At 37.5% G+C, this 71,071-nt stretch overlaps 6 protein-coding genes across 10 annotated transcripts; 3 read left to right on the top strand and 3 right to left on the bottom strand.

The window, feature by feature from the left end:
• Positions 1–5,746: 5,746 nt before the first annotated feature.
• On the bottom strand, positions 5,747–7,549 carry LOC131331607 (arogenate dehydratase 3-like). The gene has a single exon (XM_058365629.1). It carries the CDS (start codon positions 7,323–7,325, stop codon positions 6,045–6,047), a length of 1,281 nt encoding a protein of 426 aa, XP_058221612.1. The 5' UTR covers positions 7,326–7,549; the 3' UTR covers positions 5,747–6,044.
• Positions 7,550–20,300: 12,751 nt separating this feature from the next.
• LOC131331432 (probable ribosome biogenesis protein RLP24) lies at positions 20,301–23,530 on the top strand. Of its 3 annotated transcripts, XM_058365563.1 has the most exons (6): positions 20,301–20,447; positions 20,718–20,859; positions 21,997–22,108; positions 22,687–22,800; positions 22,912–23,048; positions 23,164–23,530. In XM_058365563.1, the coding sequence occupies exons 3-6, from the start codon at positions 22,028–22,030 to the stop codon at positions 23,333–23,335; spliced, it is 504 nt and encodes a 167-aa protein (XP_058221546.1). In that variant the 5' UTR covers positions 20,301–20,447; positions 20,718–20,859; positions 21,997–22,027; the 3' UTR covers positions 23,336–23,530. The 3 variants fall into 3 exon arrangements, with proteins under 3 accessions (XP_058221546.1, XP_058221386.1, XP_058221469.1); XM_058365403.1 differs by lacking the exon at positions 20,718–20,859 and having other exon boundaries at positions 20,320–20,447; XM_058365486.1 differs by lacking the exons at positions 20,301–20,447; positions 20,718–20,859 and adding an exon at positions 20,533–20,644.
• Positions 23,531–25,779: 2,249 nt separating this feature from the next.
• Positions 25,780–32,543, top strand: LOC131331360 (probable 2-carboxy-D-arabinitol-1-phosphatase). The gene is made up of 9 exons (XM_058365296.1): positions 25,780–26,288; positions 27,800–27,905; positions 28,031–28,247; positions 28,351–28,469; positions 29,984–30,079; positions 30,319–30,372; positions 30,608–30,706; positions 30,809–30,916; positions 31,949–32,543. The coding sequence occupies exons 1-9, from the start codon at positions 25,894–25,896 to the stop codon at positions 32,321–32,323; spliced, it is 1,569 nt and encodes a 522-aa protein (XP_058221279.1). The 5' UTR covers positions 25,780–25,893; the 3' UTR covers positions 32,324–32,543.
• Positions 32,544–45,777: 13,234 nt separating this feature from the next.
• LOC131331280 (uncharacterized) lies at positions 45,778–47,130 on the top strand. Its single transcript, XM_058365191.1, has one exon. It carries the CDS (start codon positions 46,029–46,031, stop codon positions 46,944–46,946), a length of 918 nt encoding a protein of 305 aa, XP_058221174.1. The 5' UTR covers positions 45,778–46,028; the 3' UTR covers positions 46,947–47,130.
• Positions 47,131–53,785: 6,655 nt separating this feature from the next.
• LOC131331085 (uncharacterized) lies at positions 53,786–58,100 on the bottom strand. Of its 3 annotated transcripts, none has more exons than XM_058365099.1 (3): positions 57,379–58,099; positions 57,238–57,279; positions 53,786–55,995 (listed from the first exon to the last, which is right to left on the bottom strand). In XM_058365099.1, exons 1-3 carry the CDS (start codon positions 57,659–57,661, stop codon positions 55,982–55,984), a joined length of 339 nt encoding a protein of 112 aa, XP_058221082.1. In that variant the 5' UTR covers positions 57,662–58,099; the 3' UTR covers positions 53,786–55,981. The 3 variants fall into 3 exon arrangements, with proteins under 3 accessions (XP_058221082.1, XP_058221008.1, XP_058220930.1); XM_058365025.1 differs by lacking the exon at positions 53,786–55,995 and adding an exon at positions 56,737–57,148 and having other exon boundaries at positions 57,379–58,100; XM_058364947.1 differs by lacking the exon at positions 53,786–55,995 and having other exon boundaries at positions 56,737–57,279; positions 57,379–58,094.
• A 1,420-nt stretch (positions 58,101–59,520) lies between these two features.
• LOC131331008 (stress-response A/B barrel domain-containing protein At5g22580) lies at positions 59,521–60,618 on the bottom strand. The gene is made up of 2 exons (XM_058364839.1): positions 60,297–60,618; positions 59,521–59,981 (listed from the first exon to the last, which is right to left on the bottom strand). The coding sequence occupies exons 1-2, from the start codon at positions 60,413–60,415 to the stop codon at positions 59,762–59,764; spliced, it is 339 nt and encodes a 112-aa protein (XP_058220822.1). The 5' UTR covers positions 60,416–60,618; the 3' UTR covers positions 59,521–59,761.
• Between the last annotated feature and the right edge of the window lie 10,453 nt (positions 60,619–71,071).

Genomic DNA, 71,071 nt, shown 5'->3' with positions numbered 1-71,071 from the left:
TGAATTCGAATTGGAATCCAGTATGATTATACATTCTTAATATCTCTAATGTTATATCTGAATGTAACTAACGGAATTAAATAGATTTGGTAACATTTGTTGTGTTAGACTATTTTATGAACTTGGTTATATGAATCATGTTTGAAGCTTATTCTTAAAATGAAAATTTCTGAGAAATAGATTTTGTTGGGAGAATAAAATTTTTTTAATTCACGGTTATTTGTACTGCTCCTCTTGCTGCATATCTGGGACTCATCTCATGCGAAATGGCATTAAAAAGAACCGTTGTATTCACAAAAAAACTTTTGAAAAAGTGTGGTTTGATATTTCATTTAGACTGTGTATTTAGAAACTATTGAGTAGTCGTGCCTTTAAGCACGGACAATTACAAGTAAATACATATACAGAACAGGTAATGATTTTTACATTCTCCTTTTATCCACTTGCATTTTGTCTTATTCATGCAGGTAAATTACAAGTTCGTCCTTCACGCGTGGAAAAGTACTTTACTCATGAATTTTTACCTTTTAACTTATTTTGGTCCACATGAATGACTAATTTAAAAAATTTGATGCGAATCTACGAACTTTAAAAAAGAAAAAAAAAATTGCCCTAAGGCAAACTTATGACCCTTGATAGACACTGGAGTAATACGGTGGAAGTATATCCTTCAAGGTTTCGATCAATGATTCAATAAATAAACAAGATAGCGGAATAGAAGTAACAGGTTTCCAAGATCACATGCAACCAAGGAAAACATGTTGAAACTTCATTAATTAAACTCTTGAGAATGAAACTTGATGGCATACTTCCTTTGCTTTCTCCCTTTGTTTCCAAGACTTGGCTACCCCATTTTCTCATTCATTCTTGACTCTTGAGGTCGAAAAAGAAACTTCGCGAGATATTTCCTTTCCATTCTCCTTTTCTTTAAAAAAATTATGTCATATATAACTAGGTGTCCGGACCAGCTGAAGCACACCTTGACTAATCTTAAGGGACTATGCATAAACCCACCATTCATTAACGGGGTCCTCTTGAAGCAGCTAGAGCAAGCGCCCTGTATGGACCGGCCCCAAAGGCGTTGATAGCAGGTTTCGAATCTAAGACCATATAAGAGAGCAAATCCCTAATCATTAGGCCAACCCTTGGGATTTCCTTTTTTCCCCTTTGTTTCCAAGTCTTTTTTTTGTACCCGGAAGAAGACCCTTTGATTCCAAGACTTGACAGTCATTACTACCCATTTTCCCATTAATTCTTGAGAAAGAAACTTATTAGATAAGATAAGAGATACTTACTATTTCTTTTCCTTTCTCCCTTTGTTTGATCATGAAATGTTTCCTGTACTTGACGACACCATTTTGTCGAAGTGAAACCCTTCCATAAGGTGAATGCTTTTTGCTTAATTCTTTTCCAATTAACGCTTGACAATATTTCCTATGAGTGTACGTATTCTTTTGACGTGAGCCTTGAGGGTGCATGAAAGTAATGCCGGACATTGATCGATTGTTGTTTTACTCCAAAATAATGTTTGGTTTAAATAACAAGGAATTTTTTTCCGACAGCTAGCCAGAATATTTTCGTAATAGAAAGTAAGATTTTCTTGAAAGTTTAATTCGTCTGATTGAGAAAATTTGTAATTTGGCTTTCAGACAAGAAATAAATCCTTAATTAAGTTGTCTGATTTCCAAAAATGCATAATAAAGGCAAATTAAATGTTCTGAGATCCATTTTTCTAAAAAATTAGAGGAGGTGGTTTTGGCTTTGTGTTCAAGGGGTCGATTGCCAATTCCGGCCCCTTCAAAGGCCACTAAAAAGTTGCTTGGTCAATAACGTTATGATCGTCCAAATTATTCTTTCTCGGACCCAATTAGAGCGGACAAAAATAATAATAATCCATCAAAAAAACAAGAGACCCATTTTCTAACACTCATAAAATTTTAATTTTAATTTTTTGACAAATAATATCATAACATTAATAATCTATATTTAAGTTTTCATCGAAATTGGTCCAAGAGATGACCAAAATGAATGACATGAATGATGTAATATTCGTACATTAAATGAGTAAGGTGTAACCACTTTTTAGGCCTTAATTAATCTAATTATGGACTGGGGATCAATACTCTTGATAACATAAACAAGGTTCTGGAATTAAAGGAAAAGGGTCTCTGCTACTGTATTTCTCAACGCCCCAAGGCTAATTAAAAAGAAATTAGAAACAGCTCAAAAGTTGGTGAGAGAGACCTACTACCAATGGCACCCAAAAAAACAAAGAGAGACTCTTTTAAAGACTAGAGGCTTCTCTCCCCGGAATTTGGATTGTTCTTTGCACACCTTCTTCTTATATATTGGTAAATTATTTCGTTCGTCGTCCTGCTCCGCTCAGGAAATCAGTAATCATGAAAAGTTGTGTAATTTTGAAGATTAAACAATAAAATATTTTCTTACATTTTTTTTAAAAATCTCGGCAGTAATTTAAAGATACTAATTATTACTATAGTTTTATAAATAAGTGTAAAAATCATATACGAAAGGGTTATAGTTTTTAATTCTAATGACGTAGTTACCTTTTCGCAATGGAGGATAGGTGCTGTAAATAGATACACATTTGGAGCATATTTTAATTATCTTATGAATGTTTGGTCGAGAATATGCAATGCTCCCACAGACAGATTTTCGCACACAAATCATGCACAGATAATGGTGTGGGGCCCAATAGGGGTCCCACACAAATAATCTGAGCCATTCATTAAATGTAAAACTTTTTTTCAAGGGTCCTCGCAAAAAAAGTCAAATCAATTCGATACCTATAGATGCTTGATCCAATCATTTAACTTTTCGTTAAGATTTCCAAATAATGAAAAGTTAGATAACTGGATCAAACACTTATAGGTATTAGATTAAGCTGATTTTTCTCGGGGGCTTTTGAAAAATTGTTTTGCAATTAATGAACGACTCGCATCGTCTTTGCAGGCCCCACACCATGATCTGTGTTCAATTTATGCGCAAAAAATCAGTGTGTAGACTTACTGGAGAATCTGCGTGCCTCAACATAAGGTGATTAGTACGTCATTATTAGGACAAATATGTCTTCTTCATACATTTGTGCGCATCTAGAGAGAGAGGGCCAGTGGGGGAGGGTATATCCCACGTGATGTCCGTACGGCATATTTGTACGGCCCAAATCGAAACTCTCTCTCTCCTCACCCCACCACTCTCTCTCTCTCTCTCTCTAAATTTGATCCATCCAAAACCGCAATGGACAGTCCGAATGTGCCGAGCAGACAGCACGTGATAGTCACCCGACACTTGGGAAATTCTTCGAGGGAGAGAGAGAGAGGAGTAGCTTTCAAAGCACAAACAAAGCACATCCCCACCTACCACAACAACAACAAGAAGAAAAAAGAAAAAAGAAGGTAAGTTGTTGCCATTGGATCATGCCCTTGCTCACCAAACCCCCCACTTGTTCCCTTAATCTATTGAATCACATCATCACTCCTAATTAAATCGTTTTCAATTCTATTAACAAGATCTCCTAAATCGTGTTAATGCATTTTATTAATTTGCTACACTTTTTTAGTACTGTTTTTAACCCCTTAAATTATCTTATGTGTACTTACATCGTTTTAAATTAACCCCTTTTAGTATTAGTAGTATCTCTTACTTTTTCTGATGTAATCTTCCTTCATTAATTAATTTCGTTTTCAGCTGTCACACGAGATTATTCTATATTGCTCAACCCTTCCACGATAGCGTGGTCTACACCAAGCGGTGAAACACACAAGGGTCGTTTGGTAAAGGTTTTGAATGAGGTTTTTAGGAGAAGTTTTAGGGTGCTGAGTGGGTAGCATGTGACAGTATCCGTTGGTAATCTGGACCGTCCAAGCAGTAATCCAACGGCCCAAATTTATTCCCTTTCTCTTCCCTCACTCCACCACTCTCTCTCTCTCGTCTCTTTTTTTCTTTCTAAAATTGGGACCGTCCAAAACACGTTTAGATGGTTTGGATTGCCGACAGGGCACCGCATGTGTGGTACCCTATCGGCACCCAAAAATTTCTCGATTTTTAGGGTAATAAGTTGGTAGCGATTAGAAACCGTGCTTAGGGTAATAAATTATCTATGTAACGGTAGTGATTTTTACACTAATTTTGCACATTCTTTTTGTTTTTATTAATGTGAATTTATAAAATTAAAATTTTAGCGGTTAAAATTTTCGATATCAAAGGATAATGTAGGCGTAGGTAAGAAAAAAAAAAGCACGAATAACAAAATGGAGAGTGCAAAAATTAATACGTACAATAGTAATTCAGTCAAATGCTGAAAAATTAACAGCTTTTAGAGTATTGCGACGTGATACTTCAAATAGCACGATACATTTTTTTGCTTGGCGAAAGTCAATATTTCTTTTGTAATTAAACTAAAATACCTTATAAGAGGAATTGGATTTTGTTGACTTTCTTTCCCACAACACCTATAAGTGTTTGCTGCTCAACAAAATTTACACGTACTTACTCGCATTTGTGGCGAGTCTATTGCGAGTACTCGTGTAAGTGTTTGCGTGAAGTGGTAATATTGTTGGTGGAGCAGTGAATAATCTCCTCCTCATTATCCGCATGGAGGCTACTAGGCAACCTATCCAATGACAGAAGAGAACGGCTCCCCATTGGATAACGAAAATTCTAGGACCACATTCAAGTGCACTTAGGTGTGGAGGTAGCACAACTCATTGGATAAACACACCGCAGGGAATACAAAACTGAAATCAAGAAAGATTCTGGGGGGCCTTGGGAGTTGGGGCTTTATTTTTGGCTCCTTTTTTTATTTACAGTGTTTATTTATTTTTCTCTCTTAAAAAATAGAGAAGGGTTTTCAGCCCGTCTTCCAAAAAGAAAGAAAAAAAGAAGAAAGGTGCGTAAAAGATTGCTTTGCCACCATTTCCGAGGGCATAAATGACCAATTCATAAAGCCAGATAAATTTCAGATTTGGAAAACATTTATAGCTTACAAAAAGAGAATTGATAAAAGCCCTTTTTGTTTCTGTTAAAACCTTTTTTGTTTTGCCAAAACTCATTCATTGCATGACTTAATTGCCCTCCACTATATTACTTACTTTACGAAAATACCCTTTAAAATCCCATAAGTGCTATGCGTTTTCCAGTTCCATGTTTCAAGCAAAAATGCAAGGATTCATGAGCAAATTCTGAGCTAATTTTACAGAGAAGCAAATAAAAATTAAACATCAAGCAAAAATACAATTCACGAGCAAAACAAGAGGTAATTTGAAAAGAGACATAAACAAAAATAATCTTCTGGATTTGAAGGGACATTTTCGTAAAATAAGTGATATAATGAAGGGCAATTAAATCATGCAATGAATGATTTTTGGAAGAAACAAAAAGAATTTTATAATAGGAACAAAATTGATTTTGGCATTATTAACTCCCTACAAAAAAATGTTTTGTAATCAGGCCAAAAAAAAGAGAACAATAAAACACCAAACAAAAAGGGAAAGTTAAAAATAATTTCTCTAGCGTTCAGATGAATTACAAAAAAAGAAGATGAGACAATTACACAATTATTTTCGTCAGCTACAAGGCTGTTGTTGATAAACAAGATAGATCAAGCAAAATTTTTGAAAATAGAGATATGAGAGAGCACTGAATGAATAGATATAGATAAAGAAACGAAAGTAACAATTGGAGAAAAAACTTATAAGGCGCTGATGCACCAATGCAAAAGTACAAATATCAAAATAGGCGGAGTAATTTATTTCTCCTTCCTTTCTTCATTGTCTGTAATAAACATGAAGAATCACAAAGACTTGAGAGGTAAATTATTCACAATCTTACACCTAACCATAAAATGCCATAGTCCATAGACATCCACTCCATATTTACCCTCTAACCCGTAAATAGTTTTTTTGCCCCAATTCTTCCTCGTCTCCTGATTCGTCGATGAATAAAAAATACAACAACGAAAAATCCAAAAAAAAAAATGAAAAGAAAACATTAAAATAAAAAATAAAATAAAAAAAGGGATTTTGCTAATCGTCCTGGGAGGGGCACCAAGGCGTCATGTCCATGGGATAACTCCCCAACACCCTCAAGAACGACGTGAACTCCTGGACCTCCGCCAGCGCGTTCTGCGCACGCGCCTCCGCCATCGAGGCCTCGAAGTCCACGTAGAACATGTACTCGAAGTGCTTCGCCGTCCCCACGTTCGCGTCGTCAACGAGCCGGATTGGCCTGTTCCGGTGCGGCCGGCTCTCGATCTTCGTCAAGCTGATGTTCCGGAACGCGAACGCCGACAGCACCTTGAATAGTACCGACGTCCCCTTGTCGTGCGCGAAAACAATGCTCGTCTTGAACGGCCGATCGGTGCGCGGTATGATCGGCTCACGCGCCAGCATCACGAACCTCGTGACATTGCTCGAGTCGTCCTGGATCCCGTCCGCCAGGATCTGTAATCCGTACAAATCGGCGGCGCGTGCGGATGCGATCGCTGCCGTGTCGCGGAGGTTGTTCGCCGCCACGAACTCCGCCGCGCCGGCGGTATCGTCGACCGCCTCGCGAGCGACGTTGAGACCTAATTTGGTCAAAGTGAGTTCGCACTGGGATAAGGCTTGGGGGTGGCTGATGACGCGAGTGAGGTACTCCTTGCGGACGCCGGGGAGGGCGAGGAGGCAGTGGTGGACGGCGAGCTGGACCTCGCCGACGATGTGGAGGCGGTGGCGCAGGAGGAGGTCGTAGTTACGGTGAATGCTTCCGCCAAGTGAGTTTTCCACCGGTAAAACGGCTCGATCGGCTATCCAGAGCTCGACGGCTTGGAACGCAACTTCGAACTGGTCGCAGGGGATGGCTTCGCAGCTCGGGTAGGCCTTGCCGGCGGCGGCCTCGCTGTATGCGCCGGGGACGCCCTGGTAGGCGACGCGGAGCTTGGCGCCGTGCATCGGGGCCGGGGAGAGGTCGGTGATGGTCAGGGCCTTGGGGAGGTTGCAGTTGGTGTCGACTGGGACGAGATCCAGGGTTTTGTGGCCGTTCACGGCGGCGACGTTGCCGGAGTCTTTCTTGGTGTCTTGCTGTTGGGAGACGACCTTGCTGGCGAGGATGGCGCACGTGCTCTGCCAATCGGCGCGGGTGGAGCCGATGCCGCCGCAGAAGTTGAAGCAGGCGCTGGTGGGGGCGGCGGGGTTGGTCGCGTTTGCCGAGTCGAAGCGGTAGGCGCATTGGATGACTAGTCGACTCGGGGAGACGCGGTAGGTGGGAATCGGAGTCATCGCTCTGACGGGGAACTGTAGGCTCGGAGAGGGTCTGAGGTAATGCATTTTTATTTGTCGATTTTTAAGGTAATTAAACTGGAATTTTAAGCCAATTTAGTTACGGACTATTTACGTAAATGGAAGGGGGAATTGAATTGGAGTCTTTGTTCAGCTTGTTGTTCTCTGTGAAGGGAACGGCCAAGCTGAGAGAAAAGAAAGGTGGGAGGTTGGTATTTATACTGGGGATAGTTAGGTGGTGATGATGAGAGAGAGAGAGGAAAAGGAAAAGAGAAGTAGGGGAGACTTGAGAGGTGCTGCTATGTGTGCGATGGTGGTTCGGTCAATCTCTTACCTACCCCCTCCTCTCTCGCTTTCTCTCTTCGTAGTCTTTCGATGCACAGTCGTTGGTGCGGAGCTCCGAGTTATTCCGACACCCACACGTTTATTTGGTGGGGTTCACGCACTTAGGCGTTGTTCCGGAATGTAAAATAAATTTTTATTTTTTAAAAATGTAATTTCAAGTTTAAAAATAATGAGGTTATTGAAATTTAAAATGTGTAATATGAATTTTGTTTGAAAGATCTCAACGGTGCAAAAAAATTAAAAAAATATTTTTTATTTATACTATTTTTTAATTTAAAAATATAAAATAAGTACTTATTTTTTAAAAAGATATTCTAGAACGGAACCTTATTTGGTGACCTCACCATAATTTGTGATGATGGAGTCTCAATAACTAATGATAAATCATTTGTGACACCTAACCACACTCCTCACACATACATACGTGTGGGTTCCATTAGCATTTGCATTCTTTTTATATTAGATGAGTTGATAAAATGAAAGGCGAATTTAAGTGGAGCTGTGTTGTGTTTTTTTCTTATAAAATAAGTTGTTTGCTTTGGAAGGTGTGTTATAGACTATAGTATTTAATTGAGGGCCCTTTAAATGACAGCTATATACAACCTCAAGTCACTGACAAGGAAAAACCCAGGGAAAAATTAAAAAACTACTTGTTGACTAGAGAATCAGATTTGGTTTACCGAAACGATTATGTTTATTGGCTAATTTTGGAAGTGTGTTTATATATATATGCATATCCTTTCACGACGTATCAAATGTGTTTTGGCTAGTTAATTAAATTAGTGTAGGAGTCTTAGAGAATTTAATTTGAGCACCAATGCGCATAGAAATTGCTAGTACTCCCTCCATTTCAAATTGGATGTCAATTTTTTATGTCTGTGTCAATTTCAATTTCTTATATCTTTCAATACGAATCTAAAAAAATAGACAATATAAATTTTGTTTGATAATTATAGATTAGATCTATCATACAATGGATCTTCTTTGATAGTTCTTGATTAATTTTATCATACAAAGTTTTCAAACTCATGAAAACCATTATAGATTGGAAGATATAAACGATGAAAAATAACAAGAGTTTCAAAAATTGTCGTTCTTTTTCGGACGGAGGGAGTATATTTTTTTGTAAAAAGATCAGTCCAGAAATTGCTAGTATATTTCTTTGTGAAAAGATTATATGGTTCCGGGCTCTTCATTAGTCCATTTAAGAAATGCGGGTGCAGCCAAAACGATATTAGGTCGGGATTACCAACTTATTAGTTTTTGTGATATCCTTCGATCTGGGGGAGGGGGGGGTGGGCGTAGAAAAAGGGATTACTACATTACATGTGATGTAAAGAAGCTTTTAACTGATTTTAAATTGGTTCGAAGCTGAAGGGGTTGCTGGTATGTGATGTGATGATTCCACCAAATGCATGAATGATTTGAAGATACGTCACGTGGGCGGATTTGGAGCTCATGCAGGGCCCCTTCCCCAAACTCCCAAAGGCGCGTTTCCTAGGTTTGTGTTTCCTTTTTTTTTTTTTCCTACTCTCCCCGTATCTCTTTTCTTCAGACTTCGGATCGGTGCTATGTAGTAAGGTGTATAATACTGTACTGCGTATTTTCAAGCCGTCGGATCGTGTAATCGATGACTCGGATCTCATCTCGGCAATTAACGATTGAGAGCCGTTCATTGCCGAGATAAGATCCGAACTGTTGAATGCACTATCCGACAGCTCCAAAATGCGCAACATAGTGTTGCTCACACCGTTGTACAACACCATCCCAGTTCCCGATCCTCATAGCACCTTCATCAAATACACCTCAAATTTCTCAACACTAAAGCACATTTTTTAACTATACAACAATTCAAAAGCAAAGAACACCTTTTGGGTTAAAAATGGTAGGAACAAGGCTCCGTTCAGTTGCCAGGAAAGGATGGGAAAATCAACTTTCTCATGATTTTTGTAGTGTTCAGTTGGCAGGAAAGTAATGGGAAACATGTTTTTAAGTTTTCTTGCAGGAATTACTTTCCTGCAAAAGTGATCCTGCAAAAAACACAGGATTTTGCGTCGCGGGAAAAGGAAAATGAGTGAACACTCACAAAATTTTTCCGAAAGTTTCTTTTTCCTGACAAATGAACAACTAAACCTTAATTATTCTTGCAAAATTCTTTTGTCAAATGAACACTCACAGGAAAATAATTTTCTTTTTCCTTTACTTCACTTTACTTGACTTTTCCTGAGAATAACTTTCCCGTACAATATTCCTGGCAACTGAACGGAGCCTAACATTTGGCACGACCACATTTTTTCCCCTTCTCGCTACCTTTCACGCGCTTTGAAGGTGTTGTCAAGTTTAGCACCGGTCAAATTTGACACCAAAAATGGTATTATAAAAATTTGGAATTTTTTTCTTTTTTATTCCCTAAACTATGCATACTTTTTCTACTACATCCCTAAATTATTAATTTGGCGATTTCATCCTCTCAACTTCCACTCCGTTACCTATATGGTCCAATACATAACAGAACTCATCATTTGGACGGAAAAAAACCTCACGTGCTTATCACTTGAGATCCCAACCCATAAGACGGGCAAAATAGACATTCTGATGTGGGAAAAAAATGAAAAGTTTTGTATTTTATTTTTATTGTTTTAAAATAAGATTTTGATTAGGAATATTTTCGTTTAGATTAGAATTATTAACTTTTCGTATTCAGTTTGCTTTTGATTTCTACCTTTATTAGGATTATTGGTCTACAAGTATTAAAATTTTATTTTAATTAATTAGAAAATATATTTTCTTTAATGCCATTTGTTTTGGCATGATTTAAGATTTCTTTTACGATAGGATTTCTAGGGTTAGGATTTTATAAAAATGGTTGTAACCTATTCAATTATTCAACTTTTAAAGCTTTTATCAATAATATTGCAGAGATTCTCTCTTTCTTTCTTGTGCGCAAAATTTGCTCGTTGCGACGATTTATTTATCTCGTTTGGACTAGTACGCTAATTAGTCTCTTTTGAATTCTGCTGCATCACATTCCAGGCAGACCGACATATTACCCCATGCAACTGCTGGCTGCTACGTCATTTTTTTCACCTCTCTCTCTCTCTCTCTCTCTCTCTCTACGCTACTTCTCAGTTCTCCCCCTCTCTCTTATGGTGTGGTTCGATCATGAGTGAAGGTTTGATTTGGAGCAAAAATCAAAGGGAAGGCAAGGGTTTTGGCGCAAAATCCTCAGTTGATTCACTAGCTAGCTAGGAAGGCAAGCATAGGAGTGCATTAGTTTGATCGGGATGGATGAGTTGAAGCAAGAGGAAGAACAAGTTTTTTTTTTTTTTCGATCGTGCGCAGCAGTGTGGGGGTTTAAGTTTGCCTGTAACTAATGATTTTCCCACTCCAATACTCATCTTCCCATGATGCAAAGATGCACTTTGGTTGCAATTTGTTTTCTGCAATCTGAAAAGGATGAGATTTCTTGGACTGCTATGATTCAAGGGCTTGCAGGAAAAATGGATTTGCTCAGGAATCTCTGATTTAGTTTGACGAAATGGAGAAAACCAATTCATCTCTTGCACCAAATGAGCTAATTTTTTCAGTTCTATTTGCATGTTCCCATTGTGGGTTGTCAAATGGGTTGATGTTTTGAATAGTAGAAATTTGATGAAAGAGAAGGGATCCAGATCCTCTCCCCATGTCTCTCTCCAATGATCTTCTGGAGGTTTTAACAAGGAAGCGACAACACATTAATAAAAGCATCTAACGGCTGAGACATGGGGAAGGAAACCCACTTCTCACCAAGATACAACGAACATTCAGTCTGGATTTTTGGATAATCCTCATTCTTCGATGATTAATTTGTTCCTCTCCTCTCCCCCCGCTCTTTCTATCTGCACTGCTCCATTTCTCTTTACCTCAATCTCCATTGAACGTAGGTTTTAGTTTTATTTTCAATTGCTATGAACACTAGGCCCTCCGGATTTTCCGGATTAAAAAACCCATTTCAATATACTAATGAATCATCATACCTTGATCATCCATCACTGATCAATTAACCACGTAGAGTTCAGAATCCTTCATGAACACAAAATTATCAATGCATCTATAAGTTGGATGGAAAAACTACATTCAATCACAATAGCTATCACTTCCTGAGAAAATTCAAATTTTTTTTTTAAAACTTCTTGAGAAAATGTATATGTTTTGCACTGCAATGGAGAGAGAGAGAGAGTTTTTTTAAAACTTCTTGAGAAAATGTACCAGATTGATGTTTTGCACTGCAATGGGGGGGGGGGGGGGGGGGGGGGGGGGAAGCATTGAGAACCAGAAACGGAAAAACCAGATCCAGTTAGGTTGCAGTTTGGACCATGTGGAAGAAACGGCGTCATGTTGTTCCAGGTTTGGGCACAAAATTTGCTAGCTCTCTCTCAGCCGTTGGATGCATTCATTAATGTGTTGTCGCTTCTTGATTAAAACCTCCGGAAGATCGTTGGAGAGAGACATGGGGAGAGGATCTAGATCCGAAAGGAGAAGGGATTGAATTCCGAAGAAAAGCAGTGGCTGTAGTTGGGTCGAGATGTGAATTTTCTATTTTGCCCCTATCTTATGGGTTGGGATCCTATGTGATAAGCACGTGAGGTTCTTTTCCGTCCAAATGCTAAGTTAAGTTATGTATTGGATCACATAGGTAATAGAGTAAAAGTTGAGGGATTGAAATTGTCAAATTGATAGTTTATGAACGAAGTAGATAAAATATGCATAGTTAAAGGGATAAAAAGGAAAAAAAAAATCGAAAAATTTGATACTCCATTGAATTTGGGACATGAGTGGATAGGATTTTAACCATTCTTGATGTCAAGTTTTGACTTCAATTAACATGGAATTTGGCATAATGGTGAGTTTGCTCTAACAGAGGAATTTTTTTATTTTTTTTGGTCAAACGGAAATATAACAAAGGAATTTTTTTGTTGCAGTCTAATAAATCCTCCGATAACCTATTTCCTGAATGAAATATATATGATACTCGTAGAAAAAGAGAAAAAGTTAAAAGTACAAAAAGAAAAGATACATAAAAGATAAAGTAATAAAGTAAAATTAGTTTGACATTTGAAGGGTACAAAATAAAATTGTTAAGGTGTGATGTGTTTGAGGTGTTTACTGAAGTACGTAAAAATCACCAAAACCTTTTTTCGTTATTTGATGTTCGAGGGATCAAGAGATGCTCTTTTGTGGCCAAGAGGCAATGTCCTCTGATCCATCGGCACCCCCTCTATATATTCTCGCAAGTAGAAGATTAAGAGTTCAACTCTCGTCATGAGTGTTGTGCCCGCCCCACCAATTAACGCCGCCTATTTTCCGTTACTGAGGAGTAGGCCATACATCCATATCCATCGATTGAAGGAAAAAAAGAGTCATGTCCGTGTAGTCATATACATATAGTCATGTTATATAATGATTAAAAAATTGTTATACCAAGGGCCACTCCTAATAATTGACTTTTTGGGAGTATTTAAATAAGCAATTAATGTCTGCTTAGATCCCCTAAAATAAATTGAATTGATTATTCTGGATCTCAATATTTGCGTGCACTCGGTTCATTCCGGGTCCTGAAGTTAACGATCGGACAAACCTTCTACTGGCTCCAAGGTTTGAAATATTGGCCTCCGTAGGATTCGAAAATACAATTTTGGTGAAGGACAATGATGGTCTATTAATTTTTTCACACCCACTCGACCAAACCTTTGTGTCTTGTTATTAGTGCCCATGGTTTTACCCTGCCACATTTTTGTATACTCTCGATCTCGTTTAGCAACAAAAGGAAAACAAACACAATGCTTAAGAAATTTAACTCTCGGGTCCCTTTGTTACTATCTTGTACTTATCTTTAGAAGTCATGAAACGAAAGAATTATTTGTTCACACATTTTGGATCAATGCTTAAGAGATTATCTTTCTTTCCATCAAATTTTTGCCGTACTAGCTGCAAAACAATGAAAATAGCTTTTATTTTTCAATCTTATCTTTCATTTTCCTTTTTGTTGCTCCTTTGCAAATTTATGATCAAAACACAGTATAAAAGCTTGTCCAAATAACTAAGTTTTGCAAGGATTAACTACGAAAACAAATTCAGAGTAGATAACGGTCCTTCGATTGTTAGTTCCAACTCAAAACAGTTTGAGCTAGAATAGTAATTATCCCGTGAGGGATTATAGGGGAAGGATAAGGAGTGAGACGATTGTATTGAACAAAACATTCATTAAGATGGTGAGCTTTGTGAAAGTAGTATTCTGTTTAATTAAGTAGCAAGAAATGAATAATATAATCCCTTACACTGGACGAAATATAAATTGTGTACATTGTCTTTTGATGAGATTTACATTTTAATCCACTATTAGTAGCCTGCTATGTTATTTATGTGTAAATTGTCTCAATAGAAGCATGGATTAATTGTGGGATTCTTTGTGAAATACTAGTAAGTCTTCAACACTTCCTCTTGCATGTGGGCCTCATTTGCATGCGGAGGTGTTGGAAATAAACAAATATATGGGACAGAAACTTGACCTGCGAGACCAGTCAAAATGAATCTTATTATACAATATAAAAGCATCCCTCTTGACTCTCAATTCATTTTTTAATAACACGGATTTTCGGGTCAGCTTCTTCCATCGGAGTTGATAGCACATTTCGAATCTAAGACTTTAAGAGAGAGCAAACTCTTAAATTTTGACCAATAGGGCAACACATTGGGGTTATAATAATGCATAAATAAGCACATAAGTTAATTGTTAGGAAAATGTTATGGTACACGAATCATGTCCATGAAAAGCAAGTGGACGGTCTAGATTCACATCTGAGGTGGCTATGTGGTCTTGGCCTGAGATTTAGAGGTTTGCTTCATTCTAAGATACTCCCTACCAGTTTCACATATCAGATTCAATTCGATCCCTCTTGCCAATAACTCTTGGGTGCCACCTCACTCTCACGCGTAAGCATGTGAAACGGCTGAGGACCGTAGGAATTAGTCCAAATTGCGGGCAAGCTAGTTTGGAACACTCTGCGTTACCAAAAAAATATATTTCAATATATGTTACTCTTAATACTCACGAATCACAACTATTGGATAAGTCAAGAATTGTAGCTGGGAGTTTAATTACCTGACAGTTTATAATCCGAGATTGAACAAATAAATCGGGACGGAGGGAATATAGAATTAAGCATTTTAAAACTAAACTAAATTACTAGAAGTTTCTCTGAAACCTATGATCTATTGCAAGACCAAAATGGAAGTAGGTGAGGGAAATAGGAAAGGGCTTTTCTGCCGCCCCCAACTACCACTCCTTGATCTTTTCCTTTCTATCACCCACTTCTTAATTCCTTTGCCTTCTGGACATGTATATCGCCCTGTTTCTGCGAAATTACAAGTTGTAAAATATTGTTATTTTTTTGTTTGTATTAAAAAAAATCATTTTTTTTAATTTTGAGTCAAATTTTTATATATTATTAGCTCGTTTCGACGAAAGAAATCGAAAAAGTAAAGATTAGACTTTTACACAAAATTTTTTGAAGATATTCAAGAAAATCTTTAAAAAACTGACTTTGAGCTGACTTTTTTTATTCTCGATGTAGACCTGGAAAATCCCCCAAATGAACCAAACCGAACTCTCTTGTCCCTACATGAGAAACAAACAAAAAAGAAGAAAAGTAGGAGTACACAAAACCACGACACCACGTTTTGCATTATTACCGCGTGAATTGGAAGACCGGGTATTGTTCAAGGAGAAGTTTTTAGGTGACGGGCGGGTAGTACTACACATGTGCATGTCTTGAACCGTCCAAAACATGCACGTGTGGAAGGTTGGGATCGCCGACGGGTACCATCACGTGGTGACTGCTCAGCAACTAAAAATTTCTCGCTAAAGCGACACTGTTGTCTCGTGTTCCACGATATTTTATGATTTATTACACTTTTTGGTTGTTGCCCACAACGAAAAGCGATAGCTCAATTACGAACAAATTAACTTACTCATACATGTTTTTTTTCCATAAATTAAGGTGGTTTGAATATGTCAATTATACATCGGTTGATGTGGTATAAAATCAAACTTTTTTAAATATCACGAAACAAGATGTCCTCAACAAAATGCAATGAAGAAATTAATTTCATTGTAGTCCGCTCCAATTGATCAGGAATTGGCTTAGTACTTTAATTATATCTAGCCACACCCAACACCTGCTTTAGAGAATGTACATCAGACTAGAAAAAGGACATTTATAGCTATTTTACCTATTGAACACACCAAAAACAGTTTGCACCAGCCTAGCAAAACACTTCTCTGTTTTTCCTTTCTGAGAAAACTTGGGCATTAAGAGCAAGTACATCAGTTATTTGCTAAAAAAACTTGCAGTGTACATTTTTCATTTTACATACTCACATATCTTTTAATACTACATCAACGCTATCTATTTAACCTATTTTTTATTAAAATATTATTACTTTTAATTTTTTTTTTCCACTAAAGGCATGGGGGGAGAGAGAGAGGAGAGAGAAAATAATTGTTTAATGGAAAGATGATGAACAGGGCGTCGTTATTTCTACCGAGCCGTTTCAACAAATCTATTTTCCCTTTCCTTTTACCTCATCTGCTGCACCTTGTTTTTTTTGTTGTTTTTGTCAGTAAAATAGCTACAAGAGGGGTTTAGCTCACCCAGTAAACTTGCTCTAATACCGAACATAACAAAGTGGGACGGAGGGAGTAGTAAACATGCATTAGCTATCCCTTTTTTGGTTCAACATAATCTTTTGGATCTCACAAAATATGTGGACTAGATCAGCAATCATATATAGCCAGCACACATGCATCTCTCTCTCTCTCTCTCTCTCACAGACCGAGATCCCCTGTCCGACCTCAATTCGGACAGGGGTCTGTCCCACTCGTTTCGGCCGTTGATCTCGCAAATCAACAGCTGAGATGCACCGAGCACTTTTGCTTCAAAACGACGTCATTTTTGCTCGGCACATCTCAATCATTGATTTGTGAAATCAATTTACCGAGACGAGTGGAACAGGTCCCTGTCCGGATTGGGGTTGGACCGGGGTTCCGGGTCCCTCTCTCACACACGCGATCATGTTTGATAGGTAAGTGAAACAGAAAATGCATGAATCACATGTTTGCTGGTTAGTTGGGAAACCTCAAAACATTTTGAACTTTTTTAGCTTGCTATTAATGTACCTAATATAGTTCATGACACGAAACCATACGGTAGTCATTTGCTTATGTCGAAAAAAACATAATAATACTGAAAATAGTGATAATGCAGTCAGCGTTGCTAAGCAATTCGGCCCACATGCAGAAAGGTGAAATTATACAACACTTCAGGAGTACCGCCACGTGGTACTCTCTAATACTTTACAACTACACATTTCTGTGGGGTCTACCACTAAATATATGGACTCCACAGGAATGTGTGGTTGTAAAGTGGTCCGAAATACGTACCACGTGGTGCTACTGCCAGACTACTGAATAATTACTCGAAACAAAGTTATTGTGCCTTAACTTTATTGCATAAAGGCTTGTCCTTACACTTATAGAATTTAACTGAAAATAGCAGGGCTTTTTTTTTTTTAATTGCCAAGTGACCCTAAAAATTACAAAAATTCTAATAGCAGGGACAATTTGCAGAGAACTCCGCAGAGACAAACACGTTTGACCTTATTTCGGGTCTCGAAATTTTTTTGAAAAATATCCATAAATATTTGAATATTATTTTATGGGGCCCTGTAAAAAATCAGCTCTAGCGGATATCGGTAAGTATTACTTTTAGATTCATAGGGGCGAACTTGGATATTTTTCAAAAAAAATCCGGGACCCGAAATGGGGCCAAACGCATTTGTCTCTGCGGAGTTCCCTGCAAATTGTCCCTGCTCATAGCAGAGCTCTAAAAATTATGTCTTCATCATAGTACTTCTGTATATTTTTCACATCTTTTAATCCATACTTTATACCTTAACTATATATAGTGCACAATGACTGGTTATTATCATTTTCTAACTCTTTATATTAAAAAAGTGTAATCTTAATTAGCTCGAACATAGGTGAATAAGTAATGACACTACTATAATCCGTCTTAATCAAAACCCATAACCCAAATCAAAAAAGGTAAGTAAGTAATGATACTATAATCCCTCTCAATCAAAACCCATCACCCAAATAAAACAAGGTAAGTAAGTAAGTAGGAGTAATAGCAAAGACTGGCTAATTAAGTTTGCAGCAAATTACCTCTAAGGATAGAAATAGTGCACTTAATTTCATTAAGGATGAACACAGTTTTTAATTACTTCTAAGTACAACCTCATGATAAAATTACCCTTTTACCTTTCGAATACAATTAAAACCTTAAATCCTACCATACTCTAGGATATCCTATCTTAGGGTTTAGGCAATTTCATAAGATTTTAGGGTGTACTTTTCTATTACAGAGTTTTATGCCTTGTTCGGTTTAGTTTTTGGAAAAAAAAATTGAACTCAAAAAATACTCATTACTCCTACTTTCAATCATTACTCTCTATTTATTACCCCTATCTCCAATCATTGTTCTCATTCTCTCCATATCTCTCTTCACTCATTACCCCTACTTCCAATCATTACTCTATTTCTCTCTTTACTCATAACCCCAAAAAATTTCTCAATTTTTTTTTTCCAAAAACTCATCTAAACACAACATTAGTGGTTTAGACACTTTTATAGGGTTCAGGGTTTTAGGCACTTTTATAGGGTACTCTAGGGTATAGGTTTAAACACTTTCATATGGAGAGACCGTGAGGGTGTGCTAATCTGTTTGAATAATATCAAAATACCTATTCGAATAATTCACTTAGGGGGTGTTTCCATTAACAAAAATCACAAAAAACTTAACACAATTTACCATCTCGTTTTCACTAACAAAAAAATTTAGCATTTTACCATCTCGTTTCCACTAACCAAAAAGTTGTCAACAAAAATATTTTGTGCTACAGTAACTCTACTCACAAATCTATTAACAACTTATTCACTACTGAAAATAACTTGACATTTCTCAACAACTTATTCATTACTGGAAACACCTAACAACTTTTAACCACAAAAAAAAATTTATAAAATTTTCACTACCGAAAACACCCCCTTAATCCACTTTTTTACTTAGGCGTGCAAAATAGAAGGGAAAATGACGGCCATGACGTATTTTGATAATCAATATCCGTCAAGGACATGCTGTGAACATTTGTTAATGCTGAAAATGTCCTTAGAGAGTATTAATTATCAAAACACGTCATTGGCCGTCGTTTTCCCTTCGAAAGAGAAAATGATAATTAATACTCGCTAAAGACATGCTGAGAGTAGAGCCCGCAAGAATTGGGTTCTTGAAATTGGAGCGGCCCGTAAATTCCCCTTAAGTTTGTTCAAGACATTCGGTTTTGAAAAGGCTGATCCAGTCTGTGGGATATTGGGCCGAGACCCATCTGGACCTCTAATTCCGTAGACACTGATATTTACGTTTGGGCCGTCTTGAATGGTTGCTTTGGACCCCATAGTATATTTGAGATCCTAGGATACCATTCTAAAAAATATCTAGGGCACTTATTTCTAAAAAAATGGAAATTTAGAAATCTTCTTATTGTTTTAATAGTACCAGTAGACCGATTCACGTTTCTGCGAGATAATTGGAAATATTCCACCAACTCATTGGGCTTGTTTGATTGCCGGATTTGAGCTTGGGATAGGATTGTGAGTCCTATGGGGGTTTTTAAATTTTTGTTCGGTGTTGCCAAAAACCTCAGGATTGGTAATACCAGGGGATTACGAATCTCACAAATCCACATGATTACCCATCCCATGGGGGTGGTATTAACAATCCTATCCCATGGGATTAAGGTTGAAAAGAGAATTTTGTTTACAATCCTATTCAAAACAAACATGTTATTCACAATCTTACAATTTAATTCTGTCTAAAATAAACATGAATAATAGATTCATCTCCTCATTAATAATCCCACCTCATCACCGATCACAATCTTAATCCCACCAAAACGAAATCAGTTACCAAACACGCCCATAAACTCTCTACGCACTTGTACTTAAGTTCTTTTGCATTTCGAATCTGCACGCTTTCGTCACATGTTTAGGCCTTCTCCAATTAAGTTTTCAGTGTCATCCAAGCTACCGATTTAGTATGACATATTTTATTGGAATTTCAATAGCAATCCTCCTATTATTTTCCTTTTCAAACATAAGATGGAGTAGTATTTTATACAAGACAGTAAAAACAAAGTAGTTTTATTGGGATTTTGTTTTGTGGTTTGTCTTAGGCTATATTGAAGCTATAAAAAAGAATTTAATTGAGTTAATTCAATGACCAAAATTAGCCACGTTTTCTGTAAAATAAATTGACTTCTATGTAGTCTCTTCCCTTAGGTTGGACCCATTTTCTTGCCCTTCCCGTGCGTATGAGATGATTAAAATCGTTCACTTTTTAGATGTTGTAAAGAACATTAGTCATATTTAAAATTATATTGATTGGACATCAATAGATAAAATTTAGGAATTCATTTATCTTGTGACAAATGGGATAAATGGGTTCGGATTTGCTTTGTCAAAGTGATTTTTTTCCAAGATAAAGGGTGACATTGTTGTGAAATTAGAAGTCAGTGTTTGGAACTGGAAAAAGTACAATTAAGGGGAGTAATTTGTGAGATAGATCAAGTTCCAGGGTTGTAGCGTGTTCAACCAAAATTAGAAAAAGCAATTAGGGTTTTCTACGGTTTCTTCGTCATCGGCAACAGCCCAACTCGTAAATCGAACAGGTACCGTCCTCTCTCTCTCTCTCTCTCTCTCTCTCTCTTCGTCTATCCCTCTGTTTTCTGATGTGTAATTGGCAATTTAGGCTTCTTCCCTGGGCCGGTCCTGTATGGGTTGTTTCTGTAGTTACGTTGAAGTCTATTGTGGCGGGGAGCTCTACTTTCACTCATAGCTAGCATCTCTGAACCTGAATGAAACTAGGGTTTGTAGTTTTATCCTTGAAATGGGATGTAAATTTATTAAGTTCTTGGCCGAAAAATCCTCCATCGGGACAGGACTTTCCTTGATATGTAGAAGAATTAATGAAAGCACCCCGTTGTTATGCTCTAGAAAGTTATAGAACTTCAAATCATTTTGCCCAACCCATATGAGGAAAATACTTGGTGCTATGCTGGCTGAAAGAAGCATGAGGATGAGCTGTTCATCATTTGAATTACTGCTATCTGAATTTTGGACTATGCTATTTTGTTGCGTTTCTATTTCGCACAGCTTTCTCAATTGCTGTTTTATCATTTAGAAAGTTGATAAGCATTTTAGGACTGGGATAGCCAAGTGAATCTGTTTCTAAATTATTGATGCAGTGATTGCTCAAATTTGGTGAATTTTGTATCTGTCGATGTCAATTGTCATGATTATTATTATTAGGGAAAGAATTGGTTGTCGTTGGGATTATTTTAGTCTGGTACTCTGTTATAACTTATTTGTTGTGGTAATTTTACTCAAGTTTCCGGAGCTAGCGATGGAAGAACGGATAGTTTCTTGACAAATATAAGTGCTCGGTTAATGTAAATTATATGCTGTTTGGAGCAATGGAGAGAGTGGCCTTCAATTTTCAGTATTGCTTGCCTATGAAATTGCCAAACTGTACCTTAACTGTCTTTATTAGTTGGCGAATTTATCGGGTGTTAACATTGCCTTTTGAATTTGATGGAAACACATGAACCTCAAAATATTTGAGAAATCCAAAAAGCTGCAATTTTTCGTTCTCTTCTCTATCTTGACCTTCTTAATACACGTTTTTGAAGTCCTTATACAAAGGATAGGTTGGTTAACCCCTTTAACCAAAGTGATATAATCTACTTGCAAGAGAGACCCATGCTCTCACAAGACTAGGATAAGCAGAGGTGGCTGGATCCACCTTCATTCTGTACAGTAGTTGTTCCCAGTCATTGGCTCCCCCACACCAGAGCGTTGAATTTTTACTGCATCCAATTTTGACACCACTTTCATGGTCGAGGGCCCTATGTTTAGAAACGTTAACAAGCTAGTCATGATTTCTGTGATTGTTGATGATGGTAAATGGTTTATGTTGTCCTTGCTTTACTTTTGATTCTTTCTAGCAGTAATTTCTTATGAATATTTCCTTGCACTTTAATCTATTTGTATAGTTGGTCACTGTGTTGTGGCCGTAATGGGATATCTTTCTTTTTTCTGAATTTCTAATGTTTATGGCTTTTTCTTATTGTTTCATTTTGAGCCTTACGAGGACTTTATTGAGAACTAACTAACGTGGGTATGGTAATCCTTTTACCTAATTTATACTGTCTCTTGCAGGAAATAGAGGTTTTTTTAACCCACAACCACCATGAGATTGGAGAAGTGTTGGTTCTGCTCCTCTACTGTGTATCCTGGACATGGTATTCAGTTTGTTAGGAATGATGCAAAGGTAGCTTTGTGTGACACTTTGTCCTACTATTCTCGTTCTTTGGGTATATGATTGCAGTAAATGTGTTCCATAGTTACTATTGTGTGATCAAACAAGGAAATTATTGTCTGGAAACCAATTCTTATGTAGAACTATGAACTTCTGCAATTTAAACAAACCTGACCAAGCTGGCTTTTCAATTCAGGGCTGTATTGAAAGTTTGTTTACATGGTTATGTCTACTTAGGGGTTTCAGCAAGTGAGTGCTTTCATTGCTCAATGTGCACCATGTGCACACGTGAATGATTGGTTGAAGGGTTGTCTAAATTACTTTTTTGTCTCATTTTATCTGAGCTCAAGTTACTCAGAACTGGCTTCCACACTGGCTTAAAATGCTTCCTATGGACTATTCGGGGCTTAATAGTTGTTCCTATTTGCATTTACAGTTGGTGACATTCTAGAGTACTATGTCTTATTTGGGAGCTATCTCATGACATGTTAATGTTATGGACAACGCAATTATAATAATCAGTGTTAGTGTCAATGGTCAGGTGTTAATATTGCTTATTGACTTAAGACTGCTGACACTTCGAAATACAGATATTCCGGTTTTGTCGGTCAAAATGTCACAAGAACTTTAAAATGAAGAGGAATCCGCGTAAGGTTAAATGGACCAAGGCTTATCGGAGACTGCATGGAAAGGATATGACACAGGTAAAGAAGTTTGATACAATTTTATCTACAGGCCTTCCCTCCGTCTCCATTCTTACCTGATGTAAATTATGGTGATAGTGATTTTTTTCTCTTTCCTATTCTACTTGGAAGGATTCAACTTTTGAGTTTGAGAGGAAACGAAATAGGCCGGAGCGATACGATAGGAATCTCGCTGAGAACACTCTGAAGGCCATCAAGAAGATTGTCAAAGTCAGAAGTGAAAGGGAGGCCAGACACCATACTAGGAGGTTTTCTTCCTTCCTCTTGTCATTTCTCCTTAAAAGTACATAAAGTGGTTTCGTTCTTTTGTGTTAATTGTTTTACTACATCTCTGCTTAAATATCTACATGAAAATATGGACAGGATGAAAGGAAAGAGAGCCAAGGAGCAGAACGAAGCATCAAAGGAGCTGGAGCAGAGCATCCACATGGTCAAGGCTCCTCCATCCCTCCTAAAAGAGGCTCCTCTTACTTTACCAAAGATCAAAGTCAAGGTTTCTCAGCAGCAGTCCGAGGAAAATCGCATGGAGGAGTAATCTTGTTAGCATGGGTTGCTGTTCCTCAAATTTTGTGTTTGTTTTTTGGTTGTATTCAACCCCGAATTTCCTGACTAAGTAGTTACTGATAGTTTCCAGCGGATGGAGTGGCTGTGTTTTTGTTTGTACTTGGGATCTAAACAGGATTTTGAAGATTATATTGCAAGGTTGGGAATGCTGTGTTATTCTTCTTGAGATTTCTGATTTGATTTCGAGACTTCCAAGGTTGTTGATTCTAACCATTCCAGCATATTTAAGAAGTCTTTTACATGGATTAGAATCCTCTTATGTGATGATTTCTCTTATGATTTCAGCTTAGTGATACTTCATGGGACACATTATATCCTGGTCTTATCTTACGATACGAACTGTTCGTCTTGTTGAGTACGTAATGCCCGTTTATGGTTGATCAAAAGCCAGTATGAATGAATATCATCAATGAAAAAGAAGACGTTTGCTTTAAAGTTCTCTAAATTAACGTTTGCTTTGAAGTTCTCAAAATTAATACTAACTGCTTGTCCTAAAATGAGAATTTGCATTCCAGTGGGAGTTGGGGCAAATAATGTTCAACTCATGGAGAGGTTTTTACGGAATTGCATAAATATGGAATGGAGGGGAAAAAAATTTCCCATACATGAAACGGAGGAAAAAAAATTCCCAAAACATGGAGTTGGTTTGTAGTTGAATCTGGGTTTGAACCTAAGTTGTCTATTCTATAGACCTAAGTTGCCCCTTCTATTAACCTAAGTTGCTTCTTCTATGGACTTAAGTTGTACCTTATTTTTTCTAAGAAAAGCAGTTAGTGAAGCAAATTGGTAGCTAGTAACATAACTTCTTCACATTTTCAAGTAAAACCAAACAAGAAATTTCAAGTAGTAATTTCTAAAATCTAAAAGCTCAAGTATAAAGTGGATGCTAGAAAACATATACCTTATTTTCTCTATCATTTCTCTTCCTAAAAGATTACCCAAAAGACACTAATATTAAAGTACTTTAAAAACCCAAATTTGCAAGTAACCCAAATTTCAAATTTCTCAGAAAACAATGGAAATGGTAAGGAGATTGAAGAAATACTCAATAAATTGAACACCCAGGAAGTTCATAGAAGGGGTAACTTAGGTTCATAGAATGAGCAACTTAGGAAACCCAGAATCGATTATAACCAACTCTATGTATGGGGAACTTTTTTCCCTCCGTTCCATATTTATGCAATTCTAAAAAAACCTCTCCATGAGTTGGGTATTATTTGCCCCAACTTCCACTGAAATGCAAAAACCCAAAATAAGTTCCCAAAATCGTACTTGTCGGTAATTTGTTTTCAAAGCAAACGTGTTTTATCGTACCGGTACTGATTTCCTGATTAACATTTTTTTTTTCTTCCAGCCTGCCTTCCTCGATAAGCCGAAGAAAATAAAATGGTTTGATTATTTTTGGGCTGAAATGAGACCCATATGAACAGCACAACAGCTTGCTGTGATAGCCTCCATCCGATTATAATAGCACTAGGAGAAGAGCAATGCTTCGGACAAATATTCGGATACAGAAGTATCTAAAATTGTGCAATTCACGTGAATTTTACACGTTTCATGCAAAATATCAATGTCTAAAATTGTGTCCGAGCATGTGTTGGAAGCATTTTTTTTGGTTTTCCCGCAGGAGAATGCAGTGACAGGTGATGTCGTGCTCTTTAGTAATCCAACCTATAGGAAAAATTATTCAATCAAACATTTTTGTGAGGTTCGAGATTAAGTGTGAGGACCCCACAACAAATATGGTGGTGGGGAGAGATTTGGGGCACTGCCACGTGGTGCTTCAATGGCATTAGAGTGTGTTTTACTAACTAAAATAAGTACTTATGTTTTTGAATTAAAGGTGATGTATTGTGAGAGAATGACCTGCCTCGTAAAGCGAAAATAGGTAGTACTTAAAAAAACAATCCATCCGTCTCATTTTGTTTGTCAATTTTCGTTATTTGTATTTTTCTTTAAAGGCTTATATGTCCCAATCTATAATATTTTTCATAATTTTGAAAACTTTTGTATTGTAGACCTAATATATATACAAGATCCATATTATATTATTTTTAAAAATTCATATTAAAAAATATAAGTAATTAAAAATTAATACAAATATTAAAAAAAATTAAAAAGGACAAACAAAATTGGAAGGAGAAAGTTGGCTTTGTTCGTTTCGTGGTTTAGTTTAGTTTTAGTTTTGTTTTCAATTATTACCCTATTTCTTTCTTCAATCATTACCCTATTTTTTCAATTATTACTTTCCCATCTCTCTCTATCTCTCTCCAATCATTACCCCTATCTTCAATCATTACTCTATTTCTCTCTCCACCCACTACCAAAACTAAACTAAATTAAACTCTCAACCAAACACAACCAGTCTAAAATTTAGCGGGACGGGTAAAAAATAATCTGTCAGATCGATAGAATCAGAGAAACAACGGTAACCACAAACCACTTGACGACAAAATTTTAGCGCCAAACACAAGAAACGCTAAACTCCCAAATCACCGGAAAAAAACCAAAATCGAAAACCACTTCCAAATGTTGTGCACCGCACCCCCTCCCCTCCACCTCTCCATCCTCCGCAAGAACCCTAAATTCTTCCACACGCGCGCCACTCATCATAACCGACCGAGCACTGCTCCTCCCTTCACCGTTCGATCGTCCTCGAGCGTGAAAGAGATCGAGAAACCGATCGAAAACCAGGCGGTAAGAGAAGGGGACTTGAGCTCGAGTTTGTGGGATTCGGCGCCGTTTCTGCCGATTAGGGCGGCGAAGAGGGTGGTTCTAGTGAGGCACGGGCAGAGCACGTGGAATGAGGAAGGTAGGATCCAAGGGAGCTCTGATTTCTCGGTGCTTACAGCGAAAGGCGAGTCTCAGGCTGAGACTTCCCGCATCATGCTCATCGATGATGCGTTCGATGTCTGCTTTTCTAGGTCTGGTTTTTTATCTTCGATTTTGCTCGGTGTTGAATATCAGTTTAGTTTGGTTCGATCTCTTTCAGTCTTCTTCTGGAAAATATTGGAATTTAGTTCTACATGTTAGTAGACACACACACAAACACGACACACATATTAAAGCCCGAGGGGTTGACACGGTGCTCAAGAATCTAAGGTTCGAAAGTGCTATCAACTTGGGTGGGGCCAATGCATATGGGGGTAGTCTCCTACTGGTGCCCAGTTGAATTGGTCCCATGGTATAAAATTATTAATTGAGGCGCACTTATGCTGGCCCGGACACCGGGACAATATATTGATATAATTAGTGATATGCATATGGGGGTTTTGATTGTTAGTTTAGTTTGGTTCCATTTCTCTCAGTTTTTTTTTTTCCTTCTGGAAAATATTGGAACTCAGTACTACATGGTAGCATGTGTGTGAGTAAACCCAAGGGATTGAGACGGTGGTCAGTAAACTAGGGTTTGAATGTGCTATCAACTCGTGCGGGGCCAATACATACGGGGGTTTTAAATACTCCCCCACTAGTGGCTGGTTGAATTGGTCTCAGGGTATTAGTCGAATTATTTATGCTGGTGCTGACACAATGAGTTATCAAAAAATTGGTATAGTTAGTAGTATGTGTGGCTTGTGAAATTGGAGTGGACAATGGGTAACAGGGTAAGATATAGGAGATAAGTATTCTATGAATTTTGGATTACTACATGAAGGATTTCGACGCACTCTAGCATGTAGATGTGTCAAATCCATCACCAGGTAGCTCCCATCCCCATCGTTGGTGTTTACTTATATAGCTCTTCTAGCACCCCGCATTGCCGAGGCCATAGTAAAACACTAAAACCTACCATGCAATTCAAAAAGGTGGTGTTAAAGTTTTGCCTAAAGAAAATTCCAGGGAAAATGTTTCCCTTCTAATATTTCCAATGTCTTAAAACAGTGAAAGGTAACTTTAACAAATGGGAGTCATGGACAATGGTTTCTCTTTGGAGTTACGGACAATAGTTTCTTGTTCAATAACAATACGATAAAGTTTTGTCCTAGTTAAAAAACTAGGCAACGTCATAGCAGTGAACTACTGTGCATTATTTCATTTGTGGATAGTCGCGGCCGTTTGGCTCAATCTCATACCAAAAGCTTGTATTTTTGCATCAAGCATCGGTCCCTAGTAGAGAATGGGAGTTTTGAGGTACCCTTTTTCTTTTTTCTTTTTGAAAGGAACACTTTGAAGCAAAAATTTAGGATCTCAAATTGGAGTGACATTAGTTGATTTTGGTGATGTTGGTTTCCATTTTTGATTGAGGTTAAAATTTGTTTGTTTTCATAATATGTACAACAGAATGGTTCAATCCGAACACCCAGATGCCAATTCATTTATATGGTCATAATAAATCATGAGATGGGATAATTGAGGCGATTCTCATGTAACGATTGTTATTCATTCTTCATATTCTTCATAACCCATTGACCATTCTTTGGTTTCTTTGTTTCAGTCCACTGATTAGGTCAAAGAGAACTGCGGAAATCATTTGGAGTGCTCGCAAGGAGGACATTATCACTGACTCCGACCTGAGGGAAATTGACCTGTACTCCTTTCAAGTGAGTTTGAGTTCTCAACATCTCTTCAATCATATATGCCTTAATTATTCTTGAATGGTAGACAGAAGGTATATGTCAAGTAAAAGTGGCATATTAATAATTGCTAATTCCAGTGCTGACTTTAGGGTCTCCTAAAGCATGAGGGAAAAGCAAAGTTTGGTTCGGCATTTCACCAGTGGCAAATGGATGCCCCAAATTTCAATATCGATGGCCATTATCCAGTGAGGGAGTTATGGGCTCGTGCTAGAAGCTGCTGGACCAAAATCTTAACTCATGAAAGCAGGTCTGTTCTTGTGGTTGCTCACAATGCTGTTAATCAGGCTCTCGTTGCAACAGCTATTGGTAGTACTTCCGTTCTCTGTTGTGAGCTGCTGTCAGAAATTATAGTCTGTCATGTTGAACAGATTTCTTCTCGTTTCCTTTGGTGCTTTTTCCCATTAATCAGGATTAGGCACCGAGTATTTCAGGATTTTACTCCAAAGCAATTGTGGTGTGAGTGTGCTGGATTTCACCCCACGAATAGAGGGTGGGTCTCCATATATATGTCTTAATCGTTTAAATCAGGTATCTGCCCATTCTTTGTTCTTGATCTCTTTTTGTAGCCTGCAGAATTTTCGATTTTGTTGCTTGCTTGCTTTTACACATAGAGGATCATTTGGGTGGTATAGAAAATTGGTGATTTAGAAAAGGGTGATCCAATATTACTGCTTTTATTTATTTTGGTTAGATTTCTATATATTTTGCATTTCTATATATTTCTGCTTCCATCAAATAGCGCATATTTTTGCAATTGAAAATTTCCACAGAGTGCTCTTCTGTTTGTTGAAACGTTCTGAATGAACCAAAATTTCTCGTTACGAGGTTAAATAGTAATTGCATTCAGGATAATATGTCAGTTTATTCTGATGTCATTTTAGCTTGTTAAAAATATTGGACCAAAAGATATTGCTCATGCGGAGCCATTGCTTACTCGGTAGAAGATAGTAGGAATTATTTGAATTGATTTTGGATTCTAATTCATCCCAGCACGCACTACTTCTATTTGGGGCATCTATGAGCTATGTAGCATCGACACGGACACGTGACACGGCACTGACACTCCGACACGCATATTTGAAAAAATTGGAGGACACGACACGTTGGGACAGGTTTTAAAATATATTAATTTTTCAATGATATGAATTAAAAAGGATCTAATTATAGATGTGTAACACTACATACCTTAACTCTTAATTATCATCAAATCACTCACAAAAGTTTTCCAACAAAACACGTTTCGCCATCTGTGTCTCTATAATTAATGAACCATCATATGTCACATACAAAAGAAAGACTTTTCCAAGCTTTAACAAGTGTCTACTGTTTTAACCCCAAGGGGTTGGCTTTTGGTTTGCTCCCTACTAAGGTCTCAGGTTTGATTCTCCTTGCCAAAAACTATTGGGACCACCTCACCCCACGCGTAAGTGTATGAAACGGCTGTGAAGGTAGCGCAAGTTGGCCCAGGACACTTTGCATTCCAAAAGAAAAGTGCCTACTATTTTGTTTAACACCCCTGACATGTATGGCGAGTGTCCTGAACATTTCTTAGAGTGTCCCCTGAGTGTCCGAACCAAAAATGTTGAGAGAAACTATCACACTTTGGATTTTAGTGTCGAACACATGACACCACCAGAAGAGTGTGGGTGTCCGATTCTGGTACGTTGCCTCAAACGAAGTGTCCGTGCTACGTAGTCTTATAAGTATAAATGTTTTCTCAACTGAGTTAGCAAAAACCATTAGCTGGTAGTCCTCATTTTTGTTGCTGACAAGTGTTCATTAAAACACAGTGATTGCATTCTTTTCATAAAATAACAAGGGATGTACCAAGAAATATGAGTTTTCTTAAATCTTTTTGTTGACCTACTAAATGGTTTGCCATGAACGATCATTATGCATTTTATTTGTTAGAGTTGTGCTCGACTAAGTGAACCTAGAAATTTCTAGATTATAGAATCCATGTAAACGTAATTATTGACGTCAATTGATTCTCATAGTTGAATTGGCAAGTGTAGGACATAATTACACCGTAATCAATGCAGACCCCAAATTCACCTGTTGCTGGAAGTTCCGCTGGCAGAAAAGCCAGTAAGCGGATGGTTCTTGTCTGTCATGGTTCCTCACAGGGCAGTTCAGAGGTATGAACCCATGTTTCTTGGGATTTGGATGGTTTGTGTACAGTATTCTCTCATTTTGTTAATGTTTTGTCATAGTGAAATTCGTGACCTGCAGTTATCTTGATTCTCAATTCGATTCATAGATCTTGACTACCTTATCAAATATACATTAGTCTCTATTAGTGTTGTCCATATCTTCAGTTAATCCTTATTCCTCTTCAATAGATAACAACTTATATATAACGGTACTTGTTTGACAGGCTAAAATTCCTTGTACTGGTGACACGCCTATGAATATGCTAGGGATTATACAGGTACAGCAGTTTTCTCATTTCACTATGGAAAATGCTCGTCACTGAGTGTTTGGCTGAGAGTGACAACATATTAGGTAACTATTGGATGGTGATAAAGTGGGCCCCACTGTTGCCCAATGTCATGTTGCCACATCAGTTGGCTTTGGACTGACTTCTGGGCTAGACATAATTCTCTGTCGTTATTATACAGTAACTGATTTTTATGATCTGATTTTGTCTGTTGGACAAACATTAGTCCCAGAAAACTGCGGAGCTACTTCTTGATTTGAAGGTGAGTGCTATAGTCAGCAGCCCTAAAGTGGCTTCAGTTGAGACTGCTAATGTCATCTCCCAAGTAAGCTCCCTGCAATGTTCTTGTGTCTTTGCATAATCATTCACACTTCTCAGAGTTAGGGACTAGTCAGAAGTCAATGCCCAATGGTGGATGTGACTGTAGGTTCAAGAAGCTGCTGACTGCTTGGGTGCTGATTGTGTGCCTCGCTATGTGGAATTGAAGCAGATGCAGGACCTTGATGTTGGAAACATTCTTCAACAATCAAAGAAGGCAAGTGACATGAGTTTGGTATTCTAAAAAATTCTTTAATGTTCAGTTTGGTTGCCAGGAAGAGGCAGGAAGATAACGACCCTAGTATGGTATTACAATCATCTCCGGAAAATAATGTAGTACTATGGTCAGTTTGCTTTAACTAGGCATCCCAGTAGAGCACGAGTCTAAATAAACAACAACTGAGCCTGCTTCCCTAAATGTAATCTCAAGTTGATGATCGACAATTTGAATATATGCTTTCTTCCAGAATTTTGTCTTCCATCCAGGGAGTTTACCTGGTACTAGCAGCTTTATTGGGGAATTTCTTATATGAGTCGGTGCCAGCATTACTGTTTCATCTGGAAGGCATAATGATAGTAGGGTCGGGATATCCCCGCCCTCCGAACCGGACGTGAAGGTCTCCCCTCATCCAGCTCTCTGCAGGGGAATCTCCACTCACTGCTTCCCCCTAATATCCTCCCTTTACCACATCATGGGGGTTTACAGGAGATCCCAGAGGCTCGCTCGGAAAGACTGCTATATCATACCTTTTTTTTTTGGCTAGGCCAAGATTGAAAAGAATCGACCCATATCCATTGATTGACAAATTGTCCTTAATTCTGGTTTTTGCTTTGTTTTCTTGAATGTTGGTTAACTTTCCTGTTTCTCTCTTCTTTTCCTCTTCCCTTTTTTCTTTCGTAAGAAAACGCCTTAGAGCTCAGCCCCAAGTACAAGAGCTAATAGAAGAAAGCTGTCTGAAATCTGAATATGTAATTAGGCATAAAATCATGCAAATAATCAAACACTGACTCACAGGGGCTTCTGCCTTGTTGACACTGTTTGACAATCCATGAGGATTGCCTTGCAAATAAATGCTTTGTGGTTATGTTAAGATGATGGAACTGTGGAGGTATTTATGGAGGGAAACGAAAGAAGATGAAGAAGCTAGACGTGTTTCTTTGATTTCCCAATCGTTTAGTGATCCAAATACAGCCTTGGATTGTTGTATTTGTCAATGCATTTCATTCAGCTCCAACTTTTTCCCTACAGGATGCAAGTGAAGTTTCGTCTCTTCAGTCTAATTGGTTAAATGGATATGAAGCTGAAGTAAAGACAGCAATATGGGTTCAGTTAGGACAGGCCTGGAAATCTCTGTTAGAGGAACTATCCAGCGAATCTGAGGCGGAAAACATTGTTGTAGCAGTTGGGCATCCTGTGGCACATATTGCATTGATGGGGCATTGCCTAAATCTGACAAAAGAGTGGATGGGAACGTTTCACCTTGACGCAGGCAGCATCAGTGTTATCGACTTCCCTGATGGACCGGCTGGAAGAGGTGTTATCAGGTGCATAAATTTCACTGCTCACTTGGGGAGGTGGTCAATACCGATTACAAGGTCAGTTACCGATGATGAGGCGTTCTAAACTTGTTTGTGTATAGATTCATATATATTGTTGTATTCTGGAACTTACTGGCAATGAGATAATCTGCTCATTTAAGCCTTTGTTCAGTTGTAAGGAATGCCACATGAACAAATAGTTCCTAACAGAGGTGAATCAAAGGAAAAGAGGGGGGGTGGGGGAGGGGGAAATCCATTCTTCATATAAATTGGCAATAAAGTTAATAAAAAATTCTGTTTTCGACTTTGCAGTTGTGCATAAACATCTAGCATTTTATAGGAAATATTTGGACGGGAAATGTTTCCTTAAAAGAGTAATTGGGGACACGCCCTACCTTTCATGGGTCCATTTTATTGATGAAACGGTCAGGTGAGTAAAACATTCATTGTTTTCCTTCCCTTTCTATGTCACTAGAAGGAGCTTTTAGACGGAAATTCCATGATATAATATACACCTATACTACGGTAATGAAACGAGGTGGCAAGTTGCTCGGTTTCACCACCACGAGCTTTGAGACTTGAAGTACGATCTCTGCGTCCTGTGATAATGAATATGCTTATTCAGTTCTGTCTTATTGTTTTAGTTGAGGAAATTTTGTGTAAGCAGTATATTCATCTCCTAACTTCCCCACAAAAGTCCAGTGAGTATCGAAAAGGCGTTTGGTGTGCAGTTGTTGGGTTAATGGATACCTAAACCAGGAAAATTCTCCCATGTCTAAGGCAGATTGGGAAGACTCTTTGAATTGTTGTGGTTCAGTTGGGAATCTTCATGCTGCTGTCCCAACCACTTTTTATTTTGAAAACTGCAAAATATGCATGAGATGACATTTTCGCATCTGTGTTCTGAAATATCTTTTCTTCCCAACACCGTGGTCGTGCCTCAAGACTTATCTGTTCAGCGATAAAGAGTTGGGTTGGAGATGCTTTAAGCATCTCTTACATGGGAGACACCAGAAACTCTATGGCAAGTCCATATAATTTTCAAAAACCAAAAGAGGTCCGTGTAATTACCCCTTTGTTATTTCGAGCATGAGTGGAGGAGGTCCCTGAATCCATCGTTCCTGTTGTGTCCGAAGAAGCATTAGGTCTAGCCTAATTTCTTTGGTTGCTTTCTCGATCTTTTCTGATGTTTCTGTAAGAGCAATGCTATTGACACCGTCTTTTATATTTTATAGATACAAGTGTGGTGGGGACCACCACAGTTGTGTCTATGGAGTATAAAATGTGGTGTCACTAGACTTTTCCATCTGTAATGCACGACCAGGGGAATAAAGAAAAAGGAAAACTATCCCTTGTTTGCACTTTTCGAGGTGGTATGTTATCGCAGGTCCTATTTAGTGGCTCCAATTAGTCTAGAACCGCACCCAACTTTCATTTCCAATTACGCATCTACTCCCATGATTTGTGGGCCCCACATTTTTTTCCTCTGCCTTCGTGCTTTTAATATGCGCTTATGCGTTTACGCTCTCAATCCTCGCTCTCGCGAGGTGTAGCAGTTTGAAATATTTTTGAAAGACGGTTACATGCTCGCGCTCTTGCTTTACACAAGCGCACACCCATTATGTGACTTAGAGCAAGACCGCATGCATATATAGGGCTAAGGCCCCATTCCAGAACATCTTCTTAAAAAATAAGTACTTATTTCACATTTTCAAATTCAAAAATAATATAAATGAAAAATAATTTTTCAATTTTTTTTGCACCGTATTAAAGATCTCAATGAAATCTATCAAACAAGATCCATAGTGATAGGAAAATTATTTGCGTAAACACATGATTTTTGAACTTCAAATTGTCTTCTTAAAAAATAAGTACTTATTTATCGTTCCGGAATCGGGCCTAAATATTAGATCAAATTCTAAGTTACTTAATTTGTTTAGATTATTCATCCAAAGACTTTCTTGAAATCCCACGTTAATGGAAATCAGCCATAGGCATAAATGTAGCCTGATTCCTAAAAATTAACATCGATAAAGTATTCATTGATTTCATGTAGTAGTGATGTTAATTAATTAAATGCTCTTTCATTGCACAGCACATGTTAGTTGGTTGTAAACAAACTACTCCACTTATTATTTATTGTTAAAAAGAAGCGAGCGAATTGAAGGGACAAATCACGTGTATACCTCATCACTATGTCGCCCCCACTTAGGGATATTAGTCTAAATCAAATCAATTGGTTCAACACACACGTACGGGGAATTTCGTTACACTTTTTGTGCTCATAATATGATGACAATGCTGATAGCCCTATTCTCTTGATAGAGGATTTCCCGTCCAAACCAAGCCAAACCGAATGGTTTGGTTAGATTTTTCAGTAGTGTGGTTTGATTCCGGTTTAAAAAAATAAAAATCGCGTTAAATGGTTTGGTCTGTTGATTTACGTTAATGGTTTCGGTTCCAAACCGATTTGAACCGTATAATTTCGTTAATTTAGATATACCAAGTATATATGAGAGTTATAGTTAACTAATTTCCTAAATTAATAATCTATTCAATATACCATCCTATTCAGTATTCATTTACTACCAAAGTTATTTAGCATAAATTCCTATAATCCATTCCTATAATCTTGGTACACCAAAAGCACATGGTATACAGATATATAATGCTCCATTCAGTGAATATTGATCCGCGACTCAATTAATTCCTAAATTTTCTTGTATCTCTATAAATGAAAACCAATTCTTAGTTATCTTCGCAATTTTGAGTAGTTTAAATAGTTTACGGAGATGATGTTTTAGTTTCAAGTAAACCGTGTTCGAACCCGAACCCGAACCGTAGTCTAATGGTTTGGATTGGTTTGGTTGTATACTTTTTGTGGGTTGTTTGGTTCTCCAAATTCATAATTCGTAAGTAGTGATTTATTTTTTGGTTTACTTTAAAATTGAACCAATCTGGTCCATATTCACCCCTATATTAAACACCAAGATCACCACTTAGAAGGGTAACAAAATTCCAAGGGGAAAGTGCCTTTTTTCGTTTTGGATTCTCAAAACCCTTGAGTATGGTCTTCAATAAATTTTATCTATCTCTCTCCATTTATTACTCTCAAAAGACTCTCTCAAAATTCAAACCGAACATGGTTTGTCCTCCCGTTCCTATTCCACCTGCTTAGTTGGGGAATATTGTTTTCAAAAGAAATGAAATATTCTTCTCCAGTCATATATGGACTGGATCGGTCCGGTTCAGCCCTTTTAGGACCTTTTTCGACCCTTGATGATTCGAATCATTTCTATTTTAGATCTCGTTGAGAATTATGACCTTGATGAATATCAAGTTGATCTGATTATAAAACACATTAGCTCAAGGTAAATGTGTTTCATAATAATACCAAATGACATCCACTGTAGGTGGACAAATTCAAGTAGTGCTCTGAATAGCACTAGAATGCAATGGCTTCACGTGCCTCTTGACCGGAACCCTAGTTTGTCAACGAAACCTTTATCCTGCAAAACAGACAAGGAGTGAGTGCACCTTTGCCTCTCGTGGCAAAGGCCCTCCGATGCCTTTGTTAGTATTTCGTACTAAAGAAACCCTAATTATCAGTAGGAGAATATCGAATAATACAGTGTATTGCGTACCTTTTACCTCTAGGTTTACTCTGTTTATATAGACATTCGTATGCTTGGCGCCCAAGCATCCCTATTGCCATAGGATTCCCAACTCGTATAGGAAACCCAGGACATCAAGGATTCTCGTTTCCTTTATCAGCTCATTAAAAGAGTCCTCTTTGGATCCTTTTCCATAATGAGCTGAACATCCCATTCTCATTGGGTATCTTTACTAGATCCTATATTTCCGGGATCTTATTCCTTTACGGGACATGACTACTTTGGAATCTTCCAGAGTATTCCCTATGCTCCTATTTCTTGATTGGAGCTCTTTCTTTGCTCGGCCATCTCATGGCCGAACAGACGGCTTGGACCATTGACTTCTCATGTCACTGGTCCATATTGCCGAACACTTGTTTAGCACGATGACTGTCCTGTCTATATTCAAAATATGGTCCCACATACCATTTACATTGCTTTTAACCCGTGATCCCTCGTATCACGTGCTTGGTTCTTGCTTCATCTGTTCGACTGTTTTTATAACCGAACAGTCTGCTTTGGACCAGCTACTTCACATATAACTTGGTCTGATGTAATCGGAATGTCTCTAACTGTCGAACAGTCAGTTTATAGCTATGACTTCCCATATCATTGGTCCATATCGTTGTTCACCAAACTGCCCGGCGGTAAGTCCTGTCATACTTACCACGTGCTCCCGAATATCACGTGTTCGGCAACAAAATGTATGTTCTCGGGAATACCTCCCTACATCCACTTAACTTGATTTTCGACAAGGTTATAGTTCACAACGAGGTCTAAAGTATAAACGATTTGGATTATTAAAGCAAGGCCTAAAAAGGCTCCAAAAAGGCTTAACAGAACCGGTCCAATCCATTTGCATGATTGGAGAGGATCTCATTCCTTTGCATTTTTCGAGGCGCTAAAGATTAGGTTAGACTTATCAGCAACTATAGAGACATGAATCCGAGTATTGAGAGAGGAAATTCGAATAGTACTTACCGATATTCAAACCAATTACTTGGTCCCGGCGAATATTATAATTACTCCTATACCGGTCTCATTATCTGTAAGCGCATAGATCGAATTTAAACTGTCATTTTCACAACAAAACTATTGCACCCGAAACATGTCCAAAATAATGTACATGAAAACAATGTTTCAACCACTAGCTAGAAAGAAGGTAATAGAGCTCTCTCTCTCTCTCTCTCTCTCTCTCTCTCTCAACAACTAGCTAGAAAGAAGGTAATAGAGCTCTCTCTCTCTCTCTCTCTCTCTCTCTCTCTCTCTCTCTCTACTGCAGATCGATTTATGAACTTACAAAGTTTGTTCTGATCACTCAAAGCTGAATGATTAATTTGTGATCATGACTTTCGACAATGCATTGATTAATGTGCTAGCTCTTTGTTTATTGTATTGTATTGAGAGAGATATTTGCTATTATTAATTCCTTTTCTTGAAAGTAACATCGCACATGCAATATATACTACTAGTAGATGAGATGTCATGTCATTAGTTTTCCAGTTAAATTAATTAACGATGTTGTTACCCCCAATCATAGTAAGATATTAATTACGTTTTTGTTTCATTAATCAAGTTTCCTGCTGGGGATGACTAAGACGTACATGGACTAGTAACTAATAATATCATGAGAATAGGATCAGGATCGAATTAATTAGTAGTTGTAGTTGTTTTGTTACTAATGTTTAGGCTTTGCTTTTAAGTGTCACTTAAGTTTTGTTTCGCTGCATGCATCCAGTGGTATTGGTACCGACAGGTACCATACCGAAAATGGATCGATAGCCGCTCCGGGCCAACTCCGGCCAACGAACGGTCGATCCGAGCCATCCAAAAATTCTAAAAATAAAAACGGTGGGGCTTACGCGAGAATCAACGGCATCCGATATGTGTAGGTGCTCGATCTAAACACCTTATTTTTTCGTATATATATCCAATAGCTTTATTTCTTTTTTCTAGGACTAGTACTTCCAAACAACTTTTACCATATTATTAAAAGTGAAAAAAACCACTATCAGCAACTGGCGTGCGGAAAATGGTCTGTTTCCCCCTACATGTCTGGTTGAGTTACGATAAATTTCATTCAAACGTTGCATGCCACGAGTTAAAATGGTACTATTGTATTAGGAACTGGCGTGCCGCGTGAGGATGTAGTACTTGTCAAATTTAGCAGCACAGCACAGCCGGGTACTATTCTAAATGATGTTATAACAAGGAATTAAGTAAGATTGTAGTGGGGGCCGGCCCGTCAAGTCGCTGCCCAAGCCCGCCCACGGGCCGGGCCGACCGGGCTTTTTCTTTTTGGCGGGTCGGACGGGCCGGGTTACCTACCATAAATTGAAGCTCAAGCCCGGCCCACGGGCTAGCCCAATTGGCGGGCCGGCGGGCCAACAGGCGGGCTTAAATTTCCTTGGGCAAAACTAAACCAAGGGAAAAAAGAAAGGGTTTTGTGGGATTTTGGGCTAATAGGCGGGCCCATTGGTGGGCTTTTGGGCGGGCTGCCGGCCGGGCTCACGGGCCGGGCCTATGGGCGAGCAGAGTAAAAATTCATAGGCCCTAGCCTGCCCGTTTTACGGACTCGGTCCGGGTAAAAGCCCAGCGGGCCGGGCGGGCTTTGGGCGGGTCGTGGACCTTCAAGCGAAATGATGACGCCGAGTTAAAGGAAAATACACCAGAACACATGTGGAGTAGGATATGGCCACATGGGGCTGCGACACAGGTGATAAAAGCCGACCACGCGATGAGCATGGGAGCACCACAAAGAAAGCATTCGAGTTGGAGTACGTGGCAGCACGCGATACCACGAGAAGGTGTGTAAGTCCGAGCAAAGTTATAAGCAGACAATAAAGGGAAAAGGTGCTCAACCTAATTGCCGAACAAAGGGTACGATCACATAGAATTAGCCGAAATAAGCCGACCAACGAGATGGGCGGCTGAACAATCCAGAATGTTCTGGATCGAGCTAGCTCCTTACGTGATAAGGGGGAATCCTATGAATGGAATCTTGTGAATAAGGGAATAAGATATTTTGCCATAAAAGGCAGTGGTAGAGTTACTATACGGAAAGAATTCTATATGAGTAGAAGGATCCTAACGAGATTAGGATCCTCGGCTGATAAGGGGAGAGAATCCCAGAAAGTTAAGTTTCCTATACGAGATAGGAAATTTAGGGCAACACGGGTGCTTGGGGGACAAGTCGCGTGAAATCTATAAATGCGAGGTAAACCTAATGAGAAAAGGTATGCTGCTACTAGCTCGATAATATACTTACGTGTGTTAAAGGTTTTCAATTAGTGTTTGTTCTAACTTAGGCATCAGAGGACCTTTGCCGACGAGAGGCAAATGTGTGCACACCCGTGCTTTTGGGACGCAGGTCTTAGGGTTTCGGCGAGGCTGACACGTGCGTTGCGATCTGAAAGAGAGTTATCTTTCTTAAGCGGTTTTTACCCGTTACAAAGATAATTATGTACAATGACAATAAATAATATCTTGTGGGTGACTAAGACATTTACTAATGATGACTAAAAAAATCATGCATGGAAACAGGATCAGGAATTCAGGATCGAAGTTGTTGTTCCTTAATTCGTGTTTAGGCTTTGCTTTAAGTGTCACTTAAGTCTTGTTTGGATGCATCCTTTTTAATTACTAGTAGTACTTTGAACCAACTTTTAGTACTACGAAAGTGAAAATCTCACGATGAAGCACATGCATGCATGGAAGAGTAGGGGACACTGAATATTTACTAAAAAAAAGCTCAGAGTTCAAATTTTCAACTGCTTATTATTTACTATTAACTAATGTTTCATGCTTCTTTAATTTACCTGTTACTCTATCGATCTTTCTATAAACCAATACTAGATAAGATAATAAATCTACGATGTGTTTGGATTTTGAATTTGTAAAATGTGATGAAAAGAGCCAAGTAAAGTTCATTTTCCTCTCATTTTGTTTGCATTGGGAAAATAATTCATTCCACCAAAGCATAAGATATTTATGTGACGCCAACGTTAAAACATTTCAAAAAATTTATGTGTCGATAAAAAATATGTTACGTCATATATATATATATAAAATATGTGTGTGTGTGTGTGTGTGTTATATGTTCAATTAATTTGTACCCTTTCATCATCTCAAATATATATTTACGTATAAAATATGTGAGACACCTTATTTACATGCTGGAATTAATGCATGATTTACCTGATGACTGATTGTTCTTAATTAGTTTCTAATCTCTGTTTTATAATCCAAATTTTATGAGGACAAATTCCGGGTCCTATGTTTCCTGTTGTTCAAATTTGTAACATGCGTTAATTACATAACATTGCTTTATTCACAAGAATAAACACTTTCTTTAATTAATTATTACTTTTGTACGTACGTATATATATTTTTATATATGTGTAACCATCCATTTATAAACATAATCAACCTAGGGGATAAAAAAAAAATGGATATATGCAGGGATATGTCACAAAGTACGTGCCGGCCCCTCGAGTTTTAGAAAATTATACTCCGTTAGAATTTCTTTATCTTATGAATGGTAATAGAAATTCGCTATTACACAAGTTTATTAATTCTCGTATCTCTTTAATTCTATTATTGCGCCTATGTTATTTTTCCTTAATTTTTTTTTTGGGATTTTTCCCTACAATTCCTAGCTTCTGTACATCAAATATTCCCTTTTTGATCTCAATTTGTACTCTCATTTATCGAATCCCTTTTCTTAAATCGCTCTTATATGTCTCGTCTCGGAGGGAGACTGTCAATGATTGCATCACACACTTTACTTTCTAGGTAAAAGTTCCAAAATACTGTAAATCTGCAATCCTTGAGCTGTTTCCTAATATTCCCTTGATTTTCTCCTTTTGAAGTTCAAACTCCACAAGGTACATGAAATATAAATTTTGATTTCTCATACAAACATTTTTATAGGTTCTGTCTTGGACCCACATGTTTTTTTTTGAATGGTGAAAAAGAATTTTATTAATTATAGCGATTAAAATAATAAGAGGGACAAGAGCAAAACGGAATCACAGTGAGATAAAATCATCCCAACTAAGTTCGTACCCAAATGGTATCAAGTCTCGGACCCACCGGTATAACCATGTGTGTGTATTGTCAACTCGGGATGGTTTCTGGTCTCTTGGGTGTGTAAGAATTTCCTGTTATTAGGTAAAGCAAGAAAAAATGGATAATTTTGTTTAATGTAATAATCCATTTTCTTGTCCTTTAATTTATGATTTTTGCCCTCACGTTTTTTGGGGGGTTTAGGTACTTGACGGCTACTTTTTTCTTTTCTTTTTTTGTGTGTGTGTTAATGTGTCTAAAATAATGATTGGATGAGAAACAGTTTGGATTAATCCATCTTTCCATCAACCAAATAAGGCATAAACTCTAGTGTGCTAAACCTATTTTAGTATAGCAGTGTGTACCGTTAGAGACGTGAAGTCATTATATATTTTAGAAAATTGATGAAGATACCAAACCTTATTGAAAATACCAAATTAATTTAGCCCTACACTTAATTCACGTGTGAGTAGGAAAATTGCCAACTTTATTTAGTTTAAATAGCCGCGATTTATTAGGCCCCGTTAATTCCGCTAAGAGAAATAAATACTTACTTTTTGAATTAAAGATAATATATTATGAGAGAATGACTAGTCTCGCGTGTAAAGCAGGAAACAAGTACTTAAAAAATAAAAACCTTATTGCTACGAGTTTTATGGTTTTTGTTTTTTCGGAGAGAGAGAGAGAGTACATAAACACCCATCACTTTTACATCATTTTCATGTTCGTGCAAAATTAGTTTTCCAATTAATGTTTGGCAACCATTCGTGTCGGTTGATCACTAAAACAAGTTGCGGAAATAATTAACCACTAGCCTAACTTTGCAGGAGTTTTTTGACACGGGCTTTTGGGTTGCTTTCTCAGGTCAAATTTTTACACCATATTTGTCGTCTCGACAAGAAGAATCAGAAAAGTATAAAAATACAGATTAAAATCGAAAAAGACCCAAAAGTCAAAAGAATTTAATTTTTTAGAGGCACGAAAGGGCTTGTTTGGGAGCTGACTTTTTAAAGAGGTTGAATTACTTCTGATTCATAGACTATTGTTTTTTCAATTATACCGAGAACTTGTAAAAGAATTTGGATAATCTGTTCTGTGCAGAATAATATTTTGCATAAGACTAGTGATTATGAATGTATGACGGGAATCTGGAAATCTCATCTGCGGTGATTTTTTGAATTCTCTATTTTCCTGTAGAAATCATTTCGAGACTTGTGGCCAAACAGCCACAATCCAAAATTGCATAATTAATGACGTCCAAACATGTCCCAAAACTAGTTTTCAAAATTCTTTGAAACAATCTTTGGCAAAAAAAAAAAATATATATGATCTCAATATGAAATTGACAAGCATTTTTACTTTTCTGACATAGTTTCTACTTCGTCAAAATCTTAGTTACATAATTTTTTAAAATGTCGCGTGCTCTCACTCTTAATTCTTGCACTCACGGATTTTATTTCATGCTCAAACTCGTGCTCCGGACATACCCCAAGGCCGGACCATATGGGCTACATACCCCAAAGGTGTGCACCCCTCGTCTGACCGCAATGCTCTCATTGATCAGTTTGATTTATTATTCTATCAAAAACATTTTATTTATTATTCTGTACGTGACAGATTCCGCATCCTTTATCATTTTCTCACTCAAACATTTCTTTTTCTCCTTATAATTAAAAGTGTCATTATTGTAATGTTTGTTTCATCGTAAGGTCTCAGGTTCGATTCTCCTTGCCAACTTAATTACTACCACAAGTAAGCGTGTGAAACCGCCGTGGGAGGGGCTGTAGAGATTAGTCTGAGGTGTGCGCAAGTTGATTTAGGACACACCTTGCAAGCGTGTGAAACCGCCGTGGGAGGGGCTGTAGAGATTAGTCTGAGGTGTGCGCAAGTTGATTCAGGACACACCTTGCATTACACAAAAAAAAAAAAAACCATTACACCTGCACACACTGTCTATTCTACGTCACAAAACTTTATCTTTCCAGCTTTATAAAGCTTAAATCATATCCTTTTGTCATCAAATATTATTGTTTATTTTGTTACTTTTTAATTTCTTTATGTAGCTTTAGTCCTTATATGTATTAATGCTTCCTCTATATTAATAGTAATTAATATTCTATGGAATATAGAATGGAAAGATTATCTGTTGTGGGTGAGAGGGGACATTAATTCATGAGGTACATGAATGCTCTTAAAATATAAATTTAATTTAATGTTCCTTCTCTCTCAACTGTAACCATTTATCACAATTTGTTTTATATAAATCAATGTACATTTAGGCAAGGGAAAAAAAGCTAGGATTATTAATTTTCAGTGTTTGATCGATGCTGTGTAATGGCAATAATTGAAGCCAAAATTTGGTATTCTACAATGTTGTAATAAATATTCTAAAAACCGGAAATCGCGCTTCAACATGAAAACGTTATTTGTTATGCTTTTTTCAAAGAATTTGAAATTCTAGAACTACGGACGGATGCCATATATCTTGATTGAAAGAGGTAGGAAAAAAAAACCCAAAAAAAGAAAAGACTAATTGAGCTAGAGAAAACAATCCTACAACTTTGGCAAAAAGCTTTGGAAGACATTAGAGGAGCTTTAATTTTAGACGTACAGGCATTACCAAGTTTTTGGCTTCGACAAAGAACAAACTAAGTCACAAACGGAGATGAGTTAAATGAGTTATAGTGTGTTGTTCTTTGTCGAAGGAGAACACACTAATATATGGGCAGAAAAGAAATTCATAAAAATAAAAGGAGAGATGAAGTTAAAAAAATCATGAGTAAAATACTTGTATTAAAAGAGGGATATCTAAAAGAAAAGTCTGTCCCTCACATACTATTATTTTTCAGTTGCTTTTAATCATTCATAGGAGTAGGTGGGTCAGGTCAACAGACTGGTTTCAATATGTGGGGTCAACACTACACACATGACCAGTTTCCACGTCAGCTGCTTATCTTCTTTTCTTTTTTAATTTTATTATAAGAAAACGCAACTTATATATATATAGGCCGGTTCTAGAGACAATACATTTGACAATACTTTTGACAATACATTTTTCGGAGCTCCACACAAATAATCGGAGCCGTTCAAATTTTTTAAAACATGTTTTTAAGAGTTCCCGTAAAAAATTAACTCATTTGGATATCGACGAGGACTTGATCGGCTCATTCAATTTTATCTTGTCAAGTTTGACAAGAATCAACTAAATGAGCCGATTAATGATAAATCAAATAAAAATTGTGTGGCTGCTAGGCCTAAAAACATATCGTGCCATAATCATGTCAATGTCGTTCTACTGTCAGGTGTTCTAAAATGACGGCCCAATCTAGCCTACTTACTATGTGCGTCATGTCGTTCTGTGTCGTGCTAACTTTTAAACTTGTACGTGCATGTGTCAATATCTCTATTGTCGACATATATTTCACGTATCAATATATTCATGTATAGACTTTGCGTCTTTTATTTTATACAAGTACTCACATTTGACGGGCATTATTTTCTGAAAGGAGTGGAAATGTGATATCAAAGTTAACGATGTGAGGAACACGTCTCTTTGCCAACCTCCCCCCCTCCCCCCCAAAAAAAAATAATACGGAGTAATAATAAAAATAAAAAATGTGCGTGCCTATATATTGCACCCAAAGCACTAAGAAATTTTAGTGTGTCTCGATATGACTCTTTGAGATATCATCATGAAGATTTAAATTTTTCATTTCACAGAGTTTGCTAAAAACATTATTAGTTTAAAAACAATTTAATTTGACATTTATTCTTGAATCATTTGAACCATGCATTATCTGGATACCTATGTCCTTCGGCCATAAGGGTACGGATGTCTGATCAATTGGATAGGGTATATTTTATGCTCGACGATCTCGATGTTTCCTACCGAAGTGTATTATAGTTTCGCAACGCATGCATTAATTCACTTAAAGAAATACCAAGGGATCAGCTCCTCTCGTCCAGTTTTTCAGCCCATATCGGGCCAATTTTGATAATCGAAATTGTTCACATTTAGATTTCGCCCTGAAAATTGATCATGCCAAAAACTCAAGTTGATTGGATAGTAATTCAACTAACTTATTACGAGTTAAATGGGTTTGACCTGGTGTTGCAAACTCTTTTTTTCAAGATAAATGCTTTTCGAAACCATATCAACTGTCAACCGATATTCGATCAACTTGATTTTTGGTGTGATCAATGTTCTTGACGAGATTTTTAAACGAACGATTCAGATAATGAAAGTGAACCTGTAAAGGACCCGAAAAGGACCAAAACTGGATGGATTGTTCAATCCATTTCATGAACTACAGAGAGAGGATCCAGTTCCAAATATTAATTTCGAACTTAAGGGATAAACCAGCTTTTCACCCATTGAGCAATTTAATTTCGCAATGCAGGTATCTTCAGGAGAAGCTCCCTTCTGTGATGGTTAGCCATGTTTATCGGGAGGAAAACAAATGTGCAGAAGTCCTCGCCAAAGAAGCTCCTAATCATGCTTTAAGTTTTATCTTTTTCCATGTTGCACCGATTGGGGTGTTTTTTCAATTGCAAAAAGACATTATAAGGGTTAAATACCCCAGACTTATTATTTCTGATTAATATTAGTTCTCGCGTTCATTACCCAAAAAAATAAAATACTGTACCATATATTCCGAAAAGCCTTAATCCCCCCTCTCTAATTGGGAAATCGAACAAGCCTGTATACATAGTATTAATTTATGGTATTCCCTTTCAGTTAGTAGTCCACTATTTAATACTCCCATCTCAGTTGAACTATCAATAAATAGTCCAAAAAAACCAATTAGAGATTCAACGTTTCTGTCAAAATTTGAAGGTCCGAGAGAATCCCAACGATTTCATAAACTTGTCAGTAACCTGGATTTCATTTCCCCCTGCCCTCGCTCACCTTCCTCTGTTTTTCCTCCATACAAAATTTATCCCTTCAAATTCACCCTCCTTTTCTTCCCTTTCTTCTCGGGCTAGCTAGCCCCAAGCCAAACGAAACATCCATCCATATCCCCAAAACCCACATCTCTCTCTCTCTCTCTCTCTCTCTCTCTCTCATCGATGAGACAAATAGCCTCCTGCATCGGCGAATACGCAATTCAAGTATCCGATCACGCTTCCTGCTCGACCTCCTCAACCCACTCATGGATCTCTCCAAGCCTCACACCATCAACCCAAACCTCCGTCTCCTGCCTATACAAAACCACCCTAATTTCAAACCAAAAACACCTCCTCATCACAGTCACCTGGACAAGGACCCACACCACCCAAGGCCTAACCATAACCTTCGGCACAAACCCACCTCAAACTTCCTTCAAACTCAACACCAGCTCCGGCCTCTTCCGGAAAAAGAAAGGCGCGAAGCAACTCGAGGCCGAAAGCTCGAAAATTGACCTCTCCTGGGACCTCTCGGCCGCCAGGTACAATGCCGGTCCCGAGCCCACCGACGGGTTCCACGTAACGATCCTCGTGGACTCGGAACTGGCCTTGGCTCTCGGTAACAAAACTGACATATCCAAAGACGTTGTATCGGCGAAAACCTCGTTAGTTTCGCGGCGAGAGTACTTTTCCGGAAATACCCTTTACGTGACCAAGGCAAGGTTCTGCGAGGGTGGGGTTTTGCACGATGTTTTGATACACTGTGGCGGAGAGAATGATCAAACGGAGGGTTCGAAGGGTCCGGTGTTATCGGTTTGCGTCGATAAGAAGACGGTGGTGAAAGTGAAGAGGCTGCAGTGGAATTTTAGAGGGAACCAGATGGTTTTTGTGGACGGGTTGCTGGTGGACATGATGTGGGACGTTCATGACTGGTTTTTCGGCAGCGGTGGCGGAGCGGCGGGGTTCGGGGTGTTCATGTTCAGGAGGAGGAGCGGGACGGAGAGTAGGCTGTGGTTGGAGGAGAAAGTGGGGAGGAAGGAGATGCAGGAGAAGGAGAAGATGGAGTTTTCTTTGGTGATTTATGCATGTAAGAGCCCTTGATTAGTCCTTCTTCTTCTACTCTTTTATGGATTGTATGAATTTTCCGTAATTTGGTTTTTTGGTTAGTCCTCAAAGGAAAATAGATGATTCTTTATTAGTATGATTATTAGTGAAGGGGAAAAAAAAAACTTGGATTGTAGATTCTATTTTCGCTTTCAAAGATGGGAAGTTTTTTATCAGTCAATTTGATGGTTCTCTTTGCGGATCAAAACAAAAAAGAATTGATGGTTCTCTCTCTCTCTCTCTCTCTCTCTCTCTCTCTCTCTCAATTGATGGCAACTAACTGATTTCCAAGTGCTTAGTAAATGGCTGAAAGAAAGGACTAATTTTCATGGATTTTTTGTGGCAAAAGGTAAAAATTGACCATACCCATATGAACTTTTTGTATTTCTTGATAGAGAGTTGAATGAAATTTTGCCACATTTTCTTTTGGTCATTCCGAAAGATTTCAGGGGGAAAAAAAATTGGCCTATCAGCCTATGCCTTAAAAGGACAAAAAATGGAGTAGATGGGAATCTCCTGATAATGATGAGAACAGTTTCGTTTGTTTTTTTGGGGACCGGTAAGCGAGGATCCGAACAGCTTTTTGTTTAATTGTGGTTTGCTCTGTTATTTGATAGGAATGGCCAAATCCATCCCTGGGATCCAACTGGAGACTATGGGCTCGCAAGGCGTCCCCAATCCACTGTGATTGTCGGAATCTTTATTCTCGATCCTAGTTTTGTACCATGCACAAATTAGGCACGTTCTGCTGGGATTTTTTACAGTATTTTTTAAGTTAGTTATTTTTAAATTACTTTTAATTCAAAAAAAAAAGTTGGATTAATCAGACGACGATAAGAACATGATTGACCAGGTAACTTATTCGATCTTCCGAAAGAGAGTGAACGAGGATAATTTGAATCTTTAGTGTCATAGTTTTGTCGAGATCGTCGATGAAATTGAACATTAGGTTGATGACATGACGATGGATCATGGACACTAAAAAAGGAAAAAAAAGATGAAAATGGACACATTAGCTGTAAATTACTCTTCTCAAAGAGAAAATCTAGTACGATTTGATTATAGTCCGTTCCAAAATGCAATATGTTCCAACAGATACGATTTTCAAAATATTCTTCGTATTATCAGAAATATTTTTGAAGATAATCCGAAACTTACATAATATAAAAGCAAAAGGAAACAATTTAGGTCTATTTTGGCTAGAGAAAAGCTTTTTCACTGAGCTTTTCTTGAATAGTTATTTACAAAGGTGAATCTTGAACGTCCAAAGTGTTTTGGACGGTCCGAATTCTAATGAAAATTTTCCATTAGAATCCGGACCGTCCAAAGCCGAAACGGATGGCCTAGATCGCACGGCTCTGTGAACAGCCTGTTTACAACGCCTCTGTAAATAAGTCTATCTCTTTTGACTAAATAAAGAAAGTGGCTTCTTCTTTTTTGTCTTTACTAAAAAATTTGGATTTCAATCGTAATTTTTTATCTTTTAGATTTCTCTCGTCATTACGAAGCAATATTTTACAAAAAAAAAAAAATTGATTAAAAACTAAAAAAATAGGCCTTAGTATTTCATTTACCGAATTTGGGAAGAAGTATGCCTAGGAGACGGTCCCTCCCTCCAATTGCTTTGCCAGAGATTAAAACATTGAACTTGAAATTTGTACTTTCTTCATTCATAGTATACTCCTACATATATATATATAAAACTGAGTCCACACTACTAATTAAAGAGGGACCAGCAGCACTTTAAATTTTCTGAAGTTCACATATGCAGATTGATTAAATTTGCTCTGCCAACCTTGTTCCTCATCTAGATTTCAGAGACATCTCAAGTACGCTAGCTCATCTATGGTCACAGTTAGAGCCATTCCGGGCGCCCCCCCCCCCCCCCAAATCAATCCGGCCAGCATTTAATGGAAATGTAGCAGAAAAATTTAGTACGTTGCATCTTTTTTAGCACAGCTGTCAAAGTTAGGAGGGGTCAGCTTGACCAAAGTGTGCGTTGGCGTGTGAAAAGGTTAGTCCGGTTGGTTGATAAATTTGCTTTTCACATAGTAAATCAAGGTTCGATCTTGGATCAGGCCGCAAGAAAATACGAGTATTTTATTGTGAATTCTCTAGTCGCTGCGCAGATGACCTATTTTTGATCGGACTGGAAAAGGGATTCGTCGAGGTACGCATAACCTGAGCTCGACACCCTTAATTGTGGAACCGGGTAAAAAAAAAAGTGTGTGCTGGTGAGGGATACCTTTCTCGGCCTGTTGCCTAAGGTCAAGTGTGCTGGTGATTGGTGAGGGTAGTAATGGGACAGATAAAAGTAAACCAGTTTTTGTTTTCCTCATTAAATCACAAGCCCCTTTCATTTATAGCTAGTTGAATTGAAAGCCTCTTCTGCTCACTCAGCCAAAAAAGAAGATGAAAGAAACCCTTTTTCTGTTCAATAGGAGGTTTTTTTTTTTGGCACAATCAAAATACAATTGTATTGATGTAAACATGATACAACATAAACGGCCCCATCGGCCTAACAAAGAGAAAAATCTAAAAAAAAATTTGTTGGACTTCGCCGGAAACTTGTTGGAGAACCAGTGGTCGGCTTGATGAGAAACCACGGCGGAGGTACAATAGGACTTAAATTAGTCACAACATAATTTTTAATGCAGCTTTTTATTGGTGAATGGTTCTAATTATCATTATTCGTCACCCCCATTGCAGGTTACCGCAAAATTGTACGATTGTGTGAACCCTACTTTGTTTCCTAGCTAGTCGACCATTTGATAGCGTCCCTCGCGGAACTCTAAAGGCAACTTTCGATGGCCTTCCCGGAGGAGTACTGGGACTGCCACGGGTGTGGGGACTGGGGAGAGAGCCATAACAATCGTCTGGTCACATATTTAGATCGTTTGGCAATTAGTTCGTCCGAGCTAGCTATGAATTTCCAGATAGCTAGAGAACTGGAAATATAACAACTCAAGTAGCTAGCTAGGCCCAGTAACTTATGGAGGACTAATTAATTCCATTATCACACAGGATCAATCTTGGCTAATTAATTCCAGTCAAGTCTTCTCTTGAGATTTGAAAATGCCCTGGTACGTACTGTCGTAAAGTATACTCCTAGTATAGTGGAGTAGTAGTACTACAATTAAGATCAGTGCTATATATAGTAGTGAGTATTCACCACCAAGACTTGCCCACAAACAACAATGGAATCAACAGTCTAGTCTTTTTTCAGGAGTATTTTTGATCCGCAAGTAAATAAATAAATATATATATATTCTAGTCTGGGAGTGGAGTGGAGTCGTACATTTGATTTTTGGTGGTGGCAACGACTACCTTTTCTGATGCACATGCCAAGAATTCCCATACAAGAAACGAAATCGATCCATCGCATTATAATTTCCGATAAAGTTATTATTATTATTACTATTATGATTTTTACCCCTGTTATAAGAGCAAGTGAAATGGTGTAAAAATGGCTCAAGTCGATGGTCGTCATTTGTGCCGCTTCATCAAACTCAACAACCGATTTCAAACGACATTGCACCATTACACCATTGATGAAAGTTAGTTTTTTTTTTTTTAACTAGTCCGATGGTGGAATATATATATTGGAAAAGTTGACCAAAACCATACCACTAAGTCCTTCATACGTACGATTAGGAATAATTAGGACCCAAAAAATTTCTTCTGATTTGGCCTGATTTAGATCAAGCAAGGACATTTGGATGAATTTTGCCTCATATATGAGTTGTTCACCAAAGATTGATGCCGTGTGATTCCAGTTAGAATTTTTTTCCTGTTTTTTTTCCTCCGGTTACTAGGGGTATGTAGGAAAATACAAGTATTAGAATTACATCAAACTGGAAGGTATGTAGGAAAATACAAGTATTAGAATTATATCAAACTGGAAACAAATACAAGGGGAATAAAGCAGGTCGGGAAATTTGAACTCCTGACCTTCTAGTGAGATGTAAGAGTCCTAATCAACTGAGCTAGTCTCGATTCGTTGAAAACCTACTACCATAGTAGAGTACCATTTAATCTGCTACGTGGCCTAACCGATATTTCAGGACCACCTAACCTCAATCATGTAAAAGAAACGGTGTGTTCTTTAATTTGGTAACAACTAGTAGTACTTTTCTGCCCCGGCTTGGACGTTTAACAGTGGAATCAAGACCAAAAAAATGGTATGGTCCGGATTCGAATCGTTAGGAGAGGAATCATCAATCAATAAATGAAAGGGCTTGTCCCGATGAGATTTGGCCGAGTAAACTAACCCGAGACAGCAACTGAGAGGTTTGTCTTTGAAGACGTCGCAAGGTCGAATTCAGAAAGGCCAAATGTTCCAAACCTTTTATGATCACTGGGGATTTGTCAGGTTGTTAACTTTAAGATCCCGGAATTAGTCGAGATGCGTTCAAGCTGGTCCTAGACGTCCGGTCATTACAAAGTTCTGGGACTAGGGAGTAATAAATATAAGTTCACCTGTAGTTTAACATAACAGAGAGAGGAAAGTTTCTTCTCTCTTTAAATATGAAAGGGGAATTTGAAATCGGTTTTAACTAGTGCTTGTTTACTTTTGGAAGTCTTGAAGCTAGGCCTCCAAGTTTGATTCTGAATCAAACACTTTTTCCTTTTTTTTAAAAGTTGCCTAACTCCATCAACACGCTTTGTTCTTCAACTGAGAAAACAAACGTTCAACGAACAAGTGTGTTTCAGACTTGAATGACTTTTTCCCATAGTTGACAAAAGCAACAAATAGTTGAGTATGGCATAATATTCTACTTTGTTTGGTTTAGTCTAAGTTTGTACTCAACAACAAGTGTGATGATTGTCTTGGGGTTTGTCATTGTATTTCAATTATGAATCGATGTGGGATATCATTACTCTTTCTATCCCCTTTTAAATGTCCTCTACGGAAATTTGTGTATTTACAAACTCCAAGAAAATATATTTTTTACGCCAAATTAAAGTAGTGAATAGTGAATACTTTAATTTGGGGTACAAAAATATAGAAATATACAAAAATATAGAAATATATTTTTGAGGGGTTTGAAAATGCACGGATTCCTGTAGGGGATATTTAAAATGGAACGGTATACTCACATTTTGACTATCATGGAGTTTGAACTCTCAAAGAGAGTACAGACCATTTAAAAAAATAAAAAAAGGAGAGTGTAAACTATATGCTTGGTTATTGGCTTTTAATACTTATGCTATATGCTTGGATAATGACATTGTAGAAGGAAAGATAAAAATATCAAGAACGAGAAATAAAAGTGGGGGGAAAAAAATTAAATTCAGATTTCGGGTTTTACTTTTGCTTGTGAGAATTATTTGAAGAAAATGGAAAAGCTTTCATCATAAAAAGAAAATAAAAGTTCCTAATTTGATCCCCTGTTTAATATGGTGCTGTAGAATTATTGTTCACCAACTGCTTGTTAAAATTCCGTCCCATCTTTCCAGTTTTATGTATATCAGTAGAACCTTTTTCCTTGCTTATATTTGGTGTTTACAAACACATGCTATGTTGTCCTTTTTTTTTTTATAACTCATGGTGTTTGGGCTGCTTATGTTTAATCAACTAATTCCCACGGACCAATCCCACCGTCCACAAGCATGAGTCATTTAAATCCTCCTTAGGGACTGGCCCCCACAAAAGTTGTTAGTATTTTGTTGGACATAATCTATGTATACGGTAGGCAGGACGTAATCCGTTGTGTTAGTGTTCAAAGAAGCAAAAACATTAATTGCCTGGGAAAGTCATCATACTCAGCTTCTCCGCATCTCCTGCGGTTGGCCAATCTCTTGCCAAAACTATTTTTGCCGCCTCACCGAGCATGGCTGTGCTCTATAGTTATAATTCACATGTTGGTTGTGCATAAAATACGGCTGGACTTCAGTCGGAGCAATACTTCGAAATGGCACTGCTGCTGGCCACAGTTCAACTTTGTCCTTGCCAATATGGCTAAAACTACGCGAGATGCACTTAGCTCAGCTCATCTCAACTAGAATTTCATAGGAGAACCAGGGGTTGGCCTCTTAGTACCTCACCTCAGCTAGTGTTTTTTACTGGGGGTGATGCCTGTTTCTTAGTCTAATTGATGATAGTTGTAGTTTCCCCTACTATATCCTGCAAAATTGATTAAAGCAATCTGAATAGGGATACCACCAACTCTTTAATCTGTAAGTTCTTCAGATTGCCATAATATTTGTTAATTGGTAGCTGCATTATGAGTCTATCTTACATGCGGTCAACTATCCAAGTATGCCTTACGGACTCGAATGCATTGAAAGATGTAAGATATCCATTTTCCCTTCTTTAACTGCAGTTTTCCCTCTGTAAACTGGTTATCATTCTGAGATTGGCTTCATACAGGAAAAGAACATGAAAGATTATCGCAAACTTATGGTTAGTTGATGATCCATCACCCACACAAAGGCGTGATTATCTATTCAAATCCCCTCCCCAGACGAGCTTTTAGATATTTTTGCGCGTTCCTGTAGCCTTGACACTAAAATTAGATCAGTCCAATACTTAGATGCATACCCAACATCCGTGCCTGAGTCACAGAGAGTACTGGAACTTGTGTACGATAGTATTGTAGTAAGTGTAACCTTACCGCACAACTAAATGTCGTTATATGCAGAAGTTTGTGCCCACCTGTTGATTGTCTCCAAGACGAATATTATTTTCAAAAAGAATTTCTGATCAGTAATTAGACAAAGGAGCAACCCTGTTATAAGTGCAACAAAATAAGGTTTTCACCTATTCTAAGGATTAATATACACATACACTCAAACAGACATACTATTCAATGCATCCTAAAGCTGTATGTCTTCTTTCCTGATAAAAAACAAAAATTATACCTGTCAAGTCAAGCCGCACCCATGTCCAACTAAGATGCATGGACACGTCTATCGGCCTCAAGTATCCAAGTCCAACACTTGTCGGATACGGACACGACACTCCTTGACACACGTCAAACACGCCAAATTAAGTGTCTAGTTTCTAATTGTAGTACTTGTTTTACTGAGATTTGGGAACACTCTAGGCACACGTGGAGGACACGACAGAAATTGTGATGTGTAAAACTTGGTCCATAGTTCAAAATTTCAATCGATGAAAAGAATACTTGCGCAGCAATCATTGTTTTGTATCTTTGAAAAGGCAATAATTTTGTGTGTTTTATCTTTTCTTGGGTAAATTTTTTTTTTTTTTTGGGAAAATTGTGTGTTTTATCTTCATTGGATAGAAATAATGATTTTCATCTCCAACATAAATTCGTAAGATATCTCTACAAGACTACAACGCAAAAATATTACGTTTTATTCAGCGCGTCAATAATTTTGTGTGTTTTATCTTCATTGGATAGAAATGATGACTTTCATCTCCAACATAAATTTGTGAGATACCGCTGCAAGACTACAATGCAAAAATATACGTTTTATTCAGTGCGTCCACAACGTGTCCCTGTCCTAATTTATGAAGAAATGACATATCCACGTGTGCGTATCGTGTCGTGTCCATATCTGTATCCATGCTTCTTAGGTGTCCAGTGTGTGATGTTATGTCGTGTCATGTCTGTATTGGGTGCTTTTGGCCTTCCACTTTGAAATTCTCTCTTTAGCGCCATACCCATAGGTTTTTAGGCTCATATTTCGTTTGGGACCTTTGGGTCTTTACTTGTGTAGTGTCACTGCAAGCATGGTTTGTTATTCATGAAAATCTGATTGGTTGTTGAATTTGGTGCAAATACCTAATGTTCCTAATTTGATCCCCTGTTTAATATGGTGCTGCAGAATTAATAATGATCACCAACTGCTTGTTAAAATTCCGACCCCTCTCTTCCTTACTTATGTTTGGTGTGTACAAATACATTCTAGGTTGTCCCTTTTTTTTATAACTCATGGTGTCTGTGCCACTTACGTCTAATCAAGTAATTTCTACTGACCAATCCAACCGTCCATAAACAGGAGTCATTAAAAGCTAAGACAAATTCTCCTTAGGGACTGATCCCACAATAGTTGATAGCATTTTATCAGACATAATTAGTGTATACGGTAGGCAGCCTGGCTATCAAAGTTTTATTGGAGGTAATCCGTTCTGTTAAATTTCAAAGAAGCAAAAACATTGCCTGGCAAAGTCATCAAACTCAGCTTATCCGCATCTCCCGTGGTTGGCCAATCTCCTGCCAAAACTATTTTCGCAACCTTACTGAGCATGGCTGTGCTCTATAGTTGTAATTAACATGTTGGTTGTGCATAAAACATGTCTGGACTTCTTCGAAGCAATATTTCGAAATGGCACTGCTGCTGGCCACAGTTCAACTTTGGTCGTGCCAATATGGCTAAAACTATACGAGATGCTCTTAGCAACTCATCTCAACTAGAATTTCATAGAACTTATATTTAGCTGATCCATCACCCACGCAAAGGAGAGATTATCTATTCCCCTCCCCCTTTCCGAATAAGAGATTGTCTTCAAGGAATTCTTAGTCACAATCTGATTGCATATTCTGATTACTAAGCACTAACACCCATGTTATCAATATATGCAGCCATTGGCATGAATGTCTGCTCAAAGGAAATTTTTACTCTTTTCAGACCAAGGTTGAAGAATATAAGATATCATAATTTTCCTCGTTAACTGTTTTTGTCATATGGCAAGAAAAAATGGAGCAAAATTGCAGACATAGAGCAAGGGCACCTTGAGCTCTTCAACAGAATCGTGCAATCAGGATGAAGAAAACCAGTTGATCATTGCATTTGCTCAAAAAAGCAGCCTGTTTCTGAACATCAAGTGCAGTTGTATCATGGGATCCTTGTGGAACCGAGTCTACTTCCTGAAGATGTTTATTTCCAAAGGTTCTACACTTTTACAGTTGAATCCACAGCTTGCCCAATTTCGTCAATGATAATGAAAACAACCTCAAATTCACCTAGACTAGAAGAGCGTGGGCTCACATCAAAGTTTCCAAATCTGAATTCGTGATGACTAAAATTCGTGAAGTTGCGATTGTCACATCTCAAAGGGCTCATGAGTGGATTACTGCATAAGCCAAACAGTTTTTTGAAGCTGCAATATGCAAAGTGAAGATAACAATGGTTTCTTCATGTTATTGTTTTCAGATGGTAATCACAAAGAAGGTTTGCACAAATTTTCTTTTCCCTCTATTATCCACGTTTTCACAATATACTTACTTTTGGGGTGAGAGTCTAAACTTTTGTTTATTGCGGTGTGAAACTTATTTGAAAGATCTTGAATATGAGGATCCTAATACAAGGCATTGTTGGCTAAAATTAAATGGGATGAAATTGTCTTTTGGTAATCTTCTTATTGCCTTTGACTGAATCATCTCACTTAATTAATGAGCATCTTATACTAATACGTTTTTTGAAACAACTGAAGTGACAGAACAACTCCTGAATATTAGTGGAACTTATGTTATATGGATCCTCCCAAGTATGAAGTCCCCTTGTTGGTCGCTCGATATTAGAATAAGGATATGGGATCCGTGTTAGACATGTTTAGTTGGACAATAACTAAGCAAGCATAGATTGTGATTCGAATTCCTCACGAGCTATGCATAGAACTCCTATAATATGCATGATGGAGTCTTAGACAACTAGCAAACGTCATTTAATCTGGCAAACGAAAACTATATAAAACGTATTTTAGATATTGTTGCGTGTTACTGTATCCTTGGTATTAAAATTAGATGAATGATGAATCCAATACTTGGACACGTACCCGTACCCGAGTCCATGTGACAGAGTACTGGAACTCATGTAAGATTAATTTTGCCACGGCTATAATTGCAACACACCAGGTGGTAACTAAGCAATGGTAAGATAGTATTGCAGTAAGTGTAACATTACTGCACTACTCAACGTTACTATATGCGTAAGTTTTTGTCCACCTGTTGATTGTCTCCAATACAAGTACGAAATTAAAAAGAACTTCTGATAGCAATTAGACAAAGGAGCAACCCTGCTGATACAAATGTAAAGCTTGTGTTAATGGCAGTAAGTGTACTACTTCATGTTACTAACTAACTGTCACCAGAAGTTTTGGCATAACAGTTCATTGTCTCCACTAGTATAAAACCAAAATACATCTTTTGAAAAGGATCAACCCTCTTGATGAAAACTTCAAGCCTTGTGTTGCTCCATCTATGAGAGTTGCAACGAGTAAAGAGGGCCTTACATGGAATTGAACATGTGAAAGTTCAAGTACTCATGAAGATAAAAATCACCAAAATGGAGGAAAGCAAGGAGAAGAGGATGTTACCAAAAGGGTCAATAGTCCCACTCTTGGATGTGACCTGGTTTTCTGCAAAATTATATCACACACCACACATATTACACTAGAAAATGACCAAAAACGAAATAAAGATCAAACTGCAACTTTGGTATGGAAAGGAGCACTTACTACACTCTCTAGGATGGCAAATGCACCTCAATCCGACTCCACAGTTTCCATTAGGCTTTTGACACTCATCACAGATATTCGGTACATGGTCCGGAACATCGTAAGAAATTCTTGTACCTAGCTCGTATCCTTCTCCGAGTTTTTCAACTACCGACGAATTTCTGTACACTCGATTATAGCGCAAGGTACTCAAATCTTTTGGATATGCTATTGATGAAGGGAAGAAGGTGAGTGTGAGAATGAGAAGGTAAAGAAGGTGGACTAGTTTCTCAAAGCTGTGCATTTTCTCCTTCTCCTTAGCTTGTTTTGATTTTCAATTGTGAAGAGAAGGGTGGTGGCTTGTGTGAGAAGAGGGATGGAAGGATGAAAAGGTAGTAAAGAGAGAATTTGCTTTTTATCCATATATTTAGTTTTCTTCTGGTGTTATCTTTTACTGGGTACCCAATTGAAGAATTTTACTTTCCATATCTAAAAAAGTTCCCCCCTTTTGAAATTCTCATTCTCCAGTGGACTTCCAATTCCTTGAAACCACTTTTCTCAAAGGAATTTTTATTTCTTGTGGTTTTTCCCATTGGTGACTGTTTTTCTGTGTCTTCTTCTAGCCATTTTTTCTTGGGTTTTTTTCTCTGCTTTCTGACCTATGAAAGTTGCAGACGCAGCAGACCACTACCTCTCACAAGTTACTCCATTTGTCTAAATTATCAGCTTGAAAGTGGAAAAGGCAAAGCAATCTTAGAGATTCTCAACTATCATTTGAGAAAATTCTAAGTGGCAGACAAGGCTGTTGGCATGGGCCTCCAGGCCGTGATTGAGGATGATATTACTCTTTTAAATCACCTAGAGTGTTGGATTAGGTGAAGCAAATCAAAAGAAAATTTATCGTCTTTAGTTTGATTTTCTAAATTTGTTGGACAGATGTACAAATATCATGCACAATTACATAGAACTCGACAATCATCAATGTGAAAAAGTCCAACAACTCATTCATAACCATCCCACCGCTCACTTGCAGGGGTCCCAATTAAAACTTTCGCTCCGTTTGAAGAGATAATCAAATCTTGCAAGCATTAATCCGGTACGGGTTGTGACATACTGGGAAAGATCAAAGATGTCATGAGAGTTTGATAGTGGGAGGATGGGAGAGGGTCAAAAGGCAGAGAATATTTCTGGGCTTGGTTTTGGGTCGGTGAGTGAGTTGGACTTTGAGGCCTTTCATTTTGGCCCATTAAACTGAGCGCACGGAAGAGTAGCCTACACAATTTGTTCAACATTTTGGCTCTGTTAGATAACACTGCTTCTTTTCTATTTGCTGAAATCAGTTTCTATTTTTTTTTTACTTTTTCTCAAAAAAAAAAAAGTGACGTCGACCAAAATACAATTGTACAAAGAGGCATGATTCTCTATTTAGCTTAGTTAGAAAAAAGGATTCATACATACATATGCCCGCAAGGCACATTGAGGAGCCAGGGTGCCGAGGAGCCTAGACACATTGACGCTCTAAGGTGCCCAGGAGCCTAGACGATGAAACGCAAGGCGAGGCACGGCCCCTCACTGAAGGGAGTTGTAGAAACTAAGTACGATATACTACATCAAGTAACCAAATCATCCAGCCTCTTCAAACAATAACATAACTCCTCCAATAACATCAACAATTTTTTTTTTTTTTTTGATAGGCAATAACATCAACAAATTAAGGACTGAGCTTGTTGGCAGTGGAAGGAGGAAATTGAACGGGTGAAAATGGTTATTTTACAGCATGCCGAACAACATTCGGTTTCGTTCACATTGTAGATCTCGTCAAAACTTCTAACTGTGGTTTTGTTAATTGGATTCCAATAAAAATGGGATCGAAACACAAAAGCAAATTGAAATTGGGTTCTGTACACACTGATTGGAACCTAATTAATAAATTCAGTCCTTGGTTATTTTGTATTTCGTCACATATTTATTGGTATCCATACTATCCGATTACCATGATTTAAAAACCAATTAAGCATTTCATCGAGATCTACAATGCAAATATGGAAAGAGAGAAGAAAGAGGAAAAAGTAACATCAACCAGGTTTTTGCTGAGCCAGAGCCCAGAGGTGGTGAACCGGAGCGATAACAAGCTTTTTGTCCCGGCTTTTCGGGTTCGAGTCATAACATCAACCCCTCAACAGATTCTCATTCATTGCATAATGGATAAAAAGACTTTGATACAAAGCTTATTCATGGTTATATAGCCACTCACCTTCATAGCACCATCAGTACAGATCAGACTATAATTATGCAAGAAAACACTTCCAACTTACCTTAAAATAAGTCTCTCACACACACACACATTTAAGATAACATTAATTGGGAACCTATATAACATAGTTTTGAGTAGAAATCCTGGATATTAAGCAGGTGGCTTGAGAAGAACAGCTGCTGGCTTGAGAAGAACAGAAGGGAAATCAAGCACCACAATCTTGTCAATCACGGTTGAAAATGTGCCTGAGAATTCCAGATGTTTTGGGTGGCCAAGAAAAGCAGTGAAGTCTTCCTTGCTTTTGAAGGTCATCAAGAAAGCATGGGTGAAGCCTTGGGTTAGCATCTCATGGCTTTCAATGTCCTGTCCCCTGTTCACAAAGGTACGTAATCTCATCCCTTAGATGGAATGGGTATGTGCTTAAGGCTTGTTTGGAAGTAGCTTTAGTGCTGGTCCGGAAATCCGGTTATCGAAAAAAAATGTTTAAAGGAGATGGAAGTTTAAAATGTCCACTAGAAATGATTATCATGGAAAAAAGAACCCTTTTGAAGAAGAGATTCAATAATTTAGACTAAATTGAAACAAGGATGAGTAGGGGAAGTCCAAATTCCATTAGATCTATTTATTCAAATAAAATACAGTAAATAAAAACTAAAGCCCTCCCTCCCAAATTAGAGATACTTACCACTCAAAGGCCTTGACCTCATCAACTTCAGAAACCATCTTCTCCATCCCTTTCAAAAGCTCTTCCACCACCACTCCTTCCTTGAACTTTGCCACCACCAAGTGCTTGAACTCTTCCATTCTCACTCCTCCCCAACTCCCTCACCAAATCCCCTAATTTATAACCATTTACTATTTCACTTCCATTATTTGCATGTCAAATTGTACAGTTCCCATTTTCGAACTCTGTGTGTACCATGTTGTCACCAGTCCCAACTTTTACTAGACAAAAATCTGCAAATATATAAGAGATGTTTCCACCGGCCAACAACTTTTTGATTTTATCCTTATTTATTTATTTTTTTTGAATTTATTAATTTTGCGGCAAGTTTATATGTATTCGTCTAGACGAAAAGACTAACAAATGCAAAAAAAAAAAATTTAAATAAAGATAAAATCAAAAAATTGTAGTACGTCCATAACTTGTCGGCAAGTAGAAACACCCAATATTTCGAATGGCTACAATAGGTACAACAGCACTAGGACTGAGGCCCACGAGTCTACCAATTCATCGGCCCACCACACGGGCCTGAACCTGTCCAAACCCGAGTAATTATTCAGTGGTCTTATAGCACTTCCATGCATGTCCCAACACATTTAATTCATCACATATTTTCATGGGCCTTCATACTAAGTGTCACACTTTCATAGAGTTTATACACTTAGTACGGAGGCCCACAGAATTATGTAGTAGATAAAGATGTTGAGTCTTCACGTGGCGGGATGCCATGAAACAGCAGCCTGCAAAGTTATGCAGAGCAGTCGATCCAGTCGTTCATCTCAACAATCGACGGCTCAAATCTTAACCGAGCAATGGACGATTTAGATTTATATGTATTCAGATTCGATCCAAGTCATCCGTACTAAGATAAACGGCTGGATCAACTGCTCAGCAGCATCCTCTGATCCCGATGCCTAAGACCAGCAAATAATTTCATATTATTTTTTTGAACTGACCCCACTGTCCTGTTGCGTTGGACCTTTTTTCTCATTTCACACGTATGGGGTCCTTGTCTTAGCCATGTTGTCTGCCCTTATTTCCAAGGGCACTTTTTTTTTTTGATCAGATCAAGGGCACTTTCATTGCATCAAAGACCCCTCTTTTTCGGATCAAAAAAAAAGAAAGAAAAAAAGACCCCTCTTGTTAAAGTGTGGAATGAATGGGAGGGAACTTTTCTCTTTCTAATTGCTGGATTTTTCCCCTCTGTGTTGCCCATGTGCTCCTCCTGACTTTATGCTTTTGAAGTTATATGGAAGGACATTCCATCATCACATATCTTTAAGGAATCTTCATTGGTTGATATTTCTCTCTCAACGAAGAAACCATGAGGAAAATTACAGAGTCGGTGAGCCTTTTTTGTTTGTTTTTTTCCTTTTCCTAGGAACACTAAAATAAAAACTGAAAAAAAGTAAGATTTGAGGTATAACCTAATTGACGTAATTCGCGTACGGGTGTATGAGCAAGAGCGCGAGTGCGATCGTGAAATTGTCTTTGAATCACATCTCAAACTACTAAAATTTGCGAAAGCGAAGATTGAGAACGCAAGCATAATACGAAAATTGGGGCTGAGAGCACGAAGTATTTTACAGGATTAGTATATGACTAAGGATATAAACCGTACAACTAAAGCCCTAGCATTCTTGTGCAATTGAGTTTGACAATACCATTAGGACTAGTATTAGTAATAAGTAGGAAAGTCATGAAGCCTTTGATATGAGTTTGACTATTACTCGCGTGTAACTGATTTCAATTGGACCCTTCGCTAGTGAAGATCGGATGTTTTTTTCCCCGAATCAGTATTCAACAAGTTAAAATAACATCACATATAATTTTAAAAAAAATGGTAAACCAAACACATCTTTTGCATTTTAGGTGACAAAATACTAATTATGCTCATATAGTTAATTTTCTCTTAATTAATGGGCCCAATATGATTAATCATTTTATTCGACCAATACTTTAACAAATAATGCACAACTTTTAGGGGCTTTTGATGCAGGGAGGCGTGTCGAAAAAGATGAATGCGCAAAAAAGACAATTCCAAATAAGTATGAACTAGAGTTACTCCCTCTTCGAACACACAATAATGAGAAAAACTTTCAATTTTCATTAATTCATTCAAAAATAACTCTATTTTAATGTCACCCTACAACTTATTTTATACAAAAGTGCTACACACACAATGGTTGTGTAAAACAAAACACACAACCAATCTCTAGCCGTCCATTGTTGTAATAAATGGTCACGATTCACTCAAACTCTTTCCCATAAAAGTTAGACTTTTTCTTGGAAGAGTTTGTTTAAAATCTAGACCACCTAAATACATCTGGACGGTCAGAATTACGCACACAACCAACACAACGGTTGTGCAAGTAGTATTTTTGTATTTCATACTAAAAACTTAAGACTGAAAAGGAATCAGCAAAACAGGAAGCTAAATCCTGGTGAACTCAATATTACCAAAATCAAAAGATTTGATCTCAAATCTCAATACTAGATAATAAAAGAAAACTTGCCAAAACAAATGGCACTCAAAGCGGAATATTCAGAAATAATTAATAACCAAAATAATAAAATTAAATATCTATTTCTTAAGTAATAAACAATTTTTATTCTGCATCATTCTCCCCGTCTTGAAGAAACTCATCCTCGAGTTTATACAGTTGAATACGTCGAACCTTGTCTGCATCAAGCTTGTACCTCAAATTAATTTTTCTGAACCCAAACTGTAAAGAAGAGTCTTGAAAAATAAAAGCAAAATTGTTTGTCACAACTTGCTCTAAGTACGCAATCCAAATATTCTTCTTCACAACAGATTCAGTATATTCCCAAAAAGAATCTTCAAATTGATTACCCCAACCAATTCTCACCACCTTCAAGCATGGTAACAACTTTTTTTTTCAATATTTTCTGATTTTTTTCTTTTGTAATATTCTCCACCGATTCTTCATCAAAAACTGACGGTTTACTCCAATTCACAATTGGATCTGGAATAATATTTGATGTGAATGGCTATTCAATGGTAACTTCATTCACCATTGTCCTCCCCCTCGTCTGATGATTACCAGCCAAAGGTTTGGAGATAGAAACATCATCCGACACCTCCTCCTCTTTCAGAAACCGAGGTTGAACTAGACGAAGGCGAGCTTTAATACCAACTGATGCAGCGCAACCTCTTTTTACGAAACTATTTGCAAGAAGAGATCACAAATTTGCTTATGTTAAAGATTTTCTCTTTGAAACATAAACACAAATATGTATGAACTAGAAGTACTCCCTCTTTGAACACACGATAATGAGAAACTCTCAATTTTTCTTTAATTCAAAAAACAACTTCCTAGCCCTAATGACTGCAATCTTATTATATAGTAGTAGCCTGATAAGCACCTAAGATTGCTTGATCGTGGTGCTTAAGTCCGTTAGTTAGAAGTGTTTTTAGTTATTATTTGTCGCTTTTATTCAATATTGCTCGTAAGGTAGTTTGTTAAGTATTTCAGGCAAAACGCTCTTAAAAGACGTATTTTGATTGCAAAGCCAACCCCCAAGTTAGTTTAAGTATCATCGCCCGGTGGAACTTGTGCCAAAGTGACCAAAGAACGAAGGCGAGAAGCGTCGAGCAAGCCAGTGGTCGTCGGGTGTCAAGTTCTGGAGGCAAGCTTTCCTTTATGAAGATAAGCTCCGCGTATCAATACGGATTAAGGGCCGTATCGATACGCGTTGGTTGATTGGGCAGGCAGAGAGTTCCGTATCGATACGGCCATAAACCGTATCGATACGGGAGCGTTATGGGGAAATTGGTCTCTTCAGCTTAGCGATGTGGTATCGATACTTTGCATAATCTGTATCGATACGGGAAGCTCTCGGCCAGATATTTTGTTACTTTTTGGACTTTTCATTTATGGAATACTTGCCTTTAATAGTATGTTTCTTAGATATTTGATGAGAGAGAAACCCATTGTGTATAAATAGGGGCTTCATCTCTCTCTCTTGGTAGCTAGCACATTATTAACTTTAGTTTTTCCTCCATTAATGTTCTTTTAAGCTTTTCAAGAGTAATTTCCATAGAACTCAAGTAAGTTTGTTCTCGTTTGTTAATTTCTCGTTAATTAAAGTTGTTCGTACGACTTGGATCCTTTATAATATCAAGTTTGTTTTCGTTTTTATCGGTTAAAAATCATGTCTCATTTTTATGCTTTCTTTTATGCCTTAGCTATGTGTGAGTAGTCGATAGGCCAAGTCTCGGGGTAATCTTTCCCGAGTACTTAGGTGGTTACTTGGTTCTCAAGTCCTCAAGCTTAAAATCATGAATTTCGGAATAGAGCTTAACTTGCATCTTTGGTCTAAACAAGGGGTGTTAACTCCTTGGTAAAATGTTTAGCCAAGCGGTCTTGGCAAAAAGCTTACCGAGGGCTCGTGGCCTCCTATGTGTTCAACAAATATTAAAAACAAGTTGGTTCGTCTCCGTTTAATCACATCTTTCGTTAAATGAAGTCATTAAAGCTAAATTCTCCGGGCGTGAGCACGCGGTCGTGACTCTCGCCTGAGTTGTAATCGAGAACCGGTAACGGCTTAAGTCAATGGTTAGATGATCCCTAGACTTGCCTCTTTTAGTTTATTAAGCATTTTTCTAGTCTTTTACCTTGGCACTTTTCTCCGTTTCAAAGCATCACCAAGTTGGCCGTCTTGAACGCTGCATTCTGCCATTTAAAACCTTCAATCCGATTAAGCTATCTAGCGAATTCTCTGTGGGTACGATCCCGGACTTTCCGATTATTATGCTACTGACGACCTAGCCCTACGCTTGGGGTTTTTCTTAACCTTATTTGAAGGCGAGGTTGGAAGGCTAAGCATAGCCACCGTAGAATTAAAAAAGGAATAAAAATATTAGAAAGCAACCCTAATTCTTGTAAAACAAGAAAATATAAAATAGGAAACTGACTCAACCTAAATTAAAAAACTAAATAATTCTATGTTAACAATCCTAAATTATAAGATTCCTAACAAAATACTAAAACTAAAACTGTAAAATAAAATACTAAGAAATTACTATTTATCTAAAATCTAATCTGCATCATTCTCCCCGGCTTTGATACCAACTGATGCAGGGAGGCGTGTCGAAAAAGATGAATGCGCAACAAGGACAATCACAATAAGTATAAATTAGAGGTACTCTCTCTTCGAACACACAATAATGAGAAAAACTCTCAATTTTCATTAATTCATTCAAAAACAACTCTATTTTAATGTCACCCTACAACTTATTTTATACTAAAAACCTAATACCGAAAAGGAATCAGCAAAACAGAAAACTGAATCCTGGTGAACTCAATATTACCAAAATCAAAAGATTTGATCTCAAATCTCAATACTAGATAATAAAAGAAAATTTGCCAAAACAAATGACACTCAAAGCGGAATATTCATAAATAATTAATAACCAAAATAATAAAACTAAATATCTATTTCTTAAATAATAAACAATTTTCATTCTGCATCTGCTTCTCTTTAGCAAAATTTTTGGGACTTTGGAGGCTTTAGGTGCCTTTGCTCATGGCCGATGCTGTCTATATCTCTTTCTCTAAAGAATTATAGAGCCCCTGGGTTTTTAGAATTAAGGTGTGTTTTACTAACTAAAATAACTATTTATTTTTTGAATTAAAAATAATATATTATGAGAGAATGATTTGTCTTATAAAGCAAACAAAAAGTATTTAATAAATAAAATTTTTAGAAAATCTTAGCGAAACGCGGCCATAATTGCCTACCATAATAGTGTTTTCTTTACCGATTGTTCTATTCAAAAGCCAGAAATAGTCCCCAACGGGATGTAAAGCCCAATCTCACGTCAAATATGATCAACTGAAAATACTCTATGGTTAAAATGTTAAATCCTCTTATAAAGTTGAAAGTTGAAAGTTGAAACAATAACAACCGAGGGACCAATGAGAGGTTGTTTCACTGCTTGCAAACTTGGACTTAGTTGGAGAAAGCTCGGGCTTAAGTCTTCTCTGTAGCCCCTCGTTACGGGCTATGCGACAGAGTCAGGATTTTACGAACACGAGGGCTGAATTATGAACAACAAAATTGTGAAATTTCAAAGTTCGAAAATCTAATAGTTTGTTGGTTTGGGCTTTAAGAGAGATTTTCTAGGTAATGAATAGAGAGACCAATGAAGAGAAATAAAAATAATAATTTAAGAAAAAACTGAATGGAAACCGTGTGCAAAGAGAGGAGTTGGGCTTTGGGACTCAAAATGAACTCAGTGAATTAACACCTTGCAACACACAAATTCGAGTCTTGCAATAAAGAAGACGAAAAAGATGCACAAAATAATATTTTTTATTGATTTTGAATTGAAAGGGGTACAATTATCTAATAAATGCTCTTTAAATAAGAAACGGTCCATTTACCATCCGCCCATTAGGCTGACGATGCCTTTTTCACATGTCATGTTTTTACTTTGTTGACTGTACTTCTAGTTTCAAATGTCAGAGGTCCCTAGCACTTTTACTGAATGCCTATTTTACCCTTAGAAATCCATGACTATTTTTTGGCCTGTGCACTTGGGAATTCACGCCCCCGTAATGTTTTTACTTTTTGGGATTTTTTCTTCTACTCTTTTGTACCGACTATGTTTCAACCAGCAAAAAAAAAAAATTAAACGTTTTTTCCATCTCGTTCATAATAATCAACAAATTTTGGTATTTTATCATCTCGATCACACTGCAGTAATTTTACTCACAAACTCATCTACAATTTATTCACTACAAGAAATAACTTGACATTTGTCAATAAGTTATTCATTACCAAAAAAATCTAACAACTTGATTGCTACAATTTTTTTCTCAAAACTTATTTATTAGTGGAAACACCCTTATTCAAAAAAAAAATCGTATTTTAAAATTTTGCGTCAAACTTTTGTGAATTTGATTTGTCTCGATGAGGAAAATCGAAAAATAAAAATATGACTTATATCCTCTCTTTTTTTTGGAAATATCTAAGATTTAGTCCAAAAGAAGGGCATTTGGGGCTAAATTTTGTAAAATTTGAAAATTTTCTTCTCGAGACGAATCAATAATCTACAAAAACTTGACTTAAAACTAACAAATGCGGAAAAAAAAATTGGATGAGGACAAAACAAGAAGGCAAGTTGTACTCGCTCTGTCCCTTTTTTAGAGTCCAGTATTTCATTTTGGAATGTCCCTTAATAAATGTCCATTTTGTAAAGTTAGTGAGTAAAAATTGGTGCATTGTCTATTTTGTCCCTAAAAGTAGATTCCATTTTGAAAAGTTAGTGAGTAAAAGTATAATGATGATGAGTAAGTAGGGAAAGTGGAGGAAAAAATTGATATGAAAGGCATAAAGATGATGTTTTTTTAATAAGTTGGAGTTACGAAGCAGAACACTTAAAAATGGACGAAGGGAGTAATTTTTTTTAGGACACTAGGCCAGATTACGTACTTCTTGCTTTGTGGGGTAACGTTGGGGATCCCCGATAATAATTCGATCAGTTCATAAGTTTTAAATTATTTTCTAAGTGGCCTCGTAAAAAATTTGTTACATTTGGATAATTGAAAGTAGTTGATCCAATTTTTCAATAGTTAGGTATTGTACTCCTTAGTTTTTTGTGCTTTTTGGTGTTCTTATTCAATTTTCTTTTTTTTTGCATTTATTAGTTTTGCATCAAATTTTTGTGGTTTATTGATTTGTCTCGACACACGAGACAAATCGGAAGAATAAAAAAGTGGAGTATGAATTTTACTCAAGGTTTTTTTAAAATATCCAAGAAAAACTCAAATATTCAGTTTTTTTCGGAATAGTCTGGTGCGCAGAGTCTCTAATAAAAAATTTCGTTCTATCTCTCTTCATTGATTATTTCAAAAAACCTCCCTCAAAATTCAACCGAACAAGCCCTGTGTTTTTTTATTCTTTTCTTCGATCTAATAATAGTTATTGAAGACGGTGGGTATAATTGGGTTCAGTGCTTTTTATTTCTTATTGTTAAACTAGATAGGATTAATTGTTTGGGTTGATGTCTCGATGAAAAAATTCTATAAGGTTCAGGAAAATCATATAAAACAATGCTAAAGACATTAAAAATATTAAAAATCCATCTCTTACATGAATAACTTTATATTTTTATTTATTAAATGAATAATTAATTCTCAAAATTTTGCATGAATTTGATAAACATTTAAGAAAACACAGTAGATAAACAAATGTGGCAAATTTGGTGAGGGAGCTTGGGGAACCGAAAGACATCAGAAAAAATAATTATTCTACCATTACACCTAAACACACAAACACTTAAACAACCATACTCATAATAGGGGTGGAGCCCACATATACTACATACTCAGCGTGAATGGGACCCACTCCTATTATAAGTGTGGATGTTTGACTGATTATATATTTGGGTGTGGTGTTAGAATTATCAGAAAAATATATGAAAATCATTTTTTGGAGTGAAGGGGTGAAGGCCCACTTTAGACTGGGGAAAATGGTGGTAGGGTTAATTTTGTCAATTCCCTTCCCAACAGCCATCACTTCGGCAGAGGGGAGAGAAACGTTGCATGTTTGCATTGAGATTGCAGTAAATGACTGTCCTCACTTCCCTTTTAAGCGCGTGAAAAGCACCACGGAATCTTTATAGTCAGCCTATAAGGCTGATTTTAGATTTTGCCAATAAGAAAAGAAAAAATCCTCTGGTTCAATCCCCAGAATTACTAGCGTTTTAACGGCTTGAATAATCGCCCGAACAGTAACTTTCTTTGAATCTTCAAGTTGAATGAACCGAAGAACAAAGTTTGAAGATGACTTGAACTTTGGAGTTTGATCCTTAAAATCTCAAAATGTTTTGGTTTGTTGAGTGATTTGAGTTACTGAACGATTTGATGTGGTGGACTTGCAAAGAAATTGACACGGTTTTTGGCATTTGATGATTCTCTACAGGATGTTGAGGAATACTTGAGTTCTTGAAGAGTGCTTGAGAGCTCTGAAGAATGCCAAGCAAAAATGTGTGTTCTCTCCCTTATATGAGCCTCTATTTATAAGCTCCAGGACAGAAGAACTAAGTATGGGAAGATTTTATAATAAGATCTTTGATTGGTTTGATTTAATTTGATTGACTTGATTGATTGACTTAATTTGATTTGATTTGATTTGATCTTGATCCTATTTCATTTCCTATGTAAGAGGGTGTTTCACTAACCCTTCTTTTTATACTTCTTATTAGGGAATGATTTTAATTTAAAAAAGAAATAATATATTTATTATTTGACTCTTTTTTTAGGATTTATTTGAAGTGGGTCTACACTTTTGGGCTTGTATACCTTAACCCATTTGGCCAATCAAGCTTGCCCAACTCTTTAATCTGTTAGGCTAATTAATTTAGCCCAACTTATTTTAGTCTTCACTGTATCTCAAATGGATTGAGCTATAGAAATTTGTTGGGTCCAATATTTATTCGAGTGCTTTGACCAATCTTGACTTTAAGTAATGAAGACAATTTATCCCAATTGATCGGACGGCGATTAAATCATGCCGAAATTTTAGTGTCTGCACACCTAATACAAAACAAGATATCTAAGTTCTCTTAACCTACAAAAAAAAAAAAAAACACCTAATATTTATACTAAATTTAAAAAAAACTGGAACTACGTGGGGGCCTTAGCCCTCTTATTGGGGCTAAACATACGCGAACACATTCCACATGTGATGAAACTTAAGCTGCGGTCGCGACATATGTTCGGTAGGTTCCTCTACCGTGATGTAAAGGGACAATATTCACTGGCGGGCGAAAGTGACGGAGCGCTATACGTGCAGAAGACTGGCATTATCATGTCTGCTCTGCTCCCTCTGAAATACAGTAAGCAAATCTGGGCGTGTAGAGTAGCCGAGAACCAGGACAGCACGCTATAAAGGATATGGCTACAGTTTTCAAGTGTTGGCTCTGGAGCCAAGACCCAGTAGCATTTTGAAAGGTCAAAAAGAAAACGAAAACTCCACTGTACGTCTCCGAATTTGTATCAAGAACTCCCCCAAGCGGCAAAGCTAAGCGCTAATGCTAAAGAAACCGATGAGGCATACCAACGGAAGCCACCGACGGCCGTGCGGGGCCAACTTCGGCCATAAAATGGCTTATTCAAGCAGTTCAAAAAAGTTTTTAAAAAAAAAACCTAGTGGGTTTGCGTGAGCATCAACGACATTCGATGTGTATAGGTGCTCGATCTAAATACCCTATACGAAAAAATAGGGTGTTTGAATCAAGCACCTACACACATCGGATGCCATTGATTCTCGCGTTGCCCACTTGGTTTTTTTTAGAATTTTTGAAAAGTTCGGATCAGCCGTTCGGTGGCCGGAATAAGCCCCACGCGGCCGTCGGTGTGCCTCGTCGATTTCCGTAGCACTCTCCAAAGCTAAGACTCATATCTTTTTTTAGGATCCTAGATGGGTCCCAAGGACATACGTACACGGGATATGAACCCAAGATGGGTTCCCAACTTGATGTAGTACCATTTATGAAGTTTTCCGCAATAAATTTGTTAGGCGATCAAAACAATGTATGTACTCATAGCAGCAATGGTGACATCCCTCTCCACTGTTAGCAAATGTTATATAAAGCATTTAGTTAATTATTTAGCTTGTTCGGTGGACAAGTCTGGATTAAGGGATTTTTTTGGCTAGCCAATTGGTTTATTATTTTTGTTTTTATTCAATTTTGTTTTATATTT

The sequence above is a fragment of the Rhododendron vialii genome, chromosome 1a (assembly GCF_030253575.1).
Source record: "Rhododendron vialii isolate Sample 1 chromosome 1a, ASM3025357v1".
Lineage (NCBI taxonomy): Eukaryota > Viridiplantae > Streptophyta > Magnoliopsida > Ericales > Ericaceae > Rhododendron > Rhododendron vialii.
This window is presented reverse-complemented; position numbering and strand designations above follow the sequence as displayed.

What these genes read in the sequence shown, in the direction of transcription:
- LOC131331008 (XM_058364839.1), bottom strand. Translation starts at nt 60,415, where the DNA reads ATGGAAGAGTTCAAGCACTTGGTGGTGGCAAAGTTCAAGGAAGGAGTG. An exon ending in GAGGTCAAGGCCTTTGAGTG is followed by an intron (nt 59,982 to 60,296) that starts GTAAGTATCTCT and finishes CTTTGTGAACAG; the next exon opens with GGGACAGGACATTGAAAGCC.
- LOC131331607 (XM_058365629.1), bottom strand. Translation starts at nt 7,325, where the DNA reads ATGCATTACCTCAGACCCTCTCCGAGCCTACAGTTCCCCGTCAGAGCG.
- LOC131331280 (XM_058365191.1), top strand. Translation starts at nt 46,029, where the DNA reads ATGAGACAAATAGCCTCCTGCATCGGCGAATACGCAATTCAAGTATCC.
- LOC131331085 (XM_058364947.1), bottom strand. Translation starts at nt 57,661, where the DNA reads ATGCACAGCTTTGAGAAACTAGTCCACCTTCTTTACCTTCTCATTCTC. An exon ending in TTGCCATCCTAGAGAGTGTA is followed by an intron (nt 57,280 to 57,378) that starts GTAAGTGCTCCT and finishes ATAATTTTGCAG; the next exon opens with AAAACCAGGTCACATCCAAG.
- LOC131331360 (XM_058365296.1), top strand. Translation starts at nt 25,894, where the DNA reads ATGTTGTGCACCGCACCCCCTCCCCTCCACCTCTCCATCCTCCGCAAG. An exon ending in TCTCGTTGCAACAGCTATTG is followed by an intron (nt 28,248 to 28,350) that starts GTAGTACTTCCG and finishes CCCATTAATCAG; the next exon opens with GATTAGGCACCGAGTATTTC. An exon ending in CTGCTAATGTCATCTCCCAA is followed by an intron (nt 30,707 to 30,808) that starts GTAAGCTCCCTG and finishes ATGTGACTGTAG; the next exon opens with GTTCAAGAAGCTGCTGACTG.
- LOC131331432 (XM_058365563.1), top strand. Translation starts at nt 22,028, where the DNA reads ATGAGATTGGAGAAGTGTTGGTTCTGCTCCTCTACTGTGTATCCTGGA. An exon ending in ATGGAAAGGATATGACACAG is followed by an intron (nt 22,801 to 22,911) that starts GTAAAGAAGTTT and finishes TCTACTTGGAAG; the next exon opens with GATTCAACTTTTGAGTTTGA. An exon ending in GCCAGACACCATACTAGGAG is followed by an intron (nt 23,049 to 23,163) that starts GTTTTCTTCCTT and finishes AAATATGGACAG; the next exon opens with GATGAAAGGAAAGAGAGCCA.